We start from the raw sequence: 65929 nt of genomic DNA, 5'->3' as shown, positions 1-65929 counted from the left end.
GGGACAGATCTGCACCCCCATCCCCACCACGTAGTTTTCCAATGCCATTTCCCCAAGAGATCATGGACTCGGTAGTCCCGGCTAACACTGTGGCCGTGAAAGCGTTTTTCACTGGGGTGGAGGACCCTGAAGCCCATCTCACGGCGTTCCATACTCAGATGATGCTCTCAGGGGGCTCAGACGCGGTGTATTGTAAGGTGTTCATGAGCACTTTGAGCGGAACGACGTTGGACTGGTTCGTCAGTATACCCACTGGCCACATTACCACGTTCCAACAGTTTTCCAAGATGTTTGTTGAGCAGTACATAGTGAACAAGGCGCCACCTTTGGTGTCTTACGACTTGTTTGATATAAGGCAGTACCAAGGGGAGTCCTTGAAGGATTTCCTGAACAGATTTGGAGCTCGGATAGTCCGTTTGCCAGGAAAGGACGAAGAGATGTTCGTGCACGCCTTCAAAAAGGGCGTGTTGCCTGGGCCTTTTAGTGAGTCGCTCATCAGGAGCCACCCCGCCACGTTCGCCGAAATCCGGCGACGTGCTATGGCACACATCGCCGTCGAGAGCGAGGTCACCGAGAAGAGAGGAAATATGGCCCTAGCTAAACCGCGCACCCAAGCCAGGGTACAACCTCAGAGGGTAATGGAGGCGGTGGCGGGAAAGAGGGATCAAAGGACGCGTCATCCTTACGACCCTAAGAAAAATAAGAGCAAGGGACCAGGGCGCCCCTGGGAGAGTAATCGCCCCCCGAGGTATGAGTTTATGATGGGTCTGGCTGATTTGATCGCCATCCCAAACATAGCTGCCAGGCTCAAAGTGCCTGAGAAAACGACGGAGAAGATTTTGGGGCCAAAACCAGACGCATGGTGCGAGTTCCACAAGAGTTTTGGCCAGTCTATCAATTTGTGTTTGGCTCTGGGGCACCAGCTCGCCGAGCTGGTCAAATGTGGTTTCCTGAAGGATTACTTGCTAGAGAAGCAAGCGGACCAAGCATCAGGGTCTCAACCGGCGAGCAGCGGAGGGCAACAGCACGAGGTGCCTATTCACGGCGAGATCCACACCATAGCTGGCGGATTCTCTGGCGGGGGGTGCACAGCGTCGCAACGAAAGAGGTACGCAAGGTCGATAATGTCAGTGGAAGTCTTTGAGGATCACTCGCCCGACGTGGACATCACGTTCACCAAGGGGGACCGCAGGGACGTGGTGCCTCACGACAACGACCCCATTGTGATCTCGCTTGTCACGGCGGGAAGGACCGTCCACCGGGTGCTGGTCGACCAAGGAAGCTCAGCAAATGTGATGTTTTGGCCAACCTTTGAGAAGTTGCAACTGTCCCCTGATCAGCTAAGACCATATGGGGGCTGCTTGTACGGTTTTGCCGACGACCAAGTGGAGGTGAGGGGGTATATCGAGCTGAGGACGACCTTCACTGACGGCTTGGCCTCACGAACGGAGAAGGCCAGGTACCTTGTTGTAAACGCCCCGTCAGCATACAACATACTGCTGGGGAGGCCAACGCTCAACAGAACAGGAGCTGTGCCTTCGACAAGGCACATGAAGGTCAAGCTGCCGTCTATGGAGGGCATGATCATCACTATTTGCTCCGACCAGAAGGAGGCGAAGAAGTGTTACGAAAACAGCCTCAAGAACAAGAGGTCTGTGTGCCACGTAACCACAACGCCTCCCCCTGGCGTGGAGCCGGAGCGCGAACCCCGACGAGCTTCGGATGCGGCGTTAGAGGTGGTCGCCGAAGGCGATGTGCCGATGGGGGATGTAGAGGCGAGTTCGGAGAGAAACTGCTCGGAGGCCGCCAGAGAAACCGATATCGCGAGGGCGCTGATCGCCAACGAGAGGAAACCTCAGCCAGTGGAGGAATGGCTCGAGAAGGAGATCAGCGGGAAGGTGTTTAAGTTGGGAAGAACCCTTGATAGCAAGACGCAAGACCAGATCGCCAAGGTAATAAGTAGACACTTGGATGCGTTTGCGTGGGCTGCTTCAGATATGCCGGGGATCGACCCCGATTTCTTGTGCCATCGTTTGGCAATGGACCCCCAAGTCAGGCCCATCCGCCAAAGAAGAAGAAAATTCAATGAGGAGAAGAGACAGGCGATCAAAGAAGAGACGCGGAAACTACTTGCAGCGGGCCACATCAGGGAAATCCAATATCCAGAATGGCTCGCTAACGTTGTCCTGGTCAAGAAGAGCAGGGGAAAATGGCGGATGTGCGTTGACTTTACAGACTTGAACAAGGCCTGCCCGAAGGACTCTTACCCTTTGCCAAGCATTGACGCCCTAGTAGACAGTGCATCAGGGTGCAAGCTGCTCAGTTTTCTGGATGCCTTCTCGGGGTACAACCAAATCAAAATGCACCCCATGGACGAAGAGAAGACCGCCTTCATGACGGAAAGGTCATGTTATTGCTACAAGGTAATGCCCTTCGGGTTGAAGAATGCAGGGGCCACATACCAAAGGCTGATGGACAAGGTGCTCGCGCCCATGCTCGGAAGGAATGTGCAGGCATACGTCGACGACATGGTCGTGACGTCCCTGGAGAAAGACAAGCACGTCACAGACTTGGAAGAGTTGTTCACCACGATAGCCAGGTACAAGCTTAAACTGAATCCTGAAAAGTGCGTTTTTGGTGTAGAAGCAGGGAAATTTCTGGGGTTTCTTCTGTCAGAGAGGGGAATTGAGGCTAACCCCGAGAAGTGCGCCGCCATTTTGGCAATGAGGAGCCCCGCCAATGTGAAGGAGGTGCAGCAACTCACGGGGCGGATGGCCGCCCTGTCTCGATTCGTATCGGCAAGCGGAGAGAAGGGCCACCCATACTTCCAATGTTTGAAGAGGAACAACAGATTTGTTTGGACAAAGGAGTGTGAGGAGGCCTTCGTAAAGCTCAAGGAATATTTGGCGAGCCCTCCAGTTCTGTGCAAGCCCCAAGGCATAACACCCCTCAGGCTGTACTTTGCCATAATTGAAAGGGCGATCAGCGCAGTGCTAGTGCAGGATCAGGACCAGACCCAAAGGCCTATATATTTCGTTAGCAAGGTGCTGCAAGGCCCGGAGGTAAGGTACCAAGCCCTAGAAAAGGCAGCATTAGCGGTTGTATTCTCGGCGAGGAGATTGCGTCATTACTTCCAAAGCTTCACGGTACTGGTGATGACTGATCTGCCAATCCAGAAGGTTTTGAAGAAGCCCGATGTGGCTGGAAGGATGGTGAAGTGGGCGGTCGAGCTTTCGGAGTTCGACATCAAGTATGAACCCCGGGGATCGATCAAAGGGCAAGTCTTCGCCGATTTCGTGGTCAAGTTGTCCTCCGAAGTGGCACAAAATGCCGAGGGTGACTTTCGCTGGGTACTCTCTGTTGATGGGTCGTCCAACCAGCTGGGCAGCGGGGCTGGAGTCATTTTGGAAGGGCCCAACGGAGTGTTGATAGAGCAGTCATTGAGGTTCGCTTTCAAAGCAAGCAACAACCAAGCAGAGTATGAGGCTTTGATCGCTGGAATCCTGCTGGCTAAGGAAATGGGGGCGAGAGTGCTGATGGCAAAGAGCGACTCACTGTTGGTCACAGGACAAGTAACTGGCGAGTTCCAAGCCAAGGACCCACAGATGGCAGCCTACTTGGAGTACGTGCAAGAGCTAAGAAGATCTTTCGCTTCATTTGAAGTGGTGCACGTGCCAAGAGAACAGAATGCCCGAGCTGACTTGCTAGCCAAGCTCGCCAGTTCGGGCAAGGGGGGTAGGCAGAGGACTGTCATTCAAGAAACTTTGAAAGCGCCTCGAGCATTCGTGGCAGACCACCAAGTTCTCCATGTTTGTAGATCAATGGGAAGACCGGCGAGAAGTCATAGATCCCTAACGCAGGAAACTCTGAGGGCACCGAGGGTCAGAGCGCGCCCAGCAGAAGGGGCAAGATCGATGCAGATTTGCGCTGTCCACGAGCTAGACACGTGGATAACGCCTTACCAACGTTACTTAGCGGATGGTGTGCTTCCAGTTGACTCAATTGAGGCCAGAAAAATAAAGAAGAGCTCCAGCAAGTTTACCCTTATTGACGGCGAGCTGTACAAGTTTGGATTCACACACCCCCTCCTTGTATGTATACACGGAGAGAAGTGCACGAGGATTATGGCTGAGCTCCATGAGGGAATTTGCGGGAGCCACATTGGAGGTCGATCGCTGGCGACAAGGACTATCCGTGCAGGCTATTACTGGCCCACGATGAGAGAAGATTGCAAGAGATACGCTCAGCGTTGCAAGCAATGCCAGCAGCACGCCGATTGGCACAAGGCACCCCCAGAAGAACTGAAGTCGATTTACAGCCCCTGGCCGTTTCATACTTGGGGAATTGACATTCTGGGACCCTTCCCATTGGCGATCAGGCAGATGAAGTACTTGGTAGTGGCGATTGAATACTTCACCAAGTGGATCGAAGCGGAGCCAGTGGCCCAGATCACCGCACACAGGATCGAGAGCTTTGTATGGAAGAACGTAGTGTGCCGGTTTGGTGTGCCTAAACGCCTAGTGTCAGACAATGGGACTCAGTTTGCAAGTCACCTCTTGAAAAAGCTGTGCGAAGAGGTGGGGATACAACAGGTGTTTGCATCCGTCGAGCACCCACAGACGAATGGCCAAGTGGAGTCTGCCAATCGGGTGTTGCTGAGAGGTTTAAAGAGAAGATTAGAGAAAGCTAAGGGATCGTGGGCTGAAGAGGTACCCCGCATAGTTTGGGCATACCATACCACTGAGCAGTCAGGAACCCACGAGACCCCCTTTAGTTTGGTTTATGGATGTGATGCGATGATTCCAGTCGAAATCCAGGAAAGCTCGCCGAGATTCTAGAACTTCGTGGCGGAAGACTCGAACGAAGAAAGAAGAATGAATCTGGATTTGCTGGATGAGGTCAGGGAGGAGGCGAGAGTGAAAGCCGAAGCAGTAAAGAGAAGAGTTGAGCGAAGGTACAATTCTAAGGTAATGTCAAGGCAGTTTAGAAGCGGCGATCTGGTGATGAGGAAGGCCCATCAGTATGAGATGCAGAACAAGTTATCGCCCAAGTGGACGGGACCGTTCAGAATAACCGAGGCGCTCGGGAGTGGCGCCTACCGCTTGGAGACGTTAGAAGGAGGGGCGATTCCTCGCACTTGGAACGCCACATATCTCAAGTCGTATTACAGTTAAAGCCTTGTAAGTAAAGACGAATATGAAGAGATTTGAATAGTTTCTGTTAAAACAATTTCAAGGGGGCACTCTTTTTTCCCTAAGGAGGGTTTTTAATGAGGCCACCCAATAAAGAAGAGTTTTTCAAAGTTTAAAGCTTCTATGTTTGCATGCTTATGGCTTCGAGAGTTTTAGAAAAAAGGCCTTATTACTCGTATGTGATCTAGGGCAACAGTAAAATCGTATTGCATGCTCTCAGTTAAAGTTTTAAAGTCCCCATCGTTTTCGGCGATCGGCGGCATCAGTTAAAAGTTTTAAAGACCTCGTCGTCTTTCGGCGATCGGAGGCACCAACAATGATTAAAGACCTCAACGCCCTCGCGTCTTGAGGCAAGAAAGAGATAAAGTCCTCCTCGACTTTGTGCAAGTGCAGGCGAGAACAGATTAAAGGACCTCTCTGCACCAGCAGATAGAGGCAAGATTAAAAGTCCTCAGTGCATCCAGAGGGGTGGAGATGTACACCCTGGGCAAGTTGAGGCACCAGATAAAGTCCTTCTCACCTTAGAGTGAGTTCAGGCAAGATAAAGTCCTTCTCACCGAGTGAGTTCAGGTAGGATGAGCTGAAAAGTCAGGGGTGTTTGTGACCTTAAGTGGTGGGAAGGGAAGGAAAATGCCTTTCCCCCTTTAAGTGAAACATCAATATTGACCCAGTAAGACCAGATCATTGTTCTGAAACTTAGGGAGGTAGAGAAGGATCCGAAAGGCGCCTCTACCCCCAGATGAGGGAACAATGATCAGGTCACGAAAAGAAGAAAGGTAACATCGCCAGAACCTTATGGCGTGAAAGTTGAGACAGTGAAGGGGTTGTGTGGCGAGTACCAGATCAGAAGAGTTCCGGGCGATGACAGAAGTAGGGGGGATTTCACTTGGCAGATCAGGTAAACTGTATTTTAATACTAGTTTGAGTCAGAACCTGCTGCCTAGTAAGTGATTTTATGTTAAGATTTGTTGCCTTAAGTTCACAAGTTTTATTGAACGTCATCGCCGAAGAGTTGATAGTTGCTCAAGTTTACTTTGAGTTAACAGTTTGCCAAGTTTGTTATAAGGTTAAACAATTTGCTCGAGTTAAAAGCGGTACATGGAGGGTCAAGTTCAAGTATTGCTGAGTTCACGCAGTTGAGCAAGTTTCGCCAAACAAGGTATCACCTCTGACGATCGATGTCCTGATGAGCAAAGTGAAGTACGAAGAACGATGACTGATGAGTTGTCGGTGGGTACGCTGCCCGAAGAACGATGACTGATGAGTTGTTGGTGGGTACGCTGCTTGAAGAACGATGACTGATCAGTCTTGCCTTGTCGGAGGAAACTTTTCCAAACAAATTCTTACACAACAAGCTGAGGCAGACAGACTACGCCTAGTCAGTCATCCAGTACAAAGCTATGTATAAGAACTGTTAAATACAAAGCTAAGGGAGTAGCTAGTCGTGATCAAGTAGAGGCCAAGATCAAAGAGTACAAGATCGCGCTAAACCTAAGCTAGCTAACAGTTAGTCGTGTGCATAAAGAAAGATGAAGCTCAAGAAAGTACAAGAGAAGAAGCTTATAGCTGAAACGAGTATGTATTCACACCCAGTTTTATACAAATTCCAAGTACAAAAAGTTGTGCAGAAGTATAAATTTACAAAAAAGAAAAAGAGCTCAAGGAGGAGGAATGAGCTTTCCATCCACCACCTCATGATAAATGCTGAACTGTGAGAGGTCCAAATCCGGGAGAACGCATTGGATCTGTTCGAGCGCCAGCTCGAATCCGTCAGCAAGGGCTTCAGCACCCACGCTCATAAGGTCGGCGTTCTCAGCTTCTAATTTTTGCTTTGAGGCCTCCGCAACATTCTTCTCGGTGGTAAGGGCAGCAATGGAAGAGGCAGCTTCTTCTAATTGGCCCTTTGCCTCAGACAGCTTGCTCACCACCTCCTCAAGCTTCTTCTCCCCAGTAACGGCCGTCTCCCTGGTAGACTCGAGCTCCCCCACTAGTTGTGAGTTCAGTTGGCGTAGGGAGGAGGTCTCGGCCTCCAGGTGGATCACCTTGCTCCGCAGTTGCACCATCTCGCAGTCCAGAGAGTTGACGGCTTGCCCCATCAAGATCTCAGTCTTGATGGTCTCTTGGACCTGCGCTAGGTACTCTCCCTTGGCTTTTTCCACCATACCCCTCATCAGATCTACGGACCCTTGGGCAGCCTCAAAGTCACTTTGCAGTGACTCCTTGTCATGCTCAAGCTCCTTGATCCTTTTCTCCAGGATTAGTTGCTTGCGGTGCTGGGTGGAAAACTCCAAGGAAAGCACTATCTGCTTAGCCAGGTGCATGTCCACCTCCTCTCCGTTCCATTCGATAAGCTCCCGGCTGCGAATGAGCTGTCGGACCAAAGCAATGACTCGGCTGAAATTCTCATTGCTAGCTCCAGAGCCGCTTGGTCGCGAGCTGCCCCCACCACCTTCAGCAGTAGCAGTGGAGGTTGGTGGTGGTGGTGGCGATGCGAGAAGTCCCGGGGGACCCCCCGAGTGAGCAGAATCGCCCCTAGTAGGTGGAGTGGATTGACCAAGAGCTTGGCCTGCTGGGGAAGGAGATGGAAGGGGAGCGGGAGATGGTGATCGAAGAGTTGGAGATGGTAGTTGTTGGGGAGAGGGGAAGGATGTTGGCGCTGGGGCAGGTTGAGCACAAGGGGGCGAGGCTGAACCTTCCTCTATCTCCACCACTTCAATCTCCCCAGGCTGAAGGGATGAAGCCCCCCCAACCTCTGGAAGTTTCCTCTTGCGGTGTACAAGAGGAGAGCCAGAACTCTCCTCTTCGGTTGAGGGGGTAGGAGCAGCAGCAGCAGCTGTAGCAGACGAAGGAAAGACCTTCGCTAGCCTTCTTCTTTTCCTCACTGGCTCCGGGCCTTCAGCTGGCGCGACCGAGAGAGGAGGAGCTGCGATGGGTTCGGTGGTGGAAGAAGAAGAGCCAATCATCTTGGCACCCTGGATTCGGGCAAGCTCCAGCAATGCCTTCCTCCTTTCCTTCCCTGAAGTCATGTCTACATCGAAGGAAAAAAGAAGAGTTAGATGGCATAATTGTGCAAGTGGGTCAAAATGTATGCAAGTATGCATGAGAATGTGCAAGTATCCTAAGAGGTGAAAGAAGAAGAGTCTACCTATGTACTTCTTCAGAGCCAACATATCAAACTCGTGTTTGATGAGGAGAGTTGAGCTGTACTTTGCCTCTAGGAACAGCCCACATAGTTCGCGCTCGTAGGGGGCCATGACTTCGAGGCCACGGGGTTTCTTGAATTCAACTCCAGGAACCCAATAAAGGGGAAACCCCTCGAGCAATGTTGGACTTTGCGGGGTAGCAGATATCATATAGAACCTGCCCTTCCAATCCTTGAAGGATTGCTGATACAGGCCCAAGAGCACCTGTCCAGCAACCCCGTTCAGGCTGACCCAGGACCTGTCCCCGGGGTTCTTCGCCTCGAAAAAGTATAGGAATACATCTACAGAGGCATTATGCCCGAAGTAGTTGCAGAGGATCTCGAATGCCCGTATGAAAGCCCAGGCATTCGGATGGAGCTGGCAGGGGGCGACGTTTAGCTCCATCATCAGCTCCTTCTCAAAGAAAGTGAAGGGCAGGCGCAACTTCAACCTCTTGAAGATGGCGGAGTAGACGAAGGTGAAGGGCACCCCATTGGTGGCCCTGTCATCCGCACAGATGGGGATCCCTCGAGGAGGAATGCGTATACGGATATTAAAATCGTTTTCCCTGTCGACGGCGCAAGAAGGCTCATCTGGGTCGTTGCTCAGAAGGGATTGGAGGTGACCCTACGGTAGTAGGGTGGAGGTTTCGGCCAGCAACGCCGAGGGAGCCCAGTTGTAGACCCTAGCGTTGTCATGGTAAGAGGTTGCATCGGGTGGTGGCGGCGCCGGTGCACTTGCTGAAGGCTGTGCACCAGAAGACGAGGCGACGATTCGAGCGGTTTGTTTTAAGCGAGCCATTGCGAGATAACTGCAATGGAGAAAAATGAAGGGTCAGAGGAATGGAAGAAGAAGAAATGATGAATGGTTCAGTGAAAAACAGAGGAAGGGAAGAAGAAAGAAATGTCCTGGCGAAAAAGAGGAAGAGGGAGAAGCAGAGAGCAGAGTGAGAGTCGATGACGTCAGCAGCAGATAACCACATGGACCACTCGCTGGGGGACACGTGGATCAGGTGGCAGAGTAATCATGGAGGAGATTCCCCGGTATGGAGATCGGTGGTCAGTAACCGAGTGGCCACCGACAGATCAGTTCCAAGATAAACGGGGGACACGTGGATCAGGTGGCAGAGTAATCATGGAGGAGATCCCCCGGTATGGAGATCGGTGGTCAGTAACCGAGTGGCCACCGACAGATCAGTTCCAAGATAAACACCCGGGGGTGAACGCGAGAAGCAATAGAGCACCGATCAGTCATCGGGTGCATGGTCATCGGGGTTTCGTGTTACACGCAATTAAACTGGGACTGAGATTCCCAGCGAGAGCGTTACGCATGGACCTCGCATGATCATACCTCAGAGAAAGAAGAGCTCCTCGTCGGTATAGTCGTGCACGAGAGTGGTCTGAGGGAGTCAGTAAACCGGTCAGTGATTGGTTACTCTCTCAACCCATTACGTGCATGGCGTCGTGAAGGGGAAATCGTGTATGCAGAGAGCAATGCTTGGTGAGTGTGCCTAGTCCAGCCACACCTGGCGTTCTCCTGGGAATGTGCGATTTCACCCAGATGGAAGAAACGCGCTAAGTTACTCCGCAAGGGAATAACTTAGGCGCACAAAGAGATGCGCTAGAGCCCTTCAGGTGGTGGCACGTGCATGGTTAGATGTGAGTTGCATGCCTCCACGTGTCACTGTCTGAGAGGGGGGCGGCCCAGATAAAGGTGCACTCCGTGTCGTGAAAGGTACAGACAGAAAACCCAGACACCCACGACCCTGACTGTGGTACGTTTTCGTACAAAAGGATAACAGAATTCTGACACACGCAGAGAACAGCGTAGCAGAATTCTGTTAGGCACAGACACAGAGGGAGATAAAAAGGGAATCAGAGAGAAATACACACACACTGTTTTCACACACATGATTTTTCTAGTGATTCTGTGATCTAACTTGAGCGTCAGAGTGCAAACGGCCGCTAGAGGCGCTGTCTGTGTGTTTGCAGGTTGCGTTCGGAGTTCCCAGAGGAGGAGGTCCTAAGAGTGTTCTTGCAGATAGCACAGTTGCCATAGGCGGGTCAAGCAAGCGACAAGGCAATTCCTCCACGCTCGAGTTGTCGGCAGGATCACCCCTTTTGTAGGTAGTGAAGATGAAGAGGCAGAAGCATTGGATTTGTGGACAAATCCTTTTCAAGAGGGAGGGGATGATGGAAGAGGCCCAAGCACAAGCCCAAGTATAAGCCCAACAAATAGAAGATTAGGGCCAATTACTAGAGTTATACTGATGGCAGAGAAACCTCCCAATATATGTTCAAAGATGTCATAACTCATAGTGTAGAGTAGAATTTATTTTCTTGTTAAAATTAGATTAGAAACTTTATTTGTAATGTTTTTAAATTGAAGTTTGGTACCTAAACACCAACCTAGATTAAATTAGGGTTTCTAAAACACCTAATTTAATCTAGGCCGGTCATGAGAAAGCCCATGAAGGAAGTGAACGTCCATCTTAGTGACACCTTCCATGTGCTCTCTTTTAGGCGCCAATTGCAAGGATATATTAGTTTGAATTTCCCTCCAAATTCTCTTGTTCAAATCCAGCCCTCACTTGCTATATAATGAGGTGCTTGGTTCATGTAAATTCAAGATTAATGAATAAGTGAATTGCTGCCAAATTATTGTGCTAATCTCACTCTTGTCTCTACCTCTTTAGGATAGACACTTAGTCTTCAAATTTCCACTAAACCAAGTGATTAGGCCTTACTTATCACTCTCCATACCTTACCTTCACCTTCAATGAATCCACAAGCTCTACGTGAGCTCCTTGTCTGCTGCAATCCATGAAGCTTTCGCACCTATCCACCAAGAAAACCAATCGGAATGAAGGCACAAGACTATCACGGATGAAATTCAATGACGAAAGACTCTTGGTCATCAGGCAAGAGACCCAAAAGCTACTAAGTGTTGGCCGCATAAGGGAGATCCAATACCCTGAGTGGCTAGGAAACATGGTGTTGGTCAAGAAGACCAATGGGAAGTGGAAGATGTGCGTCGATTTCACGGATTTAAACAAGGCTTGTTCGAAGGATTCATATCCGTTGCCCAGCTTCGACGCCCTGGTGGATAGTGCGTCAGGCTGTAGACTTCTCAGTTTTCTGGATGCCTTCTCAGGATATAATCAGATTCGAATGCATCCCAGAGACGAATGCAAAACAACATTCGTGACAAAACTCTCCAGCTATTGTTATAAGGTGATGCCCTTTGGGCTCAAGAACGCTGGCGCGACCTATCAGAGGTTGATGGATAGGGTGCTCGCCCCTATGATAGGGCAAAACGTGCAGGCGTATGTGGACGATATGGTCGTCACCTCCCAGGAGAAGGACCAACACATCGCCGACCTATAGGAGCTATTCACCACAATAGGCAAGTATAAGTTGAAGTTAAACCCCGAGAAGTGCATATTCGGGGCAGAGGCAGGGAAGTTCTTAGGGTTCCTCCTCACCGAGCGGGGAATAGAGGCAAACCCCAAGAAGTGTGCGACGATCATAGCAATGAGAAGCCCAACCTCGGTGAAAGAGGGACAACAATTGACAAGACGAATGGCCACTCTGTTTCGATTTGTATCAACAAGAGGAGATAAGGGGCATCTCTATTTCCAGTGTTTGAAGAGGAACAACAGGTTTGTGTGGACAAACAAGTGTGAATAATCGTTCCTCAAGCTGAAGAAGTACCTGGCCAGCCCGCTAGTGTTGTGCAAGCTACTGCCAACTACCCCCTTCCGCCTATATTTTGCCATTACAGAACGGGCGATTAGCTCAGCCATAGTCTAGGAGCAAGACCACGTCCAGAGGCCTATATATTTTGTTAGCAAGGTACTACAAGGGCCCGAGGTGCGTATCAAGCAATTGAGAAGGTGGCTCTAGCTGTAGTATTTGTAGCACGAATCTGCAAGGTTTTGCAGAAACCTGATGTGGCGGGTTGGATGATGCGCTGGGCGATCAAGCTTTTCGAATTCGATGTACAGTATGAGCCGAGGGGACCAATAAAGGGTCAAGTTTATGCTGATTTCGTGGTAGAGCTCTCTTCGGTAGCCACACACCAAGATAGTGGAGGTTTCCTGTGAGTCCTCTCAGTGGACAGGTCCTCTAACAAGCAAGGCAGTGAGGCTGGTGTAATCTTAGAGGGACCAAATGGGTTACTGATCATGCAGGCCTTGCAATTCGCTTTCAAGGCTAGCAACAACCAAGTTGAATATGAGGCCTTGGTTGTGGGAATGTTGCTAGCCAAGGAGATGGGTGCTCGAAGCTTGTTAGTGAAGAGCGACTCGCTGCTGGTAATAGGGCAACTTACGAGCGAGTACCAGGCCAAGGACCCCCAGATGGCCGCGTATCTAAAGTACGTCATGCTCTTGAAAGAGGCTTTCGCTGCATTTGAGTTGGTACACATCCCTAAAGAATATAATGCCCGAGTTGACTTGCTGGCTAAGCTTGCCAGCTTAAGCAGGAGGGGCCAATAAGGAACAGTTATCCAGGAAACCTTAAAGGCGCCCAAGACTACCACAAGTCGCACAGAAGAGGTCCGGCAGGTAAGCGTCCTCGAGGGCGGAAGGAAAGGTCACCGGTCATTGACCCAGGAAACGTTAAGGGTACCTAAGATAAGTGCATACGACTTGTTAGTGTGAGAATGATTGCATGTTTGCCTGGTCGACGAAGGTGAAACCTGGATGACACCCTATAGGCGTTATCTGGCTGATGGTCTACTCCCATAGGAGCCAGCGGAGGCCAAGATAGTTAAAAAGAACGCGGGAAGACATACTCTGGTTGATGGAAAGTTATTCAGGCATGGCTACACTCACCCCATCTTGTCCTGTGGCTGAGCTCCATGAAGGTATCTGTAGGAGTCACATCAGTGGACGAGCTCTTTCATCGAAGGCTATTCGAGCAGGATATTACTGGCCAACCATGAGGGAGGACTGCACGAGGTACGCACAGTGATGCAAGCAGTGCCAACAACACGTCGATTGGCATCATGCGCCCCCGAAGGAATTGCGGTCGATCTACAGCCCATGGCCTTTTCATACATGGGGGATCGACATCCTGGGTCCGTTTCCTCTAGCAGTTTGTTAGATGAAGTACCTGGTGGTAGCCATTGAGTACTTCACCAAGTGGGTAGAAGTCGAGCCTGTCGCACAGATCACAACCCACAAGGTTCAACACTTTGTGTGGAAGAACATAGTTTGTCGTTTTGGAATTCCAAAGCGGTTAGTATCTGACATTGGCACCCAGTTCGCAAGTCAGCAGCTAGGAAAACTATGCACAAAGCTCGACATCAAGTAGGTGTTCGCCTCAGTAGAACACCCCAGATGAATGGGCAAGTCGAATCTTCCAACCGAGTCCTGCTCAGGGGCCTAAAGAAAAACTGGAGAAAGCCAAGGGAACTTGGGCATACGAGGTTCCTAAAATTGTGTGGGCTTACCATACCACTCCCCAATCCACCACCAGGGAGACACCTTTTAGCCTGGTGTATGGATCGGATGCCATGATTCCCGTCGAAGGAGAGTTCGTCACGATTCCAGATCTTCTTGGCCGAGGAGTTTAACGAGGAAATGAGAGTAAACTTAGATATGATCGACGAAGTTAGGGAGGAAGCGCGCATCAAGGTCAAGGCCTTGAAGAGGAGGGTGGAGTATAAGCACAAGTCCAAGCTGCTCATCCCTATTAGTTGGAGAACAAGTTGTCTCCCAAGTGGACTGACCCATTTCGCGTGATAGAGGCGCTTGGGAACAGAGCGTATAGACTCGAGACATTGAAAGGCAGAATTATCCCCCGAGCATGGAATGGGGTCAATCTTAAGTTTTATTTCAGTTAATTACGCCATTGTATGCAGTACGAACGTTTAAGGGGACACGTTTTTCCCTTATCAGGGTTTTTTAATGAGGTCGCCAAATAAAAGTTATTTGAAAACTATGCGTGCAATATGTCGTGATAAACAAACAGGGTTCATAATGAATCAGGGTTCCTAGTGAACCTCCCCCTTTGGTTAAACACTAAGGGCGGGAACAACAGAGTTCATAATGAATCAGGGTTCCTAGTGAACCTCTCTCTTTGGTAAGACACCAAGGGCGGGAACTACAGGGTTCATAATGAATCAGGGTTCCTAGTGAACCTCCCCCTTTAGTAAGACACCAAGGTCGGGAACAAACAAGGTTCATAATGAATCAAGGTTCCTAGTGAACCTCCCCTCTTCGGCAAGACACCAAGGGCGGGAACAATCAGGGTTCATATCGAACCAGGGTTCATAATGAACCTCCCCCTTTGGTAAGACACTAACAAAACTCAGTGAAGTCACCCCTTGGCAAGATCCCAAAAGAAGGAGCGAAACCTCCATTTTAAGGAGCAGCAAGGCTCATAGTAGTTCGGGCAATACCTCTTACTCTGAGAGCACAGGTCGCCACTCACACAGAGAAGCCTCCCTTTAGGGAATACGCACATATAAAGCAAAACAATTGGTAAGGGAATACCTGTTGAGCAGCGAAGCTCTGAGCTCAGGTACTCTAAAAACATAACTTTACCATTGGTTAGTCAGGAGGACCGTGCTACTTAGGTATGGACGATTGTTGGCGTTCGATTAGTTGTCAAAATCGTTTCAAGACATACACTATTAGCAAGCTAGTTGGAGTGAGAAAAGGAAAACATTCACACACACACACACACATATATATATATATAATTATCAATTGTTTGTTAAATTACAAAATAAAGGCAATAGCGGGGAAGTTCACCACCGCTATTCCGCATCTACTAGCTGTCCATCCACGACAACTTTACCTAACCCCATCTGGGAGAGATCCACCTCAGGGTGTACATAGGTGACTTGGGCCATGGCATCTTCGAAGCCCGTTGCATAGGCGTCAGCGACATCTCTCATTAGCTTGTCCTTGGTATTTTGGAGAAGTTCATCCTTTCGGACTAGCTCCTCCTTTTACCTAGCCATCTTCTCGTCCCTATCGGCCAACTCTCCCTTCAGCCTCTCCACTTTGGTGCGAAGGTCGTTGTTCCTGGCATATAGTCCCAAGGCTTCTTGGGACTTCCCAAACAAGAGGGCCTTGGTCTCTTGGTGAGATATTCGAAGCTCCTCCACCTCCAGGGTAAGTCCAGTGACTTGTCGTTTGAGCTCAACAGTGTGGAGGACTTCTTTGTTAGCCAGTTCCTTCGTTTTTCGCATTTTGGAGAGGAGGAGACAGTTCGCAACTAAGCCTTCCCCTAATTGCCTTGACATGTGCTCCATTAAGGGATCCTCCTTCAAGCTCTCCAGTCTCCCTTTAACTTTGGTAGAAAGCAACATTTTTTTGCAGGAAGGAAGCTGGGTCTGAGGAGGAGTCCCATTGGTGATGGCATTGAGCTCTTCTCTTTTACGGTTTTTGGGTGGTGTGCGGAAGCTTAATGAGTTGTAGGTGGATCAAGGCTCTCCTAGGAGGTGTGGTAGCCTTGGAGGTGCATGAAGAGTAGGGAAATAGGAGAGGTTCGACCAACTCCCTTTGGTTGGTGAAGGGGTTGAAGATTAAAGCCCTAAATCTAGAGAGATTTAGGCAAGGGATTATGAATGGCACAAATTTGGCAGCATTTCAATACTCAATAATCTTCCAAATACATGAGCCAAGCACCTCAATTTATAGTGTTTAGAGGGCTGGAAATTCAAAAGAAAGTGGAGGGAAATTCAAATGAATTCCCTCCCAAAAGTGGAGCCCAAATCAGCACATGGGGAGGGGTGTGTCTAGTTTGTATTCTCACCCCCTCCATGGGCTTCCTAGACCGGCCTAGGTAATTTTAGAGGTTTTTAGAAACTCCAAGTTTACCTAGGTTGGTGTTTTAGGTGCCAAAATTAATTCTAAGAAAATTACAAATAAAGTTCCTATGCTAATTTTGACAAGAAAGTAAAAAAACTAATCCACACTAGAGTTTTATGGCATGTAAAAAATGTCCTTTTGACCCCTCTTTGACTATGACTCTAGTGGTTGCCTCAATGTAGCATCTTGGTGGCCTCTTCCAAGGGTTGGTGCTGGGGCCTCTTCCATCATCCCCTCCCTCTTGAAAAAGGATTTGTCCTCAAATCCATTGCTTCTTCTTCTTCATGGCTAGGGGGATGGATGTGGCTGGATGGTGTCCATCATCTCCTCCTTCTTGAGAAGATCTATCCTCAGATCTACATATTTGATCTCGGATAGCAGCCTCTTGCATATTCAACTAGGCTTGCCCCTCCCGGATCAAACATCCATCTAGGGGAATTATCAAATAAAGCAAATGAGTTAGTTGAAGCAGTTATATAAAAATCAATTTTATGAAGTTGCCATTTTTGTTTTTCTTTTTTTTTTGGCAACTTTATACAATATTTCTTTTTTGGTCGTTGTATGTTTTCTCTAATCCTCTTATGCATTTTAAAATTTTCAATTTTTGTTACTTTTTCCTTAGGCACAAATCCTTTAGGAATTGGTAACAACTCAAAAAGAGAAAGAGGATTAAGCCCACATACAACCTCAAATGTAGAAATATAAGTAGTTTTGTGAACTACTTTATTGTATGCATGCTCATCTCTAGAGTTGTGTTTGCCTTTTATGATTACTCTAGGCATAGCAAAAAGATCTATGTTTTCAATTTCATTTTGACCATTCTTTTGAGGATGATAAGAATTTGAAGAGTACAACTTAGTTCCAAGTTTTTCTAAAAGTATCCTCAAAAAATGGTTTTCAAATTTTAGAGCTCTTTTCAATACTATGCTTGGAGATAAACTAGGAAGTCCTATTACTTCTCTAGAGAAGAGCTTATCCATAAAAATGGAATCAATACCTTTTGTTGTCCAAGGAAGCTCTAATATAAAATCTAGGCTTATATCTTCCCATGGAACATTTGCAAAAGGTGAAGGAGTATAGAGTTCATGAGACATTGCCTTAGTTTTAGTTTTAAAACAAGAAATGCATCTAGGGTAATGTCTTTGAACATCGTTTCTCATGGGTGACCAAAAGAATTTTCTTTTTAAAAACTCTAGAGTTTTATCAACTCTAAATTGGCCCATGAGTTCTCCTTCATGAAGAATTTCTTTTTTATGTGTGAAAGTAGTCTCGTTGGTACGACCATTGGGCATGGAAAATTTAACACTTTGCAATGGTCGTCTCAATAAGACATGACAAGTTTCTTTAGGCACTGCATCACATAAAACTTTATCTTTGTAGGTGCCTATAGATAACTCGACCTTCACTTGTTGGTTATTTTCTATTTTCATATTTTCTTTACTCTCACTAGTTTCTTTTTCTTGGCTACTATTGCTATCTTTGTTCCTTAAGATCATAGATCTTTCATTGGAACAATGAGATGCTAATTGATCATTACCAAGGTATGTAAAACATGGAATTTTTCTAGCTTGAGTGTGTGAGATATGCTTGGATAGGTTTTGGGAAAGTTTTAGAGATGTTTCTTTTATATGTTCTTCCCCTCTATGGAACTCATCCTTGTCATAAGATACATAGTATGAACTTTGTTTTCGACTTGATTGTGTTTCTCAAAATTTGTTTTTCAACTTTAATGCTAAGTTGAATCAAGTCATTTAAATCTCTATAAGGTAAAAGTTCAACTTTGTTTCTTATCTCAAGTTTGAGACCACTTAAAAACCTAGTTATGGTGGTATGGTTTTCTTCATTAATCCTTGCCCTCTTAATATATGACATCATCTTTTGCCAATATTCATCTACACTCATATTTCTTTGATGAAGTCTTTGGAGCTTGTCCATCAACTTCCTATTGTAAAGTGAGGGAATATGGCGACATCTCAAGGCTCCCCTAAGGTCATTCCAATATGTAATGGGAGGGTCCTTGTGGAGATGTCTATCTCTTTTTAGGGCATTCCACCAATACATAGCATCACCTTGAAAACTTAAGGTAGCTAAGGGTACTTTCTTTTCTTCACTCACATGGCTGCAAGCAAACAATTGCTCTACCTTCATCTCCCAATATAGATATGTTTCTACATCTTCTTTTACTTAGAAATGAGGTAACTCTACCTTAACCTCCTTTAGGTTTTCTTGTCTCTCTTTTCTAGCTCTCCTAGGGGAAGGTTGATGATATTAATTTATCCTAAGACTTTCTTCCCCAAAAGAATCATGAACTTGAGATCTAGATGCATGAGAATGTATTTTTTTTTTTTGAGAATTCTCATCCTTTGCTTTAGTCAATTCATTAATTTTGGCCTCATCCTCCAATTGTCTATATGAAATTAATTGAACGTCCTTGGAAAGTTGTTTTAAAAGAGATTTTAAGGACTTCACATCACTTTCAAGAGATTTAGAGGAGTGATAAGACATGACTAAAACTTTGTGTATAGAAGTGCTTTACTTCAAGAAAGAAGAGGAAAGTTAATGAAGGTAGCTTTCCAAGTAAGAGAGGTGAGTCACTAAGGACTACTTAAGTACCAAGTCTTGCCTTAGCCAAAAACTATCCCTCAAAATCTTCACACAATTCTTTTTCTAAGTAAATCACTTAGACACAATGAGGATGGAGAAATCAAATTTTATGCAAGAAAACAATGCAAAGCTATTTAACAACTAAAGCAATTTATCAAAGCTTTAAACAAAGATAAGCGTAAGCAAATTGAAGCAAGGTTAAGCAAAAATTAACATAGAGAAATCTAGCTAACACAATTAACAAAAGCTAATCTACAAAGCTTAAACTAGTCGTTTCTTAGGTGAGGCTTCTTAGACACTTTGAGCCTTTGAAGACACACTCACCGTCTAATTCATGATTAATCCACTAATTAACAAAAGTGAAATGTAATTACAACTTAAGAAATGCAAAGAAATTGAATTGCACAAATTAAATTTCAGCTTGCTAAGCTATGCACTCCTTTGACTTGTTGTTGCTCTTCTTTGTTGTGTCCTTCAAAGTGTATGGTTTGTTTTTGGTATTTGTATTTGCTGCTGCCCCTTGCCTTGAACCTCTTATGATTTAAGCAATTAAATTCTCCAAAACAGTACCTACTAAGTAGAGCTAGACTCTCCTCAAGTCAATTTCCACTCAACAAGCACGAATTGAAATTTATCCACCAACAATATAGAGGTCAAGAAAAGAAAGCAAGAAACAATAAAATTTTTAAAACAACACCACAACAATTGGATTTAATGATATGACACAACTAGAAAAAGTTCAGAATGATATTGGACAAGCAAATAAAAATAGGCACTCAATAAAGGATGACACACAAAAGGAACCTAAAGAAAGGCACTAGAATTGATTTGAAAAACCAAAACAACACTACTGGAAAATCAAGGTTCAGAAAGCGTGACTTAAAATATTTATGCTGATCTGGCTATTTTGAATTTGCTTCTGAAAATTTAAACACAGACAATTCAGTTTCTTAGAAAACTTTTGGCGCTGGAATCACACCAAAAACATGCACCAATTAATTGTGATAATTTTTTCAAAATCAATGTCCAATTACCGCTAGTTTTTAGCGCCAGAATGCACACTTTTTTTTGTGTGATTTATCTTTTTTTTTCTATTTTGCCTTTTCAACTAATTATTTTTTTTCTTATTTTTCTAACAATTCAAACCACTGAAATCCATAATTTCATAATTTTATTTTAACATATTTAATTTTTATAATACAAAACAGCCAGAACAGAATTTGTTAAAATAGAGAATCCCTAAATTTGGAATTAAAAACAGAATGATAAACTACAAAAACACAATGGAATGAATGTGATAGAATTTGTATGGATCTAGCATACAAATATGAACTCAAACGAAAATGAAAAATGCACCAAAGGAACAAATCAATTCAGAATTCAAATTAAACACTCAAATCAAAACAAGAAACAAATGAATAAAGAAAAGTACTACTAAGATTTGTTGACAATTTTGGAATTACATGACTAGACAAAACTTATAGATCCAGAAAATAAAATGACTCAAACACATCATATGAACCGAACAGAAATTCAAGCAAGACTCAAATATCCTAAAATCAAAACAGAAACACAATTCACCATAGAATCCTACACAAAATTGAAAATAAGGTGCTCAAGAACAAATTGAACAATTTCTACCGATTGAAATGCTTAGAATAGCATCTAAATCAAATTAAAAACGTAAAAACAGCAAGAAAACATGAACAAAAGATGAACAACATGAAGATAAGAAGAACTCAAACAGAAAAATGAAAAGAGACATTTATCTCTTGAAGACCATAGCTCTAGATACCAATTGATGGCATTGAGCTATTCTCTTTTACGGTTTTTGGGTGGTGTGCGGAAGCTTAATGAGTTGTAGGTGGATCAAGGCTCTCCTAGGAGGTGTGGTAGCCTTGGAGGTGCATGAAGAGTAGGGAAATAGGAGAGGTTCGGCCAACTCCCTTTGGTTGGTGAAAGGGTTGAAGATTAAAGCCCTAAATCTAGAGAGATTTAGGCAAGGGAGTATGAATGGCACAAATTTGGCAGTGTACCGTCCCGTCCCCGGACGTTGACCAAAGCCAAAGTCAAAGTCAAGATATAGTGGGACCACTCGAGGGGTCCAAGGAAGGAAGTCAACGGATTGACCGCTTGAGGCGTCGCCAAGTTAAGAAATAGTCAAGTTAAGACATCGACGGTGTTACCCCCCGATACCCATGGGGTGGGAAAGACCATGGAGGGGGCAACACCGTGAGGAAGTCTTGGGCCCCGATAGCTCAGAACAGCAATGAATAGAAGAGAAAGGTGGCTCCAAGGCCATAAGTTCTAGTACCAGTAGGGGGTAACCTGACTCGTGAAGTACCCACGCCACCGCTGGGAGACCCTGGGACAGATACGACCTATGAGAAGGCCACGTCTAGGGGAGAACCATGTGTATGGTACGAGAGAAAGGTAGATACACTCCCAAGGTGAGTGACTAAAAGCTGGGGCGCATGAGTTGGTACCCAGAAAGTCACCCCCTGCGCCAGATGCACTTCAAAGAAAGAGGACTCACACAATGGAATAACCCTAAGTTGGGTTACGGCACTGTGGGGCCCTCTGCGTAGAATAATGATCAAGTCAGAAGAACACGTGGCAATAAGCACGTGTTCATCAATGTTTCAGTGAAAGTTTGCTAAGGTACGCGTTAATTTAGTTTACGTATCAAATGTTTCAAGGCACATTTTTATACGCTTTCAATGCGCTTCAACGCGCTTTAAATGCAGGAGGTGTATAAAACGGGGCCTTGGGACATTTGAAAGGGGATTCGAGTTTTGACCTAATTCTCGCAGTCTTACACATAGAAAAACCCTAGTTGTTTCGCTGCGCACCCACTATACGCACAGAAAATTAGGGCAACACGGTATTAGTTACTCAGTGTTTTCGACCACCTTCAGAGCATCCAGTCACGGTTCTCCGAAACGGAGGTGTGTCACCTTCGATGTTTCTCGCTAGCTGACTTGATCGTTGGAGTGCAAACGGCCGCGAGGGCGCCCCTTTGTTCACTTCTTTTCAGGTACTCACGGACGGAGCAGAACGAAGGTGCCCTAGCTCGTGAGGACAAGCCACGCATAAAGACTACACTGGTCAACCGGCGGGAACATTTGGCGCCCACCGTGGGGCTCGATATAAAACACCAGTCCCATTACACAGTTCCTGTACCGCCCTGGTGGTCGGAAGTGATGACGTGGCATCAAGCTATTGTATAGGCGTGTTGATGGGACGCCTGGCTGGCAGAAGGGAAGGAAGTCGGGGGGCTCGTGTAGTCGCCAGTTATTAAGTTGGCGTGCTCCGATCTCCAGCACACCAGAATCGGCGGTCACCGGGTTAAAGATGAAGTCGCTAGATGTAAACCCAGGCGACCAAGTGATCAGAGATCGCCGAAACAAGGACATCGCCGAAGATGAAGGCGGATAGGCATTTCCCAGCTGACCAGAGGATGAGGTCGGGGGACAGCTTGTTTGAGCATACACGGTGAAACAGGTGGTGCAGATCATGAAGGCGGCCGGCGAGACCACAGGGAAGGTATGTACGAAGGCACCCTACTCGCCAATTCAGTAGAGATCGCGCTCCAAGGCAACTATGCACTGAGTAGTATCATGCATAAGTAACTTAGCCAAAGGAGAGTCAGAAGCAGCGCCCAAGTCAAGGAGGCTCCAGATGATGGCACGTGTACGGCTGGATGCGAGCCACGTGTCCAGATGTGTAACTGCCAGGAGAGAGAAAGTGTCCAGGTATATAAGGGTTTCCCAACGAACTTCTGAGGTACGCACGTTCAGATTGTCTTCTTTACGCTTGCGAGTTCTAGAGTATACTGAGAGAGAGAACTGGTTCACGGTTCCTTGAGAGTTCTTGAGTGTTACTCTTAGTATTTGGTGGTTCGGTCACTGACTTGGGCGTTGGAGTGCGATCGGCCGCAGCGGCGCCGTTCTGTTCTTTTGCAGGTTCTCGAGGTGGATCGCGGTGAAGGACGGAGGTTGAAGCGGCGCACACGTCGATCCAAGTTTGACGAGGCAAAGCTCCAGCGTTCTGGTCAACAGGCAGGATCATCAGGCGCCCACTGTGGGGCTGTGTAAAACTTGTTCCCATCCACAGCGTGAGTTCTTGGAGGTTTTTGTAGTTTTCTGCGTGGTTGTGTGCTGGTGCAACCACTGTTCACTGATCATCTAAGTTTTGTTCGGTGATTTCGCGTTTTCCACCGTTCGTTTGGGGTTTTGTTCGGTGAGGTGAAGTTTTCTGCTGATTGCGCGAGTTTTGTTCGGTGAGATTTGAGTTCTTTGGCTTGTTTGGTTTTTCGTGGAAGAAGCGTTGGTTTCTGTGGAGGTTCGCTGTGTTCTTGAGGTTTCTTTCGCAGTTTCGTGAAGTTCTGACCGATTGATCGCTGAATCGATCGTCGCTGAAGGAAGTGTTGTTCGTTGCACTCTGTGATTCGCCAAGTTTCATGAGAAAAATGAGAAGCAACCGTTCAAGTCCAGTTGCGCCCGTTGCTGCTGAAGGCGCCGGCGCCATGACCATGGCGCAGATGGTGGAGATTATGCGTTCATTGCAGGCGAATGTGGAAGCCTTGCGCATAGAACAGGCGAGAATGCATGAGGACCTGGTCGCCTCTCGGGCCAGGAATGATGAGCTTAGCAAAGTGACTGAAGAGCTGCGTCAAGCTCTTCAGGAGCAGCGAGGGCGTCCTATTGCTAAAGAGGTCGCGCCGTCAACGCCGCCTCGTGTTTTTCCTATGCCTTTTGCTCAGGCGATTACTGACACGCCTATTCCTGCGAGTGTGGTACCTGTTAAGGCTGTTTTTACCGGCGTGGAGGATCCTGAGGCTCATCTCACCACGTTCCATACGCAGATGATGCTGTCAGGAGGATCAGACGCCGTGTACTGCAAGATGTTTGTAAGCACACTCCAGGGAACGGCGCTGGAATGGTTTGTGAGCCTGCCTACAGGTCACATAACCAACTTCCAACAGTTCTCAAAAATTTTCGTCGAGCAGTACATCGTGAACAAGGCACCGCCCAGGGTGTCTTATGATTTGTTCGATATCAGGCAGTATCAGGGAGAGTCCCTCAGGGACTACCTGAATCGTTTTGGGGCGCAGATGGTCCGATCGCCGGCCAAAGATGAAGAAATGCTGGTCTACGCATTTAAGAAGGGCGTGCTGCTGGGACCATTCTGCGAGGCATTGATCAGGGCTCACCCTGCCACGTTTGCTGAGGTTAGGCGACTTGCGGTGGCCCACATCGCCGATGAGAGTGAAGTCGCCGAGAAGAGAGGAAGCGTGGCTCCCGCTAGGCCACGCGCCCAGACTAGGATCCAGCCACAGAGGGTGCTGGAGACAGCGGCGGCCAGGAGGGATCAGAGGACTCGCCATCCTTATGATCCAAGGAAGAACAAGGGCAGGGGCCAAGGACGCCCTCAACCAGCACGCCGGGAGTACAATCGTCCGCCTAAGCACAAGTTTGTCATGGGATTGGCGGACCTGATCGCCATTCCTAATATATCAGCTAGGTTGAAAGCGCCCGAGAAAGTGGGCGACTAGGTGCTGGGACCAAAGCCAGACGCCTGGTGTGAGTTTCACCAGGGCTTTGGCCACACCGTGGATTCGTGTTTGGCTTTAGGATACCAGCTCGATGATCTGGTCAAGAGCGGGTTCCTAAACGACTACCTGCTGGACAAAAGGACGGGGGGCGCGTCGAGCTCCCAACCAGCAGGTGGAGAGGCTCAACAGCACGAGATGCCTACACACGGCGAAATCCACACCATTGCAGGGGGTTTCTCGGGTGGTGGATGCACCGCATCACAGAGGAAGAAGTACGCAAGGTCTGTGATGACGGTGGATATGTTTGAAGACCACTCGCCGGATGTGGACATTACGTTCACCAAGCAAGATCTCCGGGACGTTGTGCCTCATGACAACGATCCCAAAGTCATCTCGCTAATCACAGCAGGAAGGAAGGTCCACAGGGTTCTGGTGGACCAAGGAAGCTCGGCAGACGTGATGTTCTGGCCGACTTTTACGCAGTTGGAATTACCCCTTGACCAGCTGAGGCCCTATGGAGGGTGTTTGTATGGTTTCGCTGGTGACCAGGTGGAGGTCAGGGGGTACATTGAGTTGAGGACTACGTTTACAGATGAGGCGGGTTCGAGAACAGAGAAAATCAAATACCTTGTCGTGAACGCTCCTTCAGCATACAACATTCTGTTGGGAAGGCCCACGCTCAACTGAATAGGCGCTATACCATCGACCCGGCACATGAAGGTGAAGTTGCCGTCTATGGAGGGGGTGGTGATCACCATAAAATCCGACCAGAAAGAAGCGAAGAAGTGCTATGAGAATAGCCTGAAAAACAAGAGGTCGGTGAGTTACGTGACAACCACCCCGCCTCCCGGTGTGAAGCCCAGATCGACGGTAACAGAAGAGACCGCCGGAAGAGACGTGGTGATGGTGGATGCTAAGCTGGGGGAAGGGAACGCCGGTCTGGAGGAAGAAGAGGCAAGGAATCGCCCTGAGGAAGCGAGGGAGCTGGGAATCGCCAGGGCGGTGATCGCCAGAGAGACCAGGCCAAAACCTGTCGAGCAGTGGCTCGAAAAAGAGATCGGAGGAAAGATCTTCAAGCTGGGAAGATCTCTGGAGGTTGAGCTCTAGGACCAGATCGCCAAGGTGATAGAGCGGCATCTGGATGCGTTTGCATGGTCCGCTTCGGACATGCCCGGGATCGATCCCGATTTCTTGTGCCATCATTTGGCGATGGACAACCAGGTGAGACCAGTACGACAGAGGAGAAGGAAGTTCAATGAGGAGAGGAGGCAGGCGATCAGGGACGAAACCCAGAAGCTCCTCGCTGCAGGCCACATCAGGGAAGTCCAGTACCCTGAATGGCTGGCAAATGTCGTGCTGGTGAAGAAGAGTAATGGGAAATGGCGCATGTGCGTCGATTTCACTGATCTGAATAAGGCTTGTCCAAAGGACTCATATCCTTTACCAAGCATAGATGCCCTGGTGGATAGTGCTGCAGGGTGTAAGTTGTTGAGTTTCCTGGACGCCTTCTCGGGGTATAACCAGATCAAGATGCATCCCATGGATGAAGAGAAGACTGCCTTCATGACCGAGAGATCGTGCTACTGCTACAAGGTGATGCCGTTTGGGCTGAAGAATGCGGGGGCCACGTACCAGAGGTTGATGGATCGAGTACTTGCACCAATGCTGGGAAGGAATGTGCAAGCGTATGTGGATGACATGGTCGTGACCTCGCCAGAGAAAAGCAAGCACGTTGCGGACTTGGAGGAGTTGTTCACGACGATCGCCAAGTTTAGGTTGAAGCTGAATCCTGAGAAGTGCATCTTTGGCGTGGAGGCTGGGAAGTTCTTGGGATTCCTCCTAACTGAAAGAGGAATAGAAGCCAACCCGGACAAGTGTGCCGCCATCTTGGCGATGAGGAGCCCGGCCACTGTGAAGGAAGTACAACAGCTTACAGGTTGGATGGCCGCCCTGTCTCGCTTCGTGTCAGCTAGCGGAGAGAAGGGCCATCCCTATTTCCAGTGTTTAAGGCGCAATAACAAATTTGCCTGGACGGAGGAGTGTGAGGAAGCCTTCGTCAAGCTTAAGGAATATCTGGCGAGCCCGCCAGTTTTGTGCAAACCGCTGGTGGGAACCCCTCTCAGGTTGTATTTTGCTGTAACTGAGAGGGCGGTGAGTGTGGTGCTCGCCCAGGACCAAGATCAGGCTCAGAAGCCTATTTATTTTGTTAGTAAGGTGCTGCAGGGCCCTGAAACGAGATATCAGGCCCTGGAGAAGCCTGCGCTGGCTGTGGTATTTTCGGCGAGGAGGTTGCGCCACTATTTCCATAGCTTCACGATACTGGTGATGACCGACCTCCCCCTCCAGAAGGTCTTGAAGAAGCCCGACGTTGCGGGAAGGATGGTGAAGTGGGCGGTGGAGCTGTCGGAGTTTGACATTAAGTATGAGCCCCGAGGTCCGATTAAGGGACAGATCTTCGCAGATTTCGTGGTCGAGCTCTCGTCTGAGGCGACACGAGTTGAAGGGGACGACTTTCGTTGGGTGCTTTCAGTGGATGGATCGTCGAACCAGCAGGGTGGCGGCGCTGGAGTCATCTTTGAGGGACCCAACGGCGTGCTGATCGAACAATCTTTGAGGTTTGCCTTCAAGGCCAGCAACAATCAAGCAGAATACGAGGCGCTGGTCGCCGGTATCTTGCTGGCCAAAGAGATGGGAGCTAGGGTGCTGATGGCGAAGAGTGACTCGCTGCTAGTCACGGGGCAAGTAACAGGCGAGTTCCAAGCTAAAGATCCACAAATGGCGGCTTACCTGGAATATGTGCATGTGCCCAGAGAGCAGAATGCCCGAGCTGACTTGCTAGCTAAGCTCGCCAGTTCAGGCAAGGGGGTAGGCAGAGGACGGTGATTCAAGAAACTCTGAAGACGCCGAGAGCATTTGTAGCAGATCACCTGGTTCTTCAGATAAGCAAGTCGACGGAGAAAGCGGCGAGGAGTCACAGATCCCTGACTCAAGAGACCTTGAGGTCGCCAAGAATAAGAGCATGTCGGGAAGAGAAGGTGAGCATGACGCAGGTCTGCACGACCCACGAGCTAGACACCTGGGTGACACAGTATAAGCGGTGCCTGGCAGATGGCCTTCTCCCGCTGGATCCGACAGAGGCTAGGAAGATAAAGAAGAATTCTAGCAAGTTCACAATGATTGATGGCGAGTTGTACAGGTTTGGGTTCACTCACCCACTCCTGGAGTGTGTGCATGGCGAGAAATGTGCAAGAATTATGGCAGAGCTCCATGAAGGGATATGCGGAAGCCACGTCGGGGGTCGAGCTCTGGCCGCAAGGACTCTCCGTGCAGGTTACTACTGGCCAACAATGAGAGAAGATTGCAAGAAGTATGCGCAGTGCTGCAAACAATGCCAGCAGCATGCCGATTGGCACAAGGCGCCTCCCGAGGAGTTGAAGTCGATTTACAGCCCTTGGCCGTTTCATACATGGGGAATCGACATCCTGGGACCATTCCCGCTGGCGATCAGGCAGATGAAGTACTTGGTGGTGGCGATTGAGTATTTTACCAAGTGGATCGAAGCAGAACCAGTGGCCCAGATCACCGCACACAAGATCGAGGGTTTCGTGTGGAAGAGCATTGTGTGCCGATTTGGTGTGCCCAAGCGCCTGGTGTCGGACAATGGGACTCAGTTTGCAAGTCACCTGTTGAAGAAGCTGTGCGAAGGGGTGGGAATTCAACAAGTGTTTGCATCCGTCGAGCACCCTCAGACAAATGGCCAAGTAGAGTCAGCCAATCGGGTGCTGCTGAGGGGGTTGAAGAGAAGGCTAGAGAAAGCCAAAGGAAGTTGGGCTGAGGAGGTACCCCGTATAGTTTGGGCGTACCACACCACCGAGCAGTCAGGAACCCACGAGACCCCGTTCAGCTTGGTCTATGGGTGTGACGCAATGATTCCAGTGGAAATCCAAGAGATCTCGCCGAGATTCCAAAACTTCGTGGAGGAAGACTCGAATGAGGAGAGAAGGTTGAACCTGGATCTACTGGATGAGGTCAGGGAAGAGGCGAGATTAAAAGCTGAGGCGGTGAAGAGAAGGATTGAGCGAAGATATAACTCGAAGGTGATGCCGAGACAGTTCAGAGAAGGCGACCTGGTGATGAGGAAAGCCCACCAGTACGAGATGGAGAATAAGCTGTCGCCTAAGTGGACGGGACCGTTCAGAATAACCGAGGCGCTCAGGAACGGCGCCTACCGCTTAGAGACATTGGAAGGAGGGGCGATTCCTCGCACTTGGAATGCCACGCACCTCAAGATGTATTACAGTTAAGAACTTTGTAAGTAGAGACAAACACGAAGTTATGTTACAATGTTTCTGTTAAAACAGTTTGAAGGGGGCACTCTTTTTTCCCTAAGGAGGGTTTTTAATGAGGCCACCCAATAAAAAAGAGTTTTCGAAGCTTAAAGTTGTTTCAGATTGCATGCTTGTTGTTTTTTGAAAGTTTTGAAGAAAGACCTTGTCACTTATATGTGATTTAAGGCAAGTTAAAGATATATTGCATGCTTTCTAAAAAGTTAAAGTCCTCATCGTCTTTCGGCGATTGGAGGCACCAGTTAAAGTTAAAGTCCTCATTGTCTTTCGGCGATCGGAGGCACCAGTTAAAAGACCTCAACGCCCTCGCGCGTCCTGAGGCGAGATAAAAGACCTCCTCGCCGTCGAGCGAGTGCAGGCGAGGAAGAGTGAAAAGTCCTCAGTGTTTCTGGGGGAGAGGAGATGTAACCCCTGGGGCAATGTAGAGGCACCAGTTAAAGACCTTCTCGCCTATGAGCGAGTTCAGGCGAGTTAAAGACCTTCTCGCCTATGAGCGAGTTCAGGCGAGTTAAAGACCTTCTTGCCGATGAGCGAGTTCAGGCAAGATAAAATCCTTCTCGTCTCGAACGAGTTCAGGTATGGTGTAAAGGGTGGAAGAAGTTTGGAGGGTGGCTAAGGTAGGTTCGAAGAGAACGCTTAGTCACCCGGTCTTTTGTTCTGAAGTTCAGGAAGGTAGAGAAGGATCCGAAAGGCGCCTCTACCCCCCAGATAAGGGAACAATGGCCAAGTTGTGAAGGCAGGAAGAAGCTGATATCGCCAAGAGTCTTTGGCGACCAGGAAAAGTTCAAGCAAGAGCGAGAAAGTCAAGACCCGTTTTGATAAGGCAGATCAGATGAGCGGTGTCTTAAGCCGTTAGTTGAGTTGAAGTTTGTTATTTGAAGAGCGATTTTACGCTAAGGTTCATTGCCTTGAGATTACAAGTTGTTAAAAGTGATTGTTATTCGAAAGTCAGTGGTTCGAAGCAGTTAAGTATATAATCGCGCTTACGAAATTGCTAAGTTAATTTCTTGAAGAAAATTATACAAGAAGAGATAAAGCAGACGAAGAAGTTACAAGAAGAATACAGAGACTTTATAATAGAGTGCGATCAGTTCAAGATACATATACAGAAAAAGGGAAAGTTCATTACAATCATATGTAAGGAGAAAGCATAAAAGTAGTGGATGGAGGGAATCAATCAGTCTTCAGCAGGAACAACCTTCCCGTCCACCACCTCGTTATTGAGAGACACCATGGTAAGATCTAGATCGGTGTACAGGCAGGCGAACTGTTCCTGGGCGGCCTCGAATCCAGCTGCAAGAATCTGGGCAGAGCTCAGATCAAGTTCTTCGATCTGTTTCTTTAACCCCTCGTTCTGCTGCTTCAGCTCTTCAGCTTGTTTCTTAAGTTCTTCAATGGTTCCCCGAGTTTGAAGAAGGTCTTCAGCAACCTTCTTGGATTCTGCCTGCACCTGGCCCAGTTCAGCGGCGATCTTCCCGTTTTCTTCGTTGGCTTCGGCGAGCTTGGCCACGGTGATGGAAGAGGCCCAAGCACAAGCCCACATGCAAGCCCACCAAAGGGTAGATTTGGGCCAACCATAGAGTTATGGCCAAGAGGATCCAAGAAGACGTTCTTTTACATGTTCAAATGCCATAAACTCTAGTGTAGAGTAGACTTTAATTTCTTGTCAAAATTAGCATAGGAACTTTATTTGTAATTTTCTTAGAATTAATTTTGGCACCTAAAACACCAACCTAGGTAAACTTAGAGTTTCTAAAAAAACCTCTAAATTTACCAAGGCCGGTCTAGAAAGCCCATGGAGGGGGTGAGCATAAAAACTAGACACACCCCTCCCCATGTGCTCATTTGTGCACCCATGTGCTTCACATTTACATTTCATTTGGCTAGCATTAGGGTTGCATTATGGTCCTCCTTAGCCTATAAAAGGAGGAGCCTACACCTTGTATTTTCAAGTTTAATTGAGTAAGGTTATGCTGCCATTTTTGTGCACAAGCTTTACTTCTCCTAGAAATCTAGGCTCTAAACTTCAATCCCTTCACCTTCTCCCTTGAGCTGGCCGAACCACTCAAACACCATACTCATCATGCACCTACAAGGCCAACACAACTCCTAGGAGGGTCTTGATCATCTCACCCATTGCTTCCGCACCTTATTTTCTACTTTGATTCAAGAAGAACACATGAAAATGCCATCACACGGTGTCGTCTCTCTCTTTCTCCACCTTCCCCAAAAAGACCTCCCGATCGGCTGACCTTTTCTCGAGGTTCTTCACCTTGGCGGCGTCAGCTTTGATCAAGGCCTCCAGGTCAGCCACTTTGACGCGATAAGGTACTAGCTTGCTCTCCAGCTCAATCTTCTCTTGAGCCAAGAGCTGCACCTTATGGCGTAGATCGGTGGCCTCCTTGCGCGCCACCCGGAGCTCGGTGCTCATGGCATCTTCTACTCGGGAGTGTTCGATCTCGGCGAGTGTCAGATTGCAGGATAACCTCTCCGCCTCAATCCTTATGGTGTTATTCTCAGCTCGGAGTGTGAAGAGGTCATCCTGGAGCTTCCTGGTGGAGCTCTCCACAGCTTTAGATATAATGGAGGGGAAATCCTCCGCCATCATCTTCAGTTTTGCTGAGAAGGGCTCCCACACCCTTTTGACCTCAAGAGAGAGGTTTGCTTGTGGAGGCACAGGGGGGGCTTGTTGTTGGTTTTCGCCGCCACCTTCTTGAGTTGGTTGCTCAGTGAGTGCTTCTTGGCGTGGTGGCGACGTCGGGGATTCAGTGATGAAGATTGGAGAGTTGTGAGCACCCTCATCCCTGACTGGTGCGGCGTTTGCGGTTGAGGCATTTGAAGGAGGACCCCCTCCAGCTGATACATAAGGCGTGGAGGCGCTCGGGGGGTCCTCCATGAAGTTAGGCTCGGCGGCCTCAACCGCAGGAGGTGCAGACGCCAGAGGAATCGTTTGGACTGGCGAGGCGGGAGCTGGTGGAGGAAGCAATGTTGGGGGTGGAGCAGGTGTGGATGGTGGTGTTGATGTTGGAAGAGGAGGTGGAGCAGATGGTGAAGAGGGCGCCACCCTCTTCCTCTTGGTGACGAGGCCATCTTCAGTCGCCTCGTCGTCTTCTTCTTCTTCCTCATGAACCACTTGAGGGGCTTTCCTCTTTGGTTTCCTGAGGATAAGTTTTTTGTGCTGGTTGGCGGGCTGGGCCTCGGAGGAAGTTGGGCCTTTGGGCATTTCATGTGTTCTTCTTGAATCAAAGTAGTAAAAGTGATGCGGAAGCAATGGGTGAGTGAAACAAAGCCCTCCTAGGAGTTGTGTTGGCTTTGAAGGTGCATGAGGAGTGTGATGTTTGAGTGGTTCGGCCAGCTCAAGGGAGAAAGGTGAAAGGATTGAAGTTTATAGCCTAGATTTCTAGGAGAAGTAAAGCTAGTGCACAAAAATGGCAGCATAACAATACTCAATTAAACTTGTAAATACAAGGTGTAGGCTCCTCCTTTTATAGGCTAAGGAGGACCTTAATGCAACCCTAATGCTACCAAAATGAAATGCAAATTACATCCAAAGACTAAAGGCACATGGCCGACCCTAGCCTAAAGATTCCTTCTAGAAAAACGCACCAAATCTTAACAAATCTAGGTTAAGTCCTTATGAAACCATGTGTGCTATTTACACCACAATTAATACCATGCTACCCTTAATGGGCCGTCCATGTATCTTACACAAATCTTTCTTGGATTCACATTGGTCTAGACGCTTCCTCCATTGGCCTAGACGCTTCCTCCATTGGCTTGGACGCTCCTCCCATGGCCTAGACGCTTCCTCCATTGGCCTAGACGCTCTTGGTTTGGCTTTGGATGCCTATGTCTTGGCTCTTGTCTTTCTTGTGAGGTTGTGCTTGCATTTATGCTCCTTATGTAGCCACTCCTTATCATGGTCTAGACGCTCCATATCTTAGGCTAGACGCTCCTCTTTGAGTCTAGACGCTCCTCTTCATAAGCTAGACGGTCTTAGCCTTGGAAGCTTGGCTTTCATAGTGTGGTGAGCTTGGGCCCTCCTCCATCAAATCCCGTTAAGACTCATCCACAGGCGATCTCCTGGGTGTTTGGCTTCGAAGAGGAAGAGAAAGACGTCCACTGACGCTGGCAGCCCCAAGTGGTCGCACATGATCTGGAAGGCCCGCACGAACGCCCAGCTGTTGGGATGGAGCTGGGCGGCGGCGATGTCGAGCTCGGTAAGTAGCTCTCTTTCAAAGCGAGTGAAGGGAAACCTAAGTTTCACCTTCTTGAACAGGGTGGTGTATATGAAGCAGAACAACCCGCCGGTGTTCCCTTTGTCGTCGGCGCACACTGGCATGTCGGGGGAGCAAGGTAGCACCACCATCTTGTCGTCATGCTCCTTGTGGAACGACAGGTGAGGCTCGTCCCCCTTCTTCAGTCGAAGAACTGCCCCAGCAGAGTTTACAGAGGAGGTTTCCTTCAACAAGGTCGAGGTGGCCCAGGGGTATAATTTTTTGAATCTGGGGTAGGAACGGAGGCTCCTCCGGCGACAGGTGGAGTAGCCTGAGCCAGGTTAGAGCGGGAGGGTGCAAGCCTCTCAGCCTGGGAAGAAGAAGCACCAGGTGCTCGCGGTTGGTTGTGTGCTTGAGATGAGGGGTTTCGTGACGAGGGAGGAGGATTTGGGGTGATCTTTGAGCGAGCCATCTGCAAAGGAAGAAGAAAAGAAAAGGTGATCAGGGTTCGTAGAGGCTGACTCGATCGTGAAAGAGGGGTGAAAAACGAACGAACGAAGGTTCTTTGTAACGAAGACGAAGCCCTAAGTTACGAGAAAGGAGAAACAGGAAAAACAGCCCACAGCGTATGCACCAGACAGTTAAAGGATGATGCGAATCGGTTAAAATGCAGGAAAAACCAGCATAAGGAGTAAAGGAAGTACCTTTTTATGATCGGAAGAGTGATGAAGGAAGTTGGTGATTCAGGAGGTTGAAGAACGTCGAGAGCTTTTGCAGAAGAAAGTTGAAGTGTCTGAGAAAACGAAGAAGTGATGGAACAGTAGAGTGAAATGGGTTTAAGGGTTTTTTCGAATGGGTTTGGGAAGCGCAAACGACAATTGAAGGTAACCGTTGATGAAGCCACGTGTCGAGCGATGGGAGGAGTGTTTGGTGGAGCGTCAGGAAAGCAGAAAGTACAACCGCTTGGAATTCTGCGCCAGCGCCACGTAGATCGGTGTTGACGTGACTCCTTTAGTCTTTTCGCTGGACAAGTCTTCGCTTAAGACTGGGGGGCTTGTGTACCGCCCTGGTGGTCGGAAGTGATGACGTGGCATCAAGCTATTGTATAGGCGTGTTGATGGGACGCCTGGCTGGCAGAAGGGAAGGAAGTCGAGGGGCTCGTGTAGTCGCCAGTTATTAAGTTGGCGTGCTCCGATCTCCAGCACACCAGAACCGGCGGTCACCGGGTTAAAGATGAAGTCGCCAGATGTAAACCCAGGCGACCAAGTGATCAGAGATCGCCGAAACAAGGACATCGCCGAAGATGAAGGCGGATAGGCATTTCCCAGCTGACTAGAGGATGAGGTCGGGGGATAGCTTGTTTGAGCATACACGGTGAAACAGATGGTGCAGATCATGAAGGCGGCCGGCGAGACCACAGGGAAGGTATGTACGAAGGCACCCTACTCGCCAATTCAGTAGAGATCGCGGTCCAAGGCAACTATGCACTGAGTAGTATCATGCATAAGTAACTTAGCCAAAGGAGAGTCAGAAGCAGCGCCCAAGTCAAGGAGGCTCCAGATGATGGCACGTGTACGGCTGGATGCGAGCCACGTGTCCAGATGTGTAACTGCCAGGAGAGAGAAAGTGTCCAGGTATATAAGGGTTTCCCAACGAACTTCTGAGGTACGCACGTTCAGATTGTCTTCTTTACGCTTGCGAGTTCTAGAGTATACTGAGAGAGAGAACTGGTTCACGGTTCCTTGAGAGTTCTTGAGTGTTACTCTTAGTATTTGGTGGTTCGGTCACTGACTTGGGCGTTGGAGTGCGATTGGCCGCAGCGGCGCCGTTCTGTTCTTTTGCAGGTTCTCGAGGTGGATCGCGGTGAAGGACGGAGGTTGAAGCGGCGCACACTTCTTTTTCTTTCTCATTTTCTCTTTTAGTTTTCATTTTTATTTGGTCCTCATGAACCTCTTTGGGAGAGAGGGGTTTTAATATAACCTTGCGCCCTAGGAAGGAAAAAGACATTGTATTGGATAGGCCATCATGTAAAACATGTCTATCATATTGCCAAGGCCTTCCTAAAAGAAGATGAGATGCTTCCATGGGCACAACATCACATAAAACCTCATCTTTATACTTTCCTATTGCAAAGTTAATGAGGACTTGTTTATTCACCATGATTTCACCTACTTCACTAAGCCATTGTAATTTGTAGGGCTTGGTATGAGAGATAGTGGGTAAGGCTAACTTCTCCACAACTCTTGTACTAGCCACATTAGTGCAACTTCCCCCATCAATAATCAAGGAACATAACTTGTTGTTGATAAGACATCGGGTGTGAAAAATATTTTCTCTTTGAGTATCATTCAAAGATTTTGGAATTGTGCCCAACATACGTCTTACCATCAATAAGTCACCTTCACAAGGACTTTCACTCTCATTTTCACTTGATGGTCTAGAAGGTGAAGAATGCCTAGGTGAATTGGAATCATGCTCACTAACTACAATGCCTTCATGCATGTACATACTTCGTTTAGAAGGGCAATTAGCAGCAATGTGACCATATCCCAAACATTTAAAACACTTTTGACTAGACGATTTAATTGGGGATTTAGGCCTAGAAGTAGATGGCGTAGGATCCTTGGGTTTGAAAGAAGAATCTTTGGAAGGATGTTTAGAAAAAGAATTTTTGTTTCTCCAAGACTTGGAGTAGTATCCATCATTGGAAGCATTTTTGAAAGAGTTTTTCTTAGCAAGTTGGGCTTCCACCTTCATTGCAAGATGAACTAAAGAGCCCAATGATGAATACTCTTGTAACTCAACAATGTCTTGAATATCCTTCCTAAGACCACTCACAAACCTAGCAACCATGGCTTCTTCACTTTCTTCTAATTCAATTTTAAGCACAAGCGTCTCAAGCTCCTTATAATATTCATCCACATTTAGCGTGCCTTGTTGAAACCGTTGGAGTCTCAACATGAGGTCTTTCCTAAAATGTGGGGGCACAAACCTAGCGCGCATATGATCCTTTAAAGAGTTCCAAGAGTTCACGGGAGGACCCTTGTGATAGATAATGTCCTTTACAATTCCATGCCACCATTTCATGGCATAATCACTAAACTCTAGGGTGGCTAGCTTAAGCTTATGCTCATCTTGGATCTCATGGATCTCAAATATTTGTTCACACTTAGCCTCCCAATCTAAATATACATTTGGATCACTAGAACCATTAAAACAAGGTAGCTTGACCGAAGGAAGCTTGGACTTTGCATCATGATAGAAGCCATTGCCGTAGTGATTTCTTTCTCCTTGATGATGATGTCTTTGTCCATGGACTTGGGGTGGAGGTCTCCTTCTCCTATGCTCATCTTCACGGCCAACATCATTTGAAGAAGCCCTTGAAGATGGTCTATGAGAATGATGTCCATCATGGATAGAAGGAGATGGTCTAGCTTGTTGGACCTCCATCTTTTGCATTTTCTCCTCCAACCATCTAATTGTTCTTTGAGCTTCATGTAATTCACCAAGAATTGAAGCTTTGGAAGGAGAATTCTGCTTGTAGGATGCATCACTTGAAAATCCAGCCATTTGTAATTAAAAACAGCAAACACACAAAACAGCAAACAAGTTAAAAAATTAGCAAAAAAAACAGTGAGCTTGGCAATGAAACTGCCGAAGTGAAATGAGGCTGAAAAAAGAGATCACTCTCAAAGAAATAATGTTCTTGCACCAATCTGATCTTGAGGCCTTGGAATCCTCAAATGAAATATGTCAAAGCAAGCACACCAATCTCAAGAGCAACCACCACAAAACCAATGAAACAATAAAGACAAACAAGAAAAGGTATAAGCAAGGAAAGGTAATTGCAAAAGGAATACTATATGTAAGACAAACTCAAAGAGTAGAATGAAAGACAATCAAGAAAATAAAGAACTCAATGAGAAAAGTAGGCACACAAAAGAATACTTAAGGAAAAGTTCTAGAGTAGATGAAGAAAACAAAAAAATTAGCTACTGGAATTTTTTTTTTAAAATGCAAACTGTGCTTGATATTCACTGATTTAACTGGAATGATGTAGAGCGAACTGGATTATGAAATTTAAACCACAGAAACTTCAAGATGTTAACTCAATAATGGCACTGGGATCAATTAAAAACAGTAAGCCAATTGAGAGAAATAAATTTTTTAAAATCGCTGCCAGATTACCGTATTTTTTTCGGCAGAATTGTACACTTTTTTTATTTTATTTATCATTTTTTGTGTACTTCGTATTTTTGAATGATTCTTTTTTCTATTCTTTTCTAACACTTCGAATATCACAAATCCAGAATTTAAGAATTTTCCAGTGATTAAATCAATTGCAATAAGGAAAAACAGTAAGCACTTTTTTCAGAAACAGAGGAATCCTAATAGGAATAAAAAACAGGATTATGAACTAGCAAAGACATAATAGAAAATGATGTATTGGAACTTGTATAGGTCTAGAATACAAGTATGAACTCAATTCTAAAAAGAAAATGCACAAAGGATCAATATCAATTCAGAAAATTATAGACACTAAAGCAAGAAACAATCAAAACAAGAAAAGTACTACTAGAAGTAATGACAATTATGGAATAACATGACTAAGACAAAACTTGACATGATTACAAAATTAAAAGACATGACAAAAATAAACCACAAGTGAAAGGAAGCTTAAGGTAAACTCTAGGAAGGAGAATGCCATTCCAAAAGAGCAACCATACTCATATGAAGAATGAGTGCCATAAACCTTTTCACAAGCACTTGGTGTAAAAGAAAAACAGCAAGAAAACTCAATTAACACCTAAAACAGAAACTTAAATTGCAAGAAAATTAAAGAGCTCTTGAAATTAAAGTGCACACAACTCAACAATTAAACAAGAAGAACCTAAGACTCATGATACCGCATGATGTGATTCCAATAGCAACATAGAGAAAGGTTCTTGACCTTCTTAGGAATCACCTTGAGCTGGACATTAAAGAGGTACTTTTCTTAGAGTTGGATCATTGTTCTAAGACAAGAACTCACCAAAAAACTAGTACCAAATCCCAAACTCATTTGGATGAACCAAATATTGTCAAATTGAATCAACAAAGAGAATGAAAGCTGGATTGACCGAACAGAATTAAGCAAGTAAACATATGAACCGAACAAAATAGAAATTAAAAACAAAAACAGAACATAGGTGCTGGAAAATGGAAAAACCGAACCTAAACAACTCAAGAACACAAGGCAACATGAACAATTGAAAAAGAAGAAAGGAAGGAGAAGAGAGTGCTCATGAAGATGGAAGAATGTTGGATGATCTCGCCACTAGAAGTGTGGAATGCTCCTAGATGAGAGTGATGCCGCCACTTGAGGACTCCAATGATCCATCAAGATAAGACTAGAGAAGAAGGCTCCAAAAGCTCTCCAAAGGTCACTCAAAATTTGAGTAGAGTTTTCTTAGATTAATTCCAATCTGAATTTTACAAAGAGAGCACCTCTATTTATAGCCTAAGGTGCTGAAAATGCAAGCTAAAACAATTCAAATTTCCCCCCTAAATTCAAATGCAAGTGGCGCCTAAACCAAGACATGAGGAAGGTGTGATCCCTTCTCTCACTTTGGCACCTCCTTATTTACTCCTACACCTATCTACTAACACACCCCCCCTAAGACTCCTAACTAAAGACTAAAAGATGCTTTAACAATAGAGGTTTCTAATGTTTCCCTCTAAGCACCTTTCTAAACAATATTTATTTAAAACTTGGCCTTGCCCTTCATGGGATGGTCTTTGGGCTTTTGTGGGCTTTGGCCTTCTTGGGCTTGGGCTTTATCTTTTGCAAAGATTAACAAGAAAAACTTTAAATGTGAAGGCGAATGATCTTGTTCTTCATTATAAAAAGCCACCTTTAGTTGATTCTCATCACGCAGCCGCCCCAAAACTTTTGCTGAAGTAAGGTGTCGGGCAGTAGAACACATTGCCTCTGAGGGCGAAGCATACGAGAAATGCACGACAGCTGCACCTACACGCCCAAGAGCGCAGATGCGCACACAACCCGTTAGGGTCCACGAAGCCACCACAGAGAGAAAGAACCAAGACAGGAAGCGCACCTACGAGACAAGGAGGACCCTGCCTAGGGGTCGAGCAGAAGGAAGGAGAGAGGGAAATAGACCTCTAAGGCACAATTTTGTGGTGGAACTTAAAGACCTCATCGTTGTGCCCAACATAGCTGACAGGTTGAGGCCACCGGTGAAGTCTGACAAGGTGCTGGGACCTCATAAGGAATCATGGTGCGAATTTCACGAAGCATTCGGACACCATATTAACAGCTGCTTAGCCCTGGGCTATCAGTTGGATGAGCTTGTGAAGAATGGTTTCTTGAAAGATTATCTCGTTGGGTCCGCCGCGGCCACAGCCACGGCGGCACTAGAGGAAGGTCAGGCGCATGAAATGCCAACTCACGGAGAAGTGAATACCATTTCTGGCAGCTTTTCCAGAGGAGGAACCACTGCCTCTCAACGTAAGAAATATGTGAGGTCAGTAAGTTCAGTTGCTGAGGAATTTCCAGACGACCCATGGGAGTCAGACCTCGTTTTCACAAGGGCTGACCTACGGGATGTCGTCCCACACGATAATGACCAAGTGGTCATTTCAATAGTCACAGCGGGAAGAAAGGTTCATAGGGTCCTCGTCGACCAAGGCAGTTCTGCATACGTCATGTTTTGGTCGACCTTTAATAAGCTACAGTTGTCCCCCGACCTTCTGAGACCCTATACTGGATGCTTGTATGGGTTGCAGATAACCCAGTAGAGGTACGTGACTACTTGGAGTTGAGGACGACGTTCACTGATGGAGCGGCGTCGCGCACCGAGAGCATCCGGTACATGGTGGTCAACGCCAACTCAGCCTACAACATCTTATTAGGCAGGCCTACCTTGAACAGGTTAAGGGCAGTGTCCTCCACGCGCCACATGAAGATGAAGCTACCAGATCTTAGTGGCAAGGTGATCGTGATCAAGTCAGATCAAGAAGAGGCCCGTAAGTGCTATGAAAATAGCCTAAAGACAAAGAGAGGCGTGGTCATGGTGATTGAGCGACCACTCGTTTCAGATTAACAAATGGAGTTAGAGCCATTGGAAGAGGCGACACCCGCGAAGTCCACGCCAGTCGAAGCCACACCTGTAGGGGCGACCCCTATAGAAGATGCACATACAGAAGGAAGATACGGCGATGCCTCGCCGATGGAAGGAGTATACGGAGAGGCCTCGCCCATAGAAGAAGAGCCAGAGGAGGCGATGCCCGATGCATCCGTTGGGGCAACGCCTATGGAAGAGGACTCAATGAATGAGTCTCTTGCAGAGAACGTGCAGAATGAGCGACCCTGACCAGAAGAAAACATAGTAGAAAGGCAGATAGGGGGTAAGGTATTCAAATTAGGACGCTTGTTGAGCCAAGGAGAACAAGAAGAGGTAGCCGCAGTAATCTCGCGCCACCTGGATGCTTTCTCGTGGACCGCGGCGGACATGCCAGGTATCGACCCAAACTTTTTGTGCCACCATCTTACCATGAACGCCAAGGTTCGCCCTGTGAGACAAAGAAGGAGGAAGTTCAACGAAGAGCGATGCCTCATCGTGAAGGAAGAGACGCAGAAGCTACTCAGCGCTGGACACATCAGGGAAATACAATACCCTGAGTGGCTAGCCAACGTAGTCCTAGTGAAGAAGGCGAATGGGAAATGGAGAATGTGCGTTGACTTCACAGATTTGAACAAGGCATGCCCCAAAGATTCGTACCCACTGCCCAACATCGACACATTAGTGGATAGTGCCTCGGGCTGCAAGATGGTGAGTTTCTTGGACGCATTCTCAGGTTACAATCAGATCAAGATGCATCCAAGGGATGAGAGCAAAACGACGTTCATGACGGAGACAAGCAGCTACTGTTACAAGGTGATGTCGTTTGGGTTAAAAAATGCAGGCGCCACCTACCAGAGGCTAATGGACAAGGTCCTTGCACCCATGCTGGGAAAGAATGTACAGGCCTACGTAGATGGCATGGTGGTGACTTCACACGAGAGAGGGCAGCACGCAGTTGATCTGGAAGAGCTGTTTGCTACCATATCAAAGTATCGCCTCAAATTAAACCTAGAGAAGTATGTTTTTGGCGTGGAAGCAGGGAAGTTCTTGGGATTTATGCTCACTGAAAGGGGAATAGAGGCGAACCCTGATAAGTGTGCAACTATTATAGCCATGAGGAGCCCAACCTCAGTTAAAGAAGTTCAGCAATTGACTGGGAGGATGGCGGCCCTGTCAAGATTCGTATCAGCTGGAGGTGAAAAGGGTCACCCCTACTTCTAGTGCCTTAAGAGGAATAGCCGTTTTGCATGGACAGACGAGTGTGAAGCAGCATTCCTCAAGTTGAAGGAGTATTTGGCGACGCCACCAGTACTTTGCAAACCACAGACAGGCGTCCCCCTTCGTTTGTACTTCGCTGTGACCGAGTGGGCCATCAGTTCTGTGCTGGTCCAGGAGCAGGATCAAGTGCAGAAGCCCATCTACTTTGTGAGCAGGGCCTTGCAAGGCCCAGAATTGAGGTACTAGTCACTAGAGAAGGTGGCGCTAGCAGTAGTATTCTCAGCACGATGGCTCCGCCACTATTTTCACAGCTTCACAGTGGTGGTTATGACAAACCTCCCCATCCAGAAAGTACTTCAAAAGCCAGATGTAGCAGGGAGAATGGTTCGCTGGGCAGTAGAGCTGTCGGAGTTTGATATCCAATATGAACCCAGGGGGTCCATCAAAGGGCAAGTCTATGCTGACTTCGTGACAGAACTCTCACCAGGAGGAGACCCTCAAGAGGTGGAGTTAGGGTCACAGTGGATGCTCTCAGTGGATGGATCTTCCAACCAACAAGGGAGTTGCGCTGGAATAATCTTGGAGGGGCCTAATGGAGTGTTGATCGAGCAGGCTTTACGCTTCACCTTCAAAGCAAGCAATAACCAGGCGGAGTACGAGGCATTGATTGTTGGGACCTTTTGGCTAAAGAAATGGGTGCTCAAAGCCTCTTGGCAAAGAATGACTCACAATTGGTCACAGGGCAAGTAACAGGGGAGTATCAGGCAAAGGATCCACAAATGGCCTCATACTTAAGGTACGTCGAAGTGTTGAAGAGAGCTTTCGCTGCGTTTGAGTTGGTGCATGTCCCTAGGGAGCAGAATGCCAGAGCTGACCTGCTTGCCAAGCTGGCCAGCTCAGGCAAGGGGGGAAGGCAGAGGACTGTCATCCAAGGAACCCTCAAAACGCCGCGAAAGTTTGTGGTAGACAACAAGGTGGATGTCCTCCACATTAGTACAGCAAGAGGAGAGCCAAGGAGTCATCGCTCTCTAAGTCTAGATACGGCGAGGGCACCTGCATCAGTACTTACGCAACCTTGCTGGAAGAAGGGAAGGGTGTGTAGGTATGCGCCTTGGAGGAAGGTGACACATGGATAACCCCTTACAGACGATACCTAGCGGATGGGATCCTCCCAGCAGAACCAGGAGAGGGCAAGAAGATCAAGAGGAACGCCGTAAGGTACACCTTAGTGGATGGGATATTATTCAAACACGGGTTTACGAACCCTATCTTGACGTGTGTTAGTGGCGACGAGTGCATCAGGATAATGGTTGAACTCCACGAAGGTATTTGTTCCGGCCGGTTGACCTGGGACGTCTTTGTGCGCAACCTTGCCCGTCAGCTAGGGACACCTTCCCTCTGGCTACCTATGGATACCTGCAAAGAAGAACAAAAGGGCGCCCTAGCGGCCGTTTGCACTCCGACGCTCAAGTCAGCTAGCAAGAAACACCAAAAACTCTGCACCTCTGTATCGGAGCACCGTGAATGGCACTCTGAAGGTGGTAAACGAAACTGTGTATTGTGTATCTTTTCTCCTTCTGGCAAACAACCTTTCTCTAGTCCCTTGTGCGTAGCCTCAAGACTCGAGCAAGCAACTAGAGTGTATTCTGGGGAAATTTGCCAAAAGTTCCAACCCTGTTTCCAACATTCAAGGTTCTATTTAAACGCCTCTAGCATTTAAAGCGTCTTAAAGCGCATTTAATTATGAAACGTTCAACGCCTTTAAGACGTTTAAACCGCCTGAAGCATTTAAAGTACCTTAAAACGCTCGAAACGTAAACTTTAATTAACTTTAAATAGCTTTAATTACCTTATACCTGACAAGTGGATGTTTCTGTTCTGACCTGGCTGTTATTACACGTGGAGGGCCTCACAGCATCGTGACCCAACTTGGGGGTATTTCGTCGTGTGAGTCCTCCTTCCTTGGAGTGCATCTGGCGCAAAGGGGTGACTTTTTGGGTGCCAGCTCATGCCCCCAAACATCTAGTCACTCGCTTTGAGAGCGTATCTACCTTCCTCTCGTACCCTGCACCTGGCTACCCTGGGCATGACCCTCCTCATGAGTCGTATCTATCCCAAGGGTCTCTTTGGGGTCACATGGGAACTTCGCGAGTCAGATTGCTCTCCACTAGCGCTAGTACTATGGCCTTAAAGCCACCTTTCTCTTCCCTTTATTGCTACCCCGGGTCATCGGGGTTTGAGGCCTTCCCATGGCGTCACTCCCTCCATGGTCTTTCCTACCCATGGGTATCGGGGAGCAACACTGTGTATGCCTTGCTCTGGTGACATTTTACCTTGCCGACGCCCTACCTTGGCGAAGCCTTGACTTGGCGACGCCTTCTCTAGGCAACGTCTTATCTGGGCGACGCTTCCTCTTGGCGACGCCTCGCCTTGGTGATGCTTGCACTTGGCGTCGCCTCACCTAGGCGACGCCTTATGTTGACTTTGACCTTGACGCTGACTTTGACCTTGACTTTGTCAACGCCCGGGTACGGGACGGTACACAAGCCCCCCAGTCTCGAGCTGATTACTTGTTTTCAGCGAAAAGACTAAGTCTTTGCCCCCACCGTACACGTGGCACCCCAGTGACGTGTCATTCTCTAGTCAGCTGACGTGACATCCTTCGTACCGCTAGTGTGACACTCTCCGTACTGCTGATGTGACCTTCTCTGTATTGGAGATGTAACATTCTCTGAGCGAGAAAAACGACGCTTCGAGCTATACTCTCAATCTCTTGACACGTGGCTCAATCGCACGGTCCCAAATTAGCGCCTCTTGGGTTCCAAGTGTAACGTTTAAGACTTCGAAATCCCGCGCCTCAAACACTGTTCTATTCACTCTTTCGCATTGTGCGCTACTGTTCATCTCTCTTTCCCTGAAGTTCTAGCGATCACTGCTCCCTCTGCGCTTCCTCAACAACCACCGACTCACACGTTCAAAGGTACAATTTTTCTACCTCCATGGCTCTTTCTCTTGATTTATGTTCTCCGATATAACTGCCTGGTACCGTCTGTGCCTTCATCCGGGCCTTTCAAATTCTCTGCGGATATCTGGGCGTTCCCCCTTCCATGGACGTCTTTCTTCATTTCTTCGAGGTGAAGAAACAAGGGAAAAGCCTCTGGGTGAGCTTTTCCGGGATCGCCGGCAGGATCATCCTCTCCCTCTTCCAGAACTCATACAAAGGCTGGAAAGGGAAATTCTTTAGGGTGTGCTGCGCCAAACAGGACCCCACAGCCTTGGATGGCTTTCCCCTATACTGGACAGAGCACCCCAAGCTGCTCAAGCCTAAGACCCTGGATGAGCTGTCCTCCGCTGATAGGGGGGTATGTGAGGCCTTGGCTGGCCTGAGGATCGTTTTTGACACGCTGAAGCTCATAGCGTGTGATACAATGCGCACACCCTGTCCACCTACTTTGGTAGGGAGGCTCGTGCCTTGTTGCCTTTTTGTTCTTCCTTTCTTATCTGTGCTTTATTGCATCATACTTATACTGCTGGCCTTCTCCATATGTTTCCCTCGCTGCTAAGTGTTCGTTTGTATTCTTTATGTTTCCTTTACCTGCGTGCCTTGTGGATCTGTATAACTGCGTTGGTGGTGGGATCGGCACTCTGTGCTTTGTGTGTAACTGACGCCTTGTGCTTGGCTTGGTGTGGCTTTAACTTCTGTTCTTTGGTTTGTCTGAATGCAGGATCAGTGATGGATTCATCTAAGAGGATGGTCCTGGCGAAAGCATTGAAGGCTCGAGCCCCCAACGCTGGCGCCTCCACCACCCCCACTGCTGACCCAAACCTCCCACTATCCTTGCCCTCACCAACACCAACCACCACCGAAACTCCACTAGGCCCATCTTCACCACCTCCACATAGCCCCCAAACACTCCAAACACCTAATTCACCTCCACCCATCGCCGCAGTCCCACTGGCTGTGGCCTCATCACCTGCTCCAGCCCCCCTTGACAAAGGGAAGAGGGTGCTGGAGGTCCTCTCCGATGACGAAGACTCCGGCGGTGGGGTAGTCTTCAAGAGGAGAAGGGCTGCTAGGGTTCCCATCCTACCAGCAGCATCCCCACAGGGAGGGGAGTCCTTCAGGGACAATCCCCCTAGCGCCACCTCTCCCCAACCCACAATAGTCCAAGAGGAAAAAGGAGATGGGGCCGAGTCTGCTCCACCTCCACCACCAGCAGAGGTCTCTGCTATTCCTGCCTCCATTTCTGCTGCCCAGAGCTTATTGCCATTCCTCCTCCAATCATGCATCTGATGAGGGGCTTCAACGGAGGGTTGATGCCAGAAGGCTCCGACAGGAGAGAGGGAATGCCCTATCATTTGGGAGCCTTCTTGGCCGTGGCCCTTGATTGGCACGCCCAAGCTAGAAATGCTGCTTCAAATACACGAGCCGTCCAGGCCCTGAAAGAAGAAGTGGCCGCTCTGAAGGAGGAGAAGGAAGCTTTGGGACGCCAAAATGAGGCCTATCAAGCCTCTCTGAAGTTGGCCCAAGAGGCCAAAGAGGAGGCTGACAGGCAATTGGGTGAGGCGATGGAAATCCAGGTTGATTTCTATGTCCGGGAGGTGTCTCTCCAAGTTCAAGTAACGGATCTCCAAGACATGGCCGAGGCTTCCGAAGAGCTTCAAAAGGACTTGGAGGATCAGTGCTATGGGCAGGCGGCGAGACTGGAGAGGATGGAGGAGGAAATGGCTACCAAGGTCAAGGCCTTGGGCCTTCTCCAGGTTGATCATGACAAGCTGCAAACTGAGGTCAACAGGCTCCAAGTTGAGAAGGAGGCTCTGGAGAAGCAGGTGGCCTCCGGGGACTCTACCATCGAGGAGTTGGAGAAGGTCAGGAAGGAACTCATCGACGACATGGCCGGCACCTTCGAGGAGGGATTCAAGGAGGCTTTGGCCCAAGCTGCCTGCGAGAACCCGGGGATCAATGTTTCAAATTGCGGTCCCACCCACCATGTCGTCGACGGACAAGTTGTGCCTCTCGAATTGGATGACTGAACCGCCAACTCTCAGCTGCCACCTTTACTTTTTGTGCTTTTTTATTCGTTCTTGACAACCTTTGATAACCTTGTAAATATTTTGAACCATTTGCACTTTGTTGGAACAATGGGTCTTGTATAACAATTGCATACTTCTGAGGCGTTGAGCGCTGTTTGCCTGATATCTTCGCCTTCGTTCTTCATTTTTTTATGCTTCAATTGCTTTACCTGTACTTTACCTGTTTCTTTCGCTGTGTCGGGCGATCCCGTACGTGCGGCGCACGCAAAAGTCGAGACCTGCTCTAGGTCTAAACTCTTGGGACAAGGTCGCACTTCAATGCCCACGCCCATGGAGAGGCCTGTCTAACAGCACCGTATCGTCCATGGAGTGTCTTAAACACCAAGGCGATCTGTCCCTTAATTCTTGTTGCTTGGCGCCCACGCCTAAGGAGAGGTCTGCTACAACAGCGCCGTATCGTCCTCAGGGTGTCTAGAAACGCCAAGCACCGGGAAGGCTTGAAGCCCCCCTTGGGGTCGCTCCCTCCATGGTCTTTCCTTCCCATGGGTATCGGGGAGCAACCCTGCCGGTGGCTCACTTGGCTTCTGGCGATCTCGCCTCCCTCCACAGTCTTTCCTACCTGTGGGTATCGGGGAGACGACGCCGTTACTTCTGGCGATCTCGTCTCCCTCCACAGTCTTTCCTTCCTGTGGGTATCGGGGAGGCGACGCCGCTGATGCCTTATACTGGCGACGCCTCTAGCGTCTTATACTGGTGACGCCTTCCGTGTCTTATACTGGCGACGCCTCCAGCGTCTTATACTGGCGACGCCTTCAGCGTCTTATACTGGCGATGCCTTCCGCGTCTTATACTGGCGACGCCTTCCGCGTCTTGTACTGGTGAAGCCTCCAGCGTCTTATACTGGCGACGCCTTCCGCGTCTTATACTGGCAACGCCTCCAGCGTCTTATACTAGCGACGCCTTCAACGTCTTGGCGATGCCTGGTGCGATCAACCTGTTGACTTTGACCTTGGCATTGACTTTGACTTCGACTCTAGTCGACGTCTGGGGGCGCGGCACTTGCCATAGCGGAAAGGTTAAGGTCTCACCCGCACCATCCACGTGGCATTTCCCATATGGCTGATGGGATGTTCCCTCACTTGACTTGATCTTGACATTTTCTGAGCCTTTGACAAGATGCTCCCATTCTTGATGGCGCATCGTACCCTTGGTCATTCTGTCGACGCGACGTTTTCTGAATGTTAACCAGTGACGCCAGGGTCATCCTCCCATCTCCTGACACGTGGCTCGATCGCACGGTGCTCCCTTTTGCGTCGTTTGGCGCTCCAACTGTAATATTTAGGTCTTTGAAATCTTGCACCTGCACCCATCATCTCTGTGTCTTCGCACCCTCCTTGCACCGCTCCTCTTCCACACAAAGAGTTCCTTCTGCGTTCTTTCTAGTTGGCGTTTTTCTCCCGCATTCCTAACGCGTTATTCTCCTTCGATCTTCCAGCTCCTTCGTTGATACTTTGTGCCGACATGTCTACCCATCCTCCTCCCCCTAGGGTTAACCCCAAGGACCTTTATGCATGGGCCTCGCGCGAGCTCCTCGACGAGTGTTCTAGCTTACTCTCTACCAGGGCCGTGAGGGAACACATGGGGGATCCGTGCTCCTACGATCATCGTGCCTTAGCGAAGAGGCATGATGACGATATCACCGTGCTCCCTTGCACCTTAGGGGAGCCGGTGTGTGGAGACGAACGGGCCAACGACGGGGTCCCCTTCTTCTACTTCTACCAGGTGGTCTTCAAAAGCATCGGCGTGTGCCTGCCCTTCTCCAGGTTTGAGAGGGAACTACTGACAGAGATTAACGCTGCTCCAGCCCAGTTGTACCCTAATAGCTGGGCTTTCGTCAAAGCCTTCGACATACTCTTTGGCTTTCTGGGGTGCGCACCCTCGGTTGACATCTTTCTTCACTTCTTTGAGGTGAAGAGGCAAAGGAACAACCTCTGGGTGACCCTCAGCAACGTTCCCGGCAGGGTTCTCCTAACTCCCTTCCAAAACTCCTTCACAGGGTGGAAGGGTAGATTTTTCAAAGTTTGTTGTTCCGATCTCGTGCCTTCCGCCCTGGATGGTTTTCCACTATACTGGGTGAGGGAGACGAGAGCCTTGAAGTCCAAGCCTTTCAAGAGGCTACCCTTGAACGACCAGGTGGCATGCAGGATCCTGGCTGAGGCGGGGAGCTTTGACGCTGCCGCTTTGATTAGCTTGGAGTACAACGCCGAAGCCTTGGAGAAATATATATGTACGAGAGATTACCTTAGAACCTCCCGCTCTTCATCTTTACTAGATCTTTGCATGTCCTGTCTTGTGGTGCCTTCACCATGCTTGTTTTCTTCGGTGCAGGTTCGAAGATAAACCGGCAACAGAGGTCACAGCTTACCCAGGCGCTGAGGACCGAGAACGGAGCTTCGTCCTCCTCCCATCCAGACTCCGGAGGCCACTGAAAGGTGGCCTGTTTGCACTTTTCGTACGAGCATAGGGCATGTACATGTTTGCCTCACTTGTCTCATTCGCCTTTATCTCCAACTTTATTTGTAATCTTAACGCTCGTGCCATGTTTTGATTTCTGTAACGCCGCTCCTTTATTTTTGCACACTCTCGTCTACATTCACTTCCTCTGACATGCTGTGCGCGTTTCCTCCGTTATGTTTCTTGGCGATGCCTACATTTGGCGACGCCCCCTTCTTGGCGACGCGTACGTTCGGCGACGCCTGTCGCCACCTCGAGTCTTTGTCTTTTATCTCTTTACCCCTTGATCTTACACCTCGAGTGGGAAGAAGATAAAAAACTGAGGCAAGATTTTTCTTGAACTTCTTTTCTTTTTATTTGGGTGACCTCATTAAAAAACCCCCGAGAGGGAAAAAGAGTGTCCCCTACGATAAGATTGTTACATGGCTGTTCACTTACATAGTTCAACTAAAATAAAACTTCAAATTGGCCGCATTCCAGCTGCGCGGAATGGGACCCCCTTCCAAAGTCTCTAGGTTGTATGAACCATTCCCCTTAGCCTCGGTGATTCTGAAGGGTCCGGTCCACTTGGGAGACAATTTGTTTTCTAGCTCATATGGGTGAGCCTTCCTCATAACTAAGTCGCCAACCTGGAAATGTCGTGGCTTCACCTTGGAGCTATATTTTCGCTCTACTCTTCTCTTCACTGCCTCGGCCTTTGTTCTTGCTTCTTCCCTGGCTTCGTCCAGTAGGTCCAGATTCACCCTCCTCTCTTCGTTGGATTCTTCAGCCACGAAATTCTGGTAAGGCGGCGAGCTTTCGTGAATCTCAACCGGGATCATCGCATCTGACCCATATACTAAGCTGAAAGGCGTCTCCATGGTGGAAGATTGGGGCGTGGTGTGGTATGCCCATACAATCCTTGGCACTTCCTCCGTCCACGCTCCTTTAGCTTTTTCTAGCCTTCTCTTTAGTCCTCTCAGCAAAACTCTATTCGCTGACTCTACTTGCCCATTAGTCTGGGGGTGTTCGACTGATGCGAACACTTGCTTGATGCCTACCTCTGCGCACAGGTTTCTCAACTGTTGGCTGGCGAACTGGGTTCCATTGTCGGATACCAGTCGCCTAGGCACGCCAAAGCGACACACAATGTTCTTCCAAACGAAGTGTTGCACCTTGTGCGTAGTAATCTGGGCCACGGGCTCCGCCTCTATCCACTTGGTGAAGTATTCAATGGCAACGATCAAATACTTCATATGCCTTATCGCCAATGGGAATGGACCTAGGATGTCAATCCCCCACGTATGGAAAGGCCACGGGCTGTATATGGATCTCAGCTCCTCTGACGGCGCCTTGTGCCAATCAGCGTGTTTCTGACACTGCTTGCAACGCTGGGCGTGCCGCACGCAATCCTCTTTTACTGTTGGCCAGTAGAAACCTGCACGTACCACTTTAGAAGCTAAAGACCTTCCCCCCACGTGACTCCCACAAATGCCTTCGTGGAGGTCCGCCATTATTCTGGTGCACTCGTCGCCGCTTACGCACGTTAGGATAGGGTGGGTGAACCCGTGTCTGAACAATACTCCATCCACTAGGGTGTATCTTGCGGCATTCCTCTTAACCTTCTTGCCCTCCTCTGGTTCCGCTGGGAGAACCCCATCCGCCAGATACCGTCTGTATGGCGTCATCCAGGTGTCTCCTTCGGCTAAAGCATATATCTGCACATGCCTTCCTCCTTCGGGCGTGTCCGCGTATGTGCTGATATGGGGCGTCTTTACCGTATCTTGAGTCAAGGAACGATGACTCCTTGGCCTCCCTCTCGCAGTGCTAATATGGAGGACATCCACCCTGTTGTCTTCCACGAATTTTCTCGGAGCTTTGAGCGTCTCTTGGATTACTGTCCTCTGCCTGCCCCCCTTGCCTGAGCTGGCCAGCTTGGCCAGCAGGTCAACTCTGGCATTCTGTTCTCGTGGGACATGTATTAGCTCAAGAGCGCTAAATGCTCCCTTCAATAGTTGGACGTACCTTAAATACGCCGCCATTTGTGGGTCTTTTGCTTGGAACTCACCCGATACTTGTCCCGTAATCAGCTGTGAATTGCTTTTCACCAAAAGGTTCTGCGTGCCCATCTCCTAAGCCAGGAGCATCCCTGCAATCAGTGCTTCGTACTCAGCCTGATTGTTATTTGCTTTAAAGGCGAAACGCAGAGCTTGCTCAATCAGCACACCATTGGGTCCCTCCAAGACTATCCCTGCACCACTTCCTTGTCGATTGGAAGAGCCGTCGACCGAGAGCAACCACTGCGAACCCGCCTCCACCTCTTGTTCGCCCCCGGGCGAGAGCTCTGCCACAAAATCTGCATATACTTGTCCTTTGATGGATCCTCTGGGCTCATACTAGATGTCAAACTCTGACAACTCCACCGCCCAGCGCACCATCCTTCCCGCTACGTCAGGCTTCTGCAATACCTTTTGTATAGGGAGGTTCGTCATCACCACTACTGTAAAACTGTGGAAGTAGTGGCGGAGCCTCCTGGCCGAAAATACCACGGCCAACACTGCCTTTTCCAGCAATTGGTATCTCGTCTCTGGGCCTTGTAAAGCCTTGCTCACGAAATAGATGGGCTTTTGAATTTGGTCCTGCTCCTGGACCAGCACAAAACTGATAGCTCGTTCTGTTACCGCGAAGTATAGCCGGAGGGGCACGCCTGCCACTGGTTTGCAAAGGACAGGTGGCGTCGCCAAGTACTCTTTCATCTTTATGAAAGCCGCTTCACATTCGTCGGTCCATGCAAAGCGACTATTTCTTTTAAGGCACTGGAAATAGGGGTGCCCCTTCTCTCCTCCCGTAGAAACAAACCTTGATAATGCTGCCACACTTCCTTTACTGATGTCGGGCTCCGCATGGCGATGATGGCCGCGCACTTGTCTGGGTTTGCCTCAATTCCCCTTTCTGTGAGCATGAAGCCTAAAATTTGCCAAAAGTTCCAACCCTGTTTCCAACATCCAAGGTTCTATTTAAACGCCTCTAGCATTTAAAGCATCTTAAAGCGCATTTAATTATGAAACGTTCAGCGCCTTTAAGACCTTTAAACCGCCTGAAGCATTTAAAGTACCTTAAAACGCTCGAAACGTAAACTTTAATTATCTTTAAATAACTTTAATTACCTTATACCTGACAAGTGGATGTTTCTGTTCTGACCTGGCTGTTATTACACGTGGAGGGCCTCACAGCATCGTGACCCAACTTGGGGGTATTTCGTTGTGTGAGTCCTCCTTCCTTGGAGTGCATCTGGCGCAAGGGGTGACCTTTTGGGTGCCAGCTCATGCCCCCAAACATCTAGTCACTCTCTTTGAGAGCGTATCTACCTTCCTCTCGTACCTTGCACCTGGCTACCCTGGGCGTGACCCTCCTCATGAGTCGTATCTATCCCAAGGGTGACATGGGCACTTCGCGAGTCAGATTGCTCTCCACTAACGCTAGTACTATGGCCTTAAAGCCACCTTTCTCTTCCCTTTATTGCTACCCCGGGTTATCGGGGTTTGAGGCCTTCCCATGGCGTCACTCCCTCCATGGTCTTTCCTACCCATGGGTATCGGGGAGCATCACTGTGTATGCCTTGCTCTGGTGACATTTTACCTTGGCGACGCCCTACCTTGGCGAAGCCTTGACTTGGCGACGCCTTCTCTAGGCAACTTCTTATCTGGGCGACGCTTCCTCTTGGCGACGCCTCGCCTTGGTGATGCTTGCACTTGGCGTCGCCTCACCTAGGCGACCCCTTATGTTGACTTTGACCTTGACGTTGACGTTGATTTTGACCTTGACTTTGTCAACGCCCGGGTACGGGACGGTACAGTATTTGTGGGAGCCACGTGGGAGGAAGGTCCTTGGCATCCTAGGTAATACGTGCAGGGTTTTTCTGCCCAATAGTAAGAGAGGACTGCGTACGATACGCTCAGCGGTGCAAGCAGTGTCAGATGCACGCTGATTGGCACAAGGCGCCGCCAGAGGAACTGAGATCCATACACAGCCCATGGCCTTTCCATACTTGGGGTATTGATATCCTAGGTCCGTTCCCATTGGCGATAAGGCAGATGAAGTACTTAATCGTTGCCATCGAATACTTCACCAAGTGGATAGAGGTAGAACCAGTGGCACAGATCACTGCGCACAAGGTACAACACTTCGTTTGGAAGAACATTGTGTGTCGTTTTGGGGTGCCAAGGCGTCTCATTTCAGATAATGGCACCCAGTTCGCGAGCCAATAGTTGGGGAAGCTATGTACAGAGGTAGGAATCAAGCAGGTGTTTGCATCAGTCGAACACCCCCAGACGAATGGGCAGGTCGAGTCAGCAAACAGAGTTTTGTTGAGAGGTTTGAAGCGTAGATTAGAGAAGGTTAAAGGGGCGTGGGTAGAAGAAGTACCAAGGATTGTATGGGCTTACCACACCACGCCTCAATCCTCCACCATGGAGACGCCTTTCAGCCTAGTGTATGGATCGGATGCCATGATCCCAGTGGAGATCCACGAGAGCTCGCCTCGTTTCCTAGGTTTCGTGGCAGAAGAGTCCAACGAAGAAAGGAGGGTGAACCTGGACCTGATAGATGAAGCTAGAGAAGAGGCGAAAATTAAGGCTGAGGCTGTGAAGAGAAGAGTGGAGCGTTAGTACAGCTCTAAGGTGAAGCTGCGACAGTTTCAGGTTGGTGATTTGGTCATGAGGAAGGCTCACTCTTACGAGTTGGAAAACAAGTTGTCTCCCAAGTGGACTGGACCGTTCAGAGTGACCAAAGCCAAAGGGAACGGTTTGTATAAGTTAGAGACCTTAGAAGGGGGCCCTATCCCACGTAGTTGGAACGCGGCGAATTTAAAGTTTTATTTGAGTTGAAATTTTGTAAAGGGGACACTCTTTTTCCCTCTCGAGGGTTTTTTAACGAGGTCACCCAAATAAAGAAAAGAAAAGTTTAAGATATTTCTGCCTTAGTTTTTCCTTTTCTTGTAAGATCAAAGATCAAAGAAACAAAGACAAAGATAAGGCGTCGCCAAAATGAGGCGTCGCCAAGGTAAGGCGTCGCCCATATAGCGTCACCAAGATAAGGCATCATCGGAACAAGGCGTCGCCAGAAATAGGCGTCGCCAGATAAAGAAGCGGAGGTCAGATGCAAAGCAAGATAACATGTATGTTGAGTATAAGATAAAATCCGGGCGCCTAGCCCTTGAGCAGGGGTTAAGGGATTCCTTCAGGACGCCCCCTCCTCAAGTATGAATAGCTAGCCCCGGTACCAGATGTCAGTATAAGTTAAAAATCCAGGCGCCTAGTCCTTGAGCAGGGGTTAAGGGATTCCTTCAGGATGCCCCCTCCTCAAGTATGAATAGCTAGCCCCGGTACCAGATGTCAGTACGAGTTAAAAATCTGGGCGCCTAGTCCTTGAGCAGGGGTTAAGGGATTCCTTCAGGACACCCCCTCCTCAAGTATGAATAGCTAGCCCCGGTTCCAGATGTCAGTACAAGTTAAAAATCCGGGCGCCTAGTCCTTGAGCAGGGTTAAGGGATTCCTCCAGGATGCCCCCTCCTCAAGTATGAATAGCTAGCCCCAATACCAAAAGTCAGTATAAGTTAAAATCAAGGTATCTAGTCCCTGAGCAGGGGTTAAGGGATTCCTTCGGGGCCCCCCCTCCTCAGGTATGAATAGCTAGCCCCGGTGGTTCGGCCAGCTCAAGGGAAAATATGAAGGAATTGAAGTTTAGAGCCTAGGATTCTAGGGAGAAGCAAAGTTGAGCACAAATTGGCAGCATAATTTTACTCACAATAAACTTGCCAAATACATGAGATAGCCTCCCTATTTATAGGCTATTTGGGACGTAAATCCTAAGCTAAAACATAATGAAATGTAAACCAAATGAAATGCAAAGCTAGACCATGTGCCATGACCGGTCACACCTAGCCAAGTTCTAGAAGGTTTCTTTCAAATGTGCTTTCTACACTACCCTATCTACTAAGTACCCCTATTGGGCCTTGATGCAACATATACAAGGCTTTCTCTCTTCCATCCGTGGCTTCATCCACTTGTGCTTGTACATGCTTAGCCATTGATCTTGTGAGAGGACCTAGACGGTCTAGTGCCACACCTAGACGCTCCATGGGTAGACGCTTCCCTTCTTCACAGTCTAGACGCTCATTCCTTGGAGCTAGACGCTCTCCTTGGTCTAGACGCTCTTCATGGTGTGGGCTTTGGCTCCCATGGCTAGATGTGCTTGGCCCTCCTCCATCATCCCCTCCCCCTTGGAAAGGATTTGTCCTCAAATCCAGCTCGTCATCGTCATTGGTACCTACAAATGGAGAAAGATCAATTACATTAAAAGTGTCATGTACTCCATATTCAAGAGGTAGGTCCAATTTATATGCATTGTTGTTGACTCGCTTGAGAACTTGGAAAGGTCCATCTCCTCGGGGACTTAGTTTGGACTTCCTTTGAGTTGGAAATCTATCTTTGCGAAGGTGAAGCCAAACTAAGTCTCCTTCCTCAAAAATTATTTCTCTCTTCCCTTTATTGTTGTATTTTGTGTACTTTTCATTTTGTTGTTGTATTTGGAGTTTAATCTTCTCATGCATTTTCTTTACAAAGTCGGCTTTGATTACTCCTTCCTTATGCATAAATTCTTGTGGATTAGGAAGGGGTATCAAATCCATGGGTGTGAGAGGATTAAAACCATATACTACTTCAAAAGGAGAAGCATTAGTAGTCTTGTGAACTACTCTATTGTAAGCAAACTCAATATGGGGAAGGTACTCATCCCAAGATTTGTGGCTGCCCTTCATGATAGCCCTAAGCATAGTTCCAAGAGATCTATTGACTACTTCGGTTTGTCCATCCGTTTGAGGGTGACAAGAAGTTGAAAATTGTAGTCTTGTTCCAAGTTTACCCCAAAGAGTTTTCCAAAAGTGGCTGATAAACTTGGGATCTCTATCGGACACTATACTTCTAGGGAGACCATGGAGTCTCACCACTTCTCTAAAGAAGGGTTTAGAAATATTTTGAGCATCATCTACTTTGTGGCATGGAATAAAATGGGACATTTTGCTAAAACGGTCCACTACCACAAAGATAGAGTCATGGCCTCTTGCAGTCCTAGGAAGTCCTAAAATGAAATCCATGCTAATGTCTTCCCAAGGAGCATTTGCAATCGGCAAAGGGGTATAGAGTCCATGCGGCATTGTTCTAGACTTTGCTTTTAAACATGAGATGCATCTAGAACAATGTCGTTGGACATCTTTTCTCATGTGTGGCCAACAAAATTTTGCTTTTAAAAGATCTAGAGTTTTATCAACTCCAAAGTGGCCCATGAGTCCCCCCTCATGTGATTCTTTGACAAGGAGTTTCCTATGTGTTCCTTGGGGAATGCAAAGTTTTCCCTCTTTAAAAAGATATCCCTCGGACACATAATAACCTCCTTGCGCTCTATGTAGACATTGGGCATAGATGGATGAGAGTTCTTGATCATCTTGGTAAAGCTCTCTTATGTGGTCAAATCCAAGAATTTGGGCACCCAATTTTGAAAGGAGTGTATGCCGTCTTGAAAGAGCATCGGCCACGATATTGGTGCTCCCTTTCTTGTATTTGATTACATAAGCAAATTGTTCAAGAAATTCCATCCATTTAGCATGTCTCTTGTTGAGCTTGTGTTGGCCCTTTAAATATTTTAAAGACTCGTGATCACTATGTATGACAAATTCTTTAGACACAAGGTAGTGTTCCCAAGTCTTTAGGGCTCGCACAAGAGCATAGAGCTCTTTGTCATAGGTGGGGTAGTTGAGGGTGGCACCATGGAGTTTTTCACTAAAATAAGCAATGGGGTGTCCACCTTGCAACAAAACCGCACCTATGCCTACCCCCGATGCATCACATTCTATCTCAAAGGTTTTGGAAAAATTTGGAAGAGATAGGATGGGTGCATTGGTGAGTTGAGCTTTTAGCCTTTGAAAGGTTTGCTCATGCTTTTCATTCCAACAAAATGCAACATCTTTTTTAACAAGTTCATTCAAAGGAGATGCTAGGCTAGAAAAATTAGGCACAAACCTTCTATAGAAGCTAGCTAACCCATGAAAACTTCTTACATCACTTACATTTTGTGGAGTTGGCCACTCTCGGATGGCTTTGATTTTCTCGGGATCTACATGCACCCCCTTATTGTTTACTATGAAGCCTAAAAAGACTACACTATCTACACAAAAGGTACACTTATCCCTATTTGCAAAAAGACTATTTTTCCTAAGAACTAGAAGAACTTCCCTAAGGTGACTTAGATGGTCTTCTAGGGTTTTACTATATACTAAAATATCATCAAAGTAAACTACTACATATTTACCTATACAATCCCTCAAGGTGTGATTCATAAGCCTCATGAATGTACTTGGGGCATTAGTAAGCCCAAAGGGCATCACCAACCACTCGTATAATCCAAATTTGGTCTTAAAAGCGGTTTTCCACTCATCACCCTCCTTGATTCGAATTTGGTGATATCCACTTTTAAGGTCAATTTTGGAGAATAGAGTTGACCCATGCAATTCATCAAGCATATCATCAAGCCTTGGAATTGGATGCCTATACTTGATGGTGATGTTGTTGATTGCTCGACAATCACAACACATGCGCCATTTTCCATCTTTTTTTGGCACCAACAAGACAGGTACAGCACAAGGGCTTAGGCTCTTTTGAACCGAACCCTTCTCCAACAAGTCTTGAACTTGTGATTCTATCTCCTTAGTTTCCTCGGGGTTGGTTCTATAAGCAGGCCTATTTGGTAGGCTTGCCCCCGGGATAAAGTCAATTTGATGTTCTATTCCCCTTAGAGGAAGAAGCCCAATGGGTCCTTCTTGTGAGAATAGATCTTCAAATTCACTCAAAAGATTTTCGATTTGAGGAGGTAAATTCATAAGTTTTCAAAGAAGCAAGTTTTCAAAGACGTTTTCAAGAGGCTTTGCTTGTTGACCAACCTTGTGGGAAGGAACACTCTTCTCCCACGCCTTCCTATCCCTAAGGATTTTCTCTTTTTCTAGTGCTCTCTTTATTTTTTTTTTTTCCTCATCCCTCTTTTGCTTCATTTGTATTTGGTCTTTTACCACTTGAGAATGTGGTAAAGGACTAAGTACAAACTTTTTATACTTATGGGTGAAGGAAATTTCGTTAGTGAGACCATCATGCAAGGTTTTCTTATCAAATTGCCATGGTCTCCCTAATAAAATATGACAAGCTTCCATAGGCACTACATCACATAAAACTTTGTCTTTGTAGTTTTCTATGGAAAACTTGATTTCCACTTGCTTGTCTACATGTAGTTCCCCATTTTCATTAAGCCATTGAAGTTTGTAAGGTTTTGGGTGGGTAACCACTTGTAGCTTAAACTTTTCAACCATCCTAGCACTACAACAATTACAACTAGAACCACTATCCACAATGAGAGAGCATATGTTTTCTAAAACATTGCATCTTGTATGAAATATGTTCTCTCTTTGTGTTTCAATGGATGTGCTAGGGTGATTGTTGAGGGTTCTCCTAATCATAAGCAATTCTCCCTCTAGTGGAGCTACCCTCTCATCCTCTCCCCCTTCCTCTCTCTCACTAGGCTCATCCTCGCCACTAGTGTACTCATCTACACCTTTAAGAAACAAAGTCCTTTGGTTTGGACATTGTGCTTGCACATGCCCCCTACCATAGCACTTAAAACACTTAACATCTCTAGCTCGGATGGGTGGGGTTGAGGTTTCTTTGGTGAAGGGCTTGGTAGGCTCTTTTGGTTTTTCCTTGGATGTACTACCCTCCCTTCTAAACTCTTTCTTAGGATAAAAGCTAGAATAGGGGCTCACCTTTTGACTTGAGGTTTTGCGCAAGTTTTGTTGCTCAACTTTAATGCAAAGTTGAACCAAATCATTCAAGTCTTGATAAGGTAAGAGCTCTACTCTATCTCTTATCTCAAGTGATAGGCCACTAAGGAACCTAGCTATGGTGGTTTCCTCCTCTTCTCTAATGGATGCTCTCATCATGTAGAGCTCCATTTTTTGCCTATACTCTTCCACACTCATGTTCTTTTGTTGGAGTCTTTGGAGCTTGTCCATCAACTCCCTATGGTAGTAGGAAGGTATATGTCGACGTCTTAGGGCTCCCCTAAGGTCATTCCAATATGTAATGGAAGGTTCCCTATGAAGACGTCTATCTCTTTCGAGAGAGGTCCACCAATACATGGCGTTCCCTTGGAAACTAAGGGTGGCTAAGGGTACTTTTCGTTCCTCACTTACCCTATGGCAAGTAAAGAGTTGCTCTACCTTCATCTCCCAATCTAGATATACTTCTACATTTTCCTTTCCATGAAAATGAGGTAGGTCTACTCTAGTTTCCCTTGGCACCTCTTGTTCCCTTTGCCTAGTTCTTCTAGGGGGTGGTTGGTAATAATCATTGATTATACGGCTTCCCTCCCCTAGAGACTCAATACTTTGAGAATGGGATGCATGAGTTTTTTTTTATTTTTGTGATTTTTGTGATTTCTCTTCTTGAGCTTTAGCCAACTCATTGATTTTGTTCTCATTCTCCAATTGTCTAAAAGATATCAATTGTACCGCTTGGGATACTTCTTTTAAAAGGGTTTTCAAAGATTTTACTTCACTTTCTATAGACTTTGGAGAGTGAGAAGAAGAAGACATGGCTAAAACTTTGTGTATATAGGTGTTTTACTTTGAGAAAGTTTAGGAAAGTTAAAGAAGGTAGTTTTCCAGGTAAGGGAGGTGAGTCACAAAGGACTACTTAAGTACCAAGCCTTTTCCTTGCCAAAAACTATCCCCCAATATCTTCACACAAGACTTTCTCTTAGTGAAACACTTAGAACACAAATAAGTTGAGAAATAAATGCAAGAAAACAATGTAAGCTAACTATGCAACAAAGCTAGTCGGTTTAACACACAAATTAAACAAAATTAAACATGCAAAGCGTATCTATGAAAGCAAAAGAAAAGCAATTACAAACAAGTAACAATTACTAATCAAGAAATTGCTATACTATTCGGCCTTAGGTGAGGCTTCTTGGACACTTTGAGCCCTTGAAGACACACTCACCGTCTAAAACGTAATTAACAAGGTAATTAACAATAAACCAAGTTGCAAAGGAAATAAGAGAACTCCCTTTGTTGATCCTCTTTTGATTAGTGCACTTCCTTGTTGTCTTTGATTGTTGATCTTCCAAGTGTTTGTAGTGTTTATTTCAAGAATGTTTGTTTCGGCTTTGACCTTGTCTTCTCCTTAGAATGATGGCCTTTAATCCTCCAATTTCCAGCACCTAGCAAAGGGCTAAACCTTAACCAAATCAAGTTCCCATTCACATAAGCACCAAGGAAGAATTAAATTCCAGCACCCAAATTAGAGGTCAAAGAACAAAAGCAAGAAACAAATTTAATTGAATAAAAACAGTACCACCAAAAGGATTTAGATTGTGACAACTAGAAAGAGAGTCAATTAAGTAAAGCAAACAAATAAAGGTACTCAATTAAAGGTTGGCACACAAAAGAATTCCTAAAGAAAAGCACTAGATTAGATGACCAAATAAAAAAAACAGCACCACTGGAAAATGTTGTGGGCCAGAAAACGTGTTTGTTCCCCGATTTATGCTGAGCTGTATTTTTAGAATTTGGCTCTGAAATTTGTTATGCAAGATATTTAGGATCTTATCTAAAATCTGGCTTTGGAATCACTCAAAACGGATGCACCATTTTTTTTTAATAAATTTTGCAAAATTGGTGTTCGGTTATGCCAGCTGGAGCGCTTCAGATTTGCACTCTGATCTTAAAAGATTTATCATTTTTTTTCTGTTGCTTCTTTTGACCTAATTCTTTTTTTGTCCTTTCTATAACACTTTAAACTTGCATTTTCCAGAGAATCAAAATTTTCCTATGGGTGGAAATATTTTTCTGGGTTAAAACAGCCAAAACAGAGAAGGTGAAAACAGGGGAATCTGAAAACTGGAAACAAAAACAGCAAGATACCAAAGTTTAGACACAATGGAAATTTGTGAAATAGAATTGTGTATGATCTAAACACAATATGAACTCAAACTAAGAAATTAAAAGGCACCAAAGGAGTAAAGAAAAGCAGATTCAAGCAAATAAAGAGACCCAAAATCAAGAAACAATTAAGCCAAATAAAAGGACTACTATGAATTGTTGACAATATGGATGAACATGACTTGACAAAACATGTATAGATTCAGAAAATTATAGACTCAAAGCATAATATGAACCAAAATAATGAAAGCAATAAAGACTCAAAGCCTAAAAGAAAATAGCAACACAAAGGTGTATGGAATCCTATCACAAATTGCACAAGAAATTGTTCAAGATCAATTGAACAAGAGTGCTTCGGTTGGATCTTCCACAAAGCACACCAAGAACAAATTAAAATGTAAAAAACAGCAAGACAAGTTAGGAAAGTAAATGACAATATGAAATAAAGAAGAACTAAAATTGAAAAGACAAGGAGCTACTCATCTTGAAGAACCAAAGCTCATGATACCAAATGATGGCATTTTCATGAAGTTCTTCTTGAATCAATGTAGAGTATGGGGCGGAAGCAATGAATGAGAGTGAGCAAGATCCTCCTAAGAGTGGTGTTGATCTTGTAGGTGCATGATAGGTATGGGTATTGAGTGGTTCGGCCAGCTCAAGGGAAAAGATGAAGGAATTGAAGTTTAGAGCCTAGGATTCTAGGGAGAAGCAAAGTTGAGCACAAATTGGCAGCATAACTTTACTCACAATAAACTTGCCAAATACATGAGATAGCCTCCCTATTTATAGGCTATTTGGGACGTAAATCCTAAGCTAAAACATAATGAAATGTAAACCAAATGAAATGCAAAGCTAGACCATGTGCCATGACCGGTCACACCTAGCCAAGTTCTAGAAGGTTTCTTTCAAATGTGCTTTCTACACTACCCTATCTACTAAGTACCCCTATTGGGCCTTGATGCAACATATACAAGGCTTTCTCTCTTCCATCCATGGCTTCATCCACTTGTGCTTGTACATGCTTAGCCATTGATCTTGTGAGAGGACCTAGACGGTCTAGTGCCACACCTAGACGCTCCATGGGTAGACGCTTCCCTTCTTCACGGTCTAGACGCTCATTCCTTGGAGCTAGAAGCTCTCCTTAGTCTAGACGCTCTTCATGGTGTGGGCTTTGGCTCCCATGGCTAGATGTGCTTGGCCCTCCTCCATCACCCTCCCCCTTGGAAAGGATTTGTCCTCAAATCCAGCTCGTCATCGTCATTCGTACCTACAAATGGAGAAAGATCAATTACATTAAAAGTGTCATGAACTCCATATTCAAGAGGTAGGTCCAATTTATATGCATTGTTATTGACTCGCTTGAGGACTTGAAAGGGTCCATCACCTCGGGGACTTAGTTTGGACTAACTTTGAGTTGGAAATCTATCTTTGCGAAGGTGAAGCCAAACTAAGTCTCCTTCCTCAAAAATTATTTCCTTCTTCCCTTTATTGTTGTATTTTGTGTACTTCTCATTTAGTTGTTGTATTTGGAGTTTAATCTTCTCATGCATTTTCTTTACAAAGTCGGCTTTGATTACTCCTTCCTTATGCACAAATTCTTGTGGATTAGGAAGAGGTAACAAATCCATGGGTGTGAGAGGATTAAAACCATATACTACTTCAAAAGGAGAAGCATTAGTAGTCTTGTGAACTACTCGATTGTAAGCAAATTCAATGTGGGGAAGATACTCATCCCAAGATTTATGGTTGCCCTTCATGATAGCCCTAAGCATAGTCCCAAGAGATCTATTGACTACTTCGGTTTGGCCTTCCGTTTGAGGATGACAAGAAGTTTAAAATTGTAGTCGTGTTCCAAGTTTGCCCCAAAGAGTTTTCCAAAAGTGGCTTATAAACTTGGGATCTCTACCGGATACTATACTTCTAGGGAGACCATGAAGTCTCACCACTTCTCTAAAGAAGAGTCTAGAAATATTTTGAGCATCATTTACCTTGTGGCAAGGGATAAAATGGGACATTTTGCTAAAACGGTCCACTACCACAAAGATAGAGTCATGGCCTCTTGCAGTCCTAGGAAGTCCTAAAATGAAATCCATGCTAATGTCTTCCCAAGGAGTATTTGCAATCGGCAAAGGGGTGTAGAGTCCATGAGGCATTGTTCTAGACTTTGCTTTTAAACATGAGATGCATCTAGAGCAATGTCTTTGGACATCTTTCCTCATGTGTGGCCAACAAATTTTTTCTTTTAAGAGGTCTAGAGTCTTATCAACTCCAAAATGGCCCATGAGTCCCCCCTCATGTGATTCCTTGACAAGGAGTTTCCTATGTGTTCCTTGGGGAATGCAAAGTTTTCCCTCTTTAAAAAGATAGCCCTCGGACACATAATGACCTCCTTGCGCTCTATGTAGACATTGGGCATAGATGGATGAGAGTTCTTGATCTTCTTGGTAAGGCTCTCTTATGTGATCAAATCCAAGAATTTGGGCACCCAATTTGGAAAAGAGTGTATGCCGTCTTGAGAGAACATCGGCCACTATATTGGTGCTTCCTTTCTTGTATTTGATTACATAAGGAAATTGTTCAAGAAATTCCATCCATTTAGCATGTCTCTTGTTGAGCTTGTGTTGGCCCTTCAAATATTTTAAAAACTCGTGATCACTATGGATGACAAATTCTTTAGACACAAGGTAGTGTTCCCAAGTCTTTAGGGCTCGCACAAGAGCATAGAGCCCTTTGTCATAGGTGGGGTAGTTGAGGGTGGCACCATGGAGTTTTTCACTAAAATAAGCAATGGGGTGTCCACCTTGCAACAAGACCGCACCTATGCCTACCCCTGATGCATCACACTCTATCTCAAAAGTTTTGGAAAAATTTGGGAGAGATAGAATTGGTGCATTGGTGAGTTGAGCTTTTAGCCTTTGGAAGGCTTGCTCATGCTTTTCATTCCAACAAAATGCAACATCTTTTTTAACAAGTTCATTCAAAGGAGAAGCTAGACTAGAAAAATTAGGCACAAACCTTCTATAGAAGCTAGCTAACCCATGAGAACTTCTTACATCACTTACATTTTGTGGAGTGGGCCACTCGCAGATGGCTTTGATTTTCTCGGGATCTACATGCACCCCCTTTTTGTTTACTATGAAGCCTAAGAAAACTACACTATCTACACAAAAGGTACACTTATCCCTATTTGCAAAAAGACTATTTTTCCTAAGCACTAGAAGAACTTCCCTAAGGTGACTTAGATGGTCTGCTAGGGTTTTACTATACACTAAGATATCATCAAAATAAACTACAACATATTTACCTATACAATCTCTCAAGGTGTGATTCATAAGCCTCATGAATGTACTTGGGGCATTAGTAAGCCCAAAGGGCATCACCAACCACTCATATAATCCAAATTTGGTCTTAAAAGCGGTTTTCCACTCATCACCCTCCTTGATTCGAATTTGGTGATATCCACTTTTAAGGTCAATTTTGGAGAATAGAGTTGACCCATGTAATTCATCAAGCATATCATCAAGCCTTGGGATTGGATGCCTATACTTGATGGTGATGTTGTTAATTGCTCGACAATCACAACACATGCGCCATTTTCCATCCTTTTTGGGCACCAACAAGACAGGTACAGCACAAGGGCTTAGGCTCTTTTGAACCCAACCCTTCTCCAACAAGTCTTGAACTTGTGATTCTATCTCCTTTGTTTCCTCGGGGTTTGTTCTATAAGCAGGCCTATTTTGTAGACTTGTCCCTGGAATGAAGTCAATTTGATGTTCTATACCTCTAAGGGGAGGAAGCCCAATGGGACCCTCATTAGAGAATAGATCTTCAAATTCACTTAAAAGGTTTTCTATTTGAGGAGGTAAATTCATAAGTTCACTACTTGTGGCAGTGCATGTAAGTGCTCCTTTACAAAAGATAAGGCTTGGTTGTTCAACAAGAAGCAAATTTTCAAAAACGTTTTCAAGAGGCTTTTCTTGTTGATCAACCTTGTGGGAAGGAACACTCTTCTCCCACGCCTTCCTATCCCTAAGGATTTTCTCTTTTTCTAGCGCTTTTTTTTTTTTTTGTTTTCCTCATCCCTCTTATGCTTCATTTGTATTTGGTCTTTCACCACTGGAGAATGTGGTAAAGGACTAAGTACAAACTTTTTATACTTGTGGGTGAAGGAAATCTCGTTAGTGAGACCATCATACAAGGTTTTCTTATCAAATTGTCATTGATCCTGCCTGTTGACCAGGACGCAAGAACCTTGCCTCGTCAGATCTGGATCGACTCTGCGCCGTGTTAGCTTCGGTCCTTCGCCTTGATTCGCCTCAAGAACCTGCAAAAAGACAGAACGGCGCCGCTGCGGTCGATCACGCTCCGACGCCCAAGTCAGCGACTGAACCACCAAATACTAAGAGAAAACTCAAGAATCTCTGGAAACGTGCAAGATTCTCTCTCAGCGTACTCTAGTTCTCGCAAGCGTAAAAGAAGTAATCTAAAACGCGCGTACCTCCGAAGTTCGTTAGAATCTCTTATATACCTGTGCACTTTCTCTCTCCTGACAGTTACACATCTGGACACGTGGCTCGCATCCAGCTGTACACGTGTCACCATCTGGAGCATCCTTGACTTGGGCGCCACTTCTTACTCTTCAGGCTTTTGGCTAAGTTACTCATGCATGAAACAACTCAGCGCATAGCTGCCTTGGAGCTTGATCTCTTCTGTGTGGCGAGCACGGGTGCCTTCATACACACCTTCCCTGTGGTCTCGCCGGCCGCCTTCATGATCTACTTCACCTGCTTCACCGTGCATGTTCAGGTAAACTGTTCCCCGACCTCAACCTCTGGCTAGCTAGGAAATGACTATCTGACGACTTCATCCTCAGCTTTGAAAGCCTAGAACAAGCTTCACTGATCCTTCGGCGATGTCCTTCTTTCGGCGATCTCTAATCACTTGGTCTCAAACCCGGTGACCGCCGGTTTGGGTTTGCTAGAGATCGGAGTACGCCAACTTAAGGACTGGCGACTACACGAGCCCCCCGACTTCCTTCCCTTCTGCCAGCCATGAGCCCCGCTTAACACGCCTGCTGCCACGTCATCACTT

The 65929-nt window shown here is 46.9% G+C and overlaps 1 protein-coding gene across 1 annotated transcript; it reads left to right on the top strand.

Annotated features, from left to right (window-relative positions):
• Positions 1–13197: 13197 nt before the first annotated feature.
• LOC137824795 (uncharacterized) lies at positions 13198–40029 on the top strand. Its single transcript, XM_068630474.1, has 3 exons — positions 13198–13337; positions 39151–39614; positions 39713–40029. Exons 1-3 carry the CDS (start codon positions 13198–13200, stop codon positions 40027–40029), a joined length of 921 nt encoding a protein of 306 aa, XP_068486575.1.
• Positions 40030–65929: the final 25900 nt, after the last annotated feature.

Source organism: Phaseolus vulgaris, chromosome 8 (genome assembly GCF_000499845.2).
Source record: "Phaseolus vulgaris cultivar G19833 chromosome 8, P. vulgaris v2.0, whole genome shotgun sequence".
Lineage (NCBI taxonomy): Eukaryota > Viridiplantae > Streptophyta > Magnoliopsida > Fabales > Fabaceae > Phaseolus > Phaseolus vulgaris.
Note: the sequence above shows the minus strand (reverse complement) of the source record. Positions and strands in the feature narration are given on the sequence as shown.

Excerpts from the sequence above, each read along its gene's own strand:
- LOC137824795 (XM_068630474.1), top strand. The coding sequence starts at position 13,198 with ATGGCTACACTCACCCCATCTTGTCCTGTGGCTGAGCTCCATGAAGGT. Across the intron at positions 13,338-39,150 it reads ATGAGGGAGGACTGCACGAG|GTTGAGGCCACCGGTGAAGT; the intron begins GTACGCACAGTG and ends CATAGCTGACAG. Across the intron at positions 39,615-39,712 it reads TAGGGTCCTCGTCGACCAAG|ATAACCCAGTAGAGGTACGT; the intron begins GCAGTTCTGCAT and ends TATGGGTTGCAG.